The sequence below is a fragment of the Arvicola amphibius genome, chromosome 13, assembly GCF_903992535.2.
Source record: "Arvicola amphibius chromosome 13, mArvAmp1.2, whole genome shotgun sequence".
NCBI lineage: Eukaryota > Metazoa > Chordata > Mammalia > Rodentia > Cricetidae > Arvicola > Arvicola amphibius.
This window is the reverse complement of record NC_052059.1, coordinates 50,647,419-50,719,225: the sequence shown is the minus strand read 5'-3', so window position 1 is coordinate 50,719,225 and position 71,807 is coordinate 50,647,419. Positions and strand designations below refer to the sequence as shown.

Sequence of the window (71,807 nt, the reverse complement as noted above, 5' to 3'; positions counted from 1 at the left end):
AAAGTTTAGGAATCAGTGTGTTTGGGGATGGGAAGGATGCTCTTTTGCAGAAAACCCAAACCTCAAGCATAATTTCACTGGTGCCGCTTTTGACCATGTAGAGGTTCCATCACTCTGTTAACGTTTAGAACTCTTCTGAGACATGAAGGGAGGACTATAAGTGTGAGCCACAGTACAGCATCATTTTAGCAGAGGAGCAAAGCTCATGGCCACACATGACTCTGCATCGTACATCACCACCCAGTGCCTTCTAAAATAGCCGTACGGCCACAGGATTTGGTCCTTCTGTAGCATACAAGTCAGGTGCAAAATTATATTTAGAAACCAATACCATGTGTGTACGCATGCACACGTGCGTATGCGTGAGCACGCGCGCACACACACACACACACACACACACACACACACACACAATGTCAAGATGTCTTTATTTTTTTTCTTTTTTCTTTTTTTGGTTTTTCGAGACAGGGTTTCTCTGCAGCTTTTTTAGAGCCTGTCCTGGAACTAGCTCTTGTAGACCAGGCTGGCCTCGAACTCACAGAGATCCGCCTGCCTCTGCCTCCCGAGTGCTGGGATTAAAGGCGTGCGCCACCACCGCCTGGCTCAAGATGTCTTTATTAAGAAACCAAACTGGATTCTTGGAAAAGGGACCAATTTTGTCTCCATCGAACCAAATTCACCCACACTTCTAGGGAGGAGAGTTCTTTGTATTGCTCTCAGTTAACACAGAGCTGTGAAATGGTCTACAATTCTTTAAGATTTTAAGTGGGCAGTGCAGACAATCCAAATGAGTGTCTGGTAATCTTTGTTCCCATTTTAAATTCTTTCACATGCTTTCTGTTTCCAAGAGATCTGCATTAGACAAGTCAAGCTTGAGGTGCAGAAACAGTCTCTCAGGTAGAAGGGTTTCTTCCTTTTATTTAGAACTTTCCCTGGTGTATCTTAATTGTTTTCATTTTCTATTTCTCCCTGACAGAGTCTTAGACACTGAGAAGGAGAACTATTTATTTTGTAGTCAAAGTTCCCCAGTACCCAGAAGAGACACACGCAAGTTTCCTCTCACAAATTCTTGCTCATGTGGACTGTAGAGATAGATGATGATAAGCCATCGAGGCAGAGTCAGTGGTAACAAAGGTTTCTCTCCCATGTGCAGTGATGGAACAGGGTGAGGCTGTGCATATGTAACAGCAGAGATGCCTTGAACCAAAACTTGCTTTTAAAAAATAGTCTGCTTAGGGCTGGAGCACTAGCTCATCAATCAAGGGCACTGGCTGCTCCTCTAGAGGACCTGGGGTTCGATTCCCAACACCCATGCGGTGGCTCACAACCATCTGAGGACCAGATGACCTTTGCTAGCTTCTCTGGGAACTGTATGTACATGATGCATAGACATACATGCAGGTAAAACACCTCCGAACATAAAAACTAATTAATTAGCAGAGTGGTGGTGGCGCACGCCTTTAATCCCAGCACTCGGGAGGCAGAGGCTGGTGAATCTCTGTGAGTTCGAGGCCAGCCTGGTCTACAAGAGCTAGTTCCAGGACAGGTTCCAGAGCTACACAGAAAAAGAAAGAAAGAAAGAAAGAAAGAAAGAAAGAAAGAAAGAAAGAAAGAAAGAAAGAAAGGGAAATTTAAAAAAAATCAAAATTTAATTAATTAAATTAAAATAGTCCAATTAGGCTAAAGAGATGTAGCAGTAGGTAAAGGTGACTACTTCAAAGGCTAGCAGTCTGGGTCTGGTACCAGAACCTACAGTGAAAAGAGCCAGTTCTAGCCTCCATGTGCAAGCTGTTGTGCACTTACTTGCAGGCATACACACTCACATGCATGCACGCACATACACATGCATACACGCACATACACATGCATACATATATACACATGCATGTGTGCACACACATGCACATAATGAACAATGTCACTTAATGCAAACACTATCACACACATGCATGCATGGACACATTCATATATGCACACATGTATACATGCATGTACACGCATGCATACACACATGCATGCACACACACATAATGAACAATGTCACTTAATGCAAACACACTCTCACATGCACATCCATAAACACTTACACATACAAGTAGATAGTAAATGAATTTTAATATTTTAAGAAACTGCCTATTTAGGGGCTGGAGAGATGGCTCAGTAGGTTAAGAGCACTGACTGCCCCTCTGGAGGACCTGGATTCAATCCCCAGCACCGACATAACAGCTCACAACTTTCTGTAGCTCCAAAACCTGACATCCTCACACAGACATACATGCTGGCAAAACACTAATGCATATTTAAAAATAAACAATAAAATGGCCTATTTAGGTAATAAAAAATTATCAAGTGCTCCTCAAAATTTTTTAAAAGCCAGCTCTTAAAATTTGTACTTTTGTGCAGTGTACATAGAAATCAGGGGCTGAGTGTAGCTCAACATGTACAAAGCACTGATCTCAGTCTCCGGCACAAGAGGAACTCACACACACACACACACACACACACACACACACACACTCAAAGACACAGCACACTGAAATCTTATATAACCCACTCACCAGGAGGCTCAGACTAAAAACCCCAACAAAATCAAATGTTGGCAGGGACATGGAGCAGGTGAGCACAGCTTGTGAGGAACAGGCAACAGGTGTGGAGCTAAACCCAGTCTGCTACACAGTAGATCAACAGACCTAAGAGATGCCAAAGAGAAACCAAACTCACTCACCACAGACCCAAGAAAGAAGGCATGCAGCATTCCTATGCCTACCACTCCTAAGCAATCTAAATGGTCACCATACTGAAAAGGAGACTTTTAGGATGCTGCTTCATCACACATACACCGGGATGCACTACAGCATTGAAAATGGGCGGGCTGTGGCTCTGCAGTGGTGCGGCTGGATCTTGCAAACCTGACAGAGCGAAAGGAAGCCGGCTGCAGCAACACAAGTACAGTTAATCTGGTGTGGTCTTTATTCCAGAGCGATAAAGAAATCCTACCTCACGGTGACAGGCCTGGGGATAAGAGTGGCTTTGGCACGAGATGAATGGGGTCGTTCTAGATTCCTTCTTGCTTTTCTGGGGAAAAGTGACACCAAAACAGAAATAGTTTATTACTGGATGCATTAACATACAAACAAAAGCACAATGTTTCTGCTGTTGAGGATGCTCCCCAGGGAGGTGAGAATTGTCCTTACTGAACGGACACGTTTGAAACCTTTTCTCCACAACCATGGAGACTGTCATATGACCACAATTCAGCATTAAAGGGGCAGCTTCTGAGAGATTCAGCTTCTCGGAAAGGATTCGTTTCTTATTTATTTATTTATTTATTTATTTATTTATTTATTATGTATACAATATTCTGTCTTTGTGTATGCCTGAAGGCCAGAAGAGGACACCAGACCTCTTTACAGATGGTTGTGAGCCACCATGTGGTTGCTGGGAATTGAACTCAGGACCTTTGGAAGAGCAGGCAATGCTCTTAACCACTGAGCCATCTCTCCAGCCCCCAGGGATTCGTTTCTTCCTAGCAGCCGCTGCCCATCTGTTTCAAGACTGAATAAATACTCCAGCATGTGGTTCATTTCTGGAAGTTTGTAAACACGGAGAAGTCAGTTTCAAAGCATATGGCCAATATTTAGTAAATGTTTGAGCTTTTTTCCCTCCCCAAATAACTATACGACTTAACAGAAAGCTAGGTACCAGGTGTGATGGTTCACATCTTTTAATTTTAGCACATGGGAAGCTGATTCAGGAGGACAACTTTAACTAGTTCAAGGCCAGCTTGAGCTACAGAATAAGACACTGTTACACACGCGTGCGCGTGTGCGCACGCGCGCACACAAACACACACACACACACGCACACACACACACGTTCCTGGAATAAAGCCAGATGTTTTTAAATTGTTCCAATTCAACATTTTACCTAGTTAACAAAATGAACATCCATACAATAGATTCTATTTCTTAACAAGACTGAAAAGTTTCTGCACCTCGTTGAGCCTCTCCACTGACACAGCAATCCAAATCAGACCAAATTAAATCAAATCTGAAAAAGCCCAGGTTTAATGGATAAAATGCTCCAACACCCCAGAGATATGGAAAAGAGAAACCGAAAAAGCATGTGTCTGTTTTCTGGGGGACAGTTTATAAATACCTGTGGGAGTGGTCTTGAGCATGCCTGGGGAGGGGTCATCATTTGGCGGGCTTTCTGATGTGTCAGGGTTTGGAGAGGGATGGGGGCTTGGGATGGAGCTTCCACCAGAACATCTCAGACTCTTTGGGTATATGGATGCTGGTTCACATCTGGCTGCTTCCTGCAGGGATTGAATAATAGGGCGGGGGAAGGGATTCAGGAGTTGGTAGGCTCATACTTAGGAAGAGGTGTGGATGGAGAAACATCCAATTAACCGCCATCCTGGAGACTTCGGGCATATGTTTCTTGAGAAAGCAGAAAAGGCAACCAAGTAATTTTTGCTTAATGTGAATATATTGAATAATTCTAAAGAAATATTTTAAGGTAAGTTATTTTGACAATAGTTTAAAGGGCAAAAGAAAATGGAAGTGAGGATGGCAGCAAACCTCACCATACAAAATCCAAAACAAGAAAGTGGCCAAGGAGAAGGCCGTGGTATGCAAACAAGCAATTCCTAACTACAGGTGGAAATTTCGGGCCATTTCATTTGTTCTTATGTTTCATAATTTGCACATTTTACAGATATTTCTTAATGTATCCAGCTTTTTACTTTAGGACTGGGAAAATGAAGTGTGGGTATATTCTGAACTCCAGGATTAAATTGCAGCTTCAAGGGGCAGGGAGAAGGTTCACCCTGCAGAGTCAAACTCAAAGCATTGCCAGCAGCTGGGAATCAGGACAGGAAGGGACTTGGTTAAGATTGGACAATGGAGAGATGGCTACTCTAGCAGAGGACCTGGGCTCCATTCATAGCATGGAACAGGCATGCTGGCACACAACCATCTAACTAACTCCAGAGAATGCAACACTCAGAGGGCACTGCGTTCATGAACACATACACAGAGATGCACACAAAATAAAAAATAATTAAAAAGATATCTTTTCTTAAAAAAATTATGTCACTCGAGGCAACCTAGTAAGTAGAATTGTTTTCTTCTCATATGCACAAATCCAACCTCTAAAACCAGACTTCCACAGTTTGGAGACAATGTGAGTTTCTAGTGAGCCCAGTAAGCATGTTCAAAGATGTGAGTGGGAAGCAAAGAACAGGGTGGTTGGTCACTCAGCACTTACAAAGCCACCAGCCTACCGTGGGCTCCTTACACTGTGATGTCAAAGACGCGGCACGGACCCCAACCCCCAGCTTCTTACCCTGTGGGTCAAAACCTGAATGGGGAAGTCTCGAAAATTTTGTTCCGGCAAAAGGTTTCCGTACAGGATGAAAATCAAAAATTAATTCAAAATCAGACCCAGAGTGAACCCGTGGTGTTTCTGGCAGAGCTCACCACATTGTGTCACAGATCCTCACCACAGCTGTGGCTCTGATGGGCACGTGCACCTTGCATTCTGTGACCTTCGCTCCACGCAGGGTCTTGCAAGAAACATGGCTCGGCCTGAGGCCGCCCAACCTCAGGAGCTGCGGTACGTTTCAGCCCACGCAACGGTTTTCTGCTGTTGCAGAAACAAAATGGCTTAATTACAGGAAACAGAATCTCATAGCATCCTCCGATTATCAGGCCTTGGCACATTTAGTATCAGATTAGAGTATCTTTGAATTGGATTGCGTTAGGGCGTTTTCTTTTTAAAATTGCTGTTTGGATTTCATTTTTTTAAAAAAAATATGGTTTGCTGAATTGTGGCTTGGGATTAAGACAGATTTTCCAGCAACTTCTGAAATGGCCCTGTATTCGTTGGTTTTCTATTGCTATGATAAACGACCATGACCAAAGCAACTTAGAAGAGAGGTTTGTTTAGGGCTTACAGTTTCAGGGGCACCATGGTGGAGAGGTGTGGCAGCAAGCAGCAAACAGGTTGGCTGGAGCAGGGCTTAAGAGTTAGCTGGATGTTAAAGCTGTGTACTTCAAAGTGCCAGAAAGAGATTTTGGCCCCTTTAAGACAATGAAAGTGGGATGTATTTGCAACAATCTTTCTTACAGCACCATTTATGACGGTTAAGGTCTGTAAATCCACATGTTCTTAATAATGCAACCTGTTCAAGTCTGTTCAAGCAGCCAATGAAGATCTATAGAGCCGCTAAACAAGCAGATGGGGCTGGAGATATGGCTTAGCGGGAGAACAGTTACCTGGTGTGCATGAGCACTGGGTTCCAGCATCACACACACACACACACACACACACACACACACACACAACCATGTTATGGTTTCCTGTGCAGAGTGAGGGGCATCCTTTTCATTGTATTTATCCACTCATGTTACTTGAATTTCACCATGCACATAGATTTCTAAGATTACTCATGAACTTCAGACTTATACTTTCCTACACAACCAAAATCATATGCTGTTAAGCAACTGAAAATACACTTTAATGTCAGGAGTGAACTTGAAATTTGTGTAACAGTCTGACAGATGTCTAACAGGTTAACAAATCTGAGGGTCTTCGCTAATGACTACACCCCAGTTGCATGAGATATTCAGAATTCCCCATCCGGACACAGAAAGATAGTCGCTGTTTCACATAAAGGGGAATTATACATAGTTTATCTTTTATTACCAAATCTGTAACTATAATATGCTGACAAACAATATAAATTTTAAGTTTTATTTATTTTGCATGTATGAGTATTTTGCCTACATGTAAGACGTGCGTACTATTTGCATACAAACGTGCACTGGTGCTTACAGGTCAGAAAAGGGTGTCACATCCCCAAGGACTGAAGTTACAGAAAGTTGTGAGTGACCATGTGGATGCTGGGAACTGAACTCAGGTCCTCTACAAGAGCAGCCAGTGCTCTAAACTGCTGAGACTTTTCTCCAGATCCCAAATTATAAATTTTATGGCATTTGAACTCAATAAATCTGTAAAGAAGATTTTCAGAAACAAAAATTCCCAAATGTGAACCTTAAGTATGCTAAGCGTGTGAGAGATAACCTATGCTATTGTAGCTATTGAAACTCAATTATCTAAAAGTTCTCTAGTTAAAGATTCAAATCCAGTTAAGACTAAAAAAAAAAAAAAAAAATCAGGCCACAACCTAGGACTTTAAAATCTAAAAGCATAACAATTTACCATCATCAACCTATGGCAGAAGCGCAGCTATTATTGACTACAGTTGTGGGACTGGAAGTTCCTCTTGCTGGCGATTTCTGCAGGTAGCCAGGTGTGCCAGCAGGAACTGAACAGCCTCCCTGTTGGTGGGATTCACTACTATCACAGGATGGCAGTCTTTAGAAGCTGTGTTTGGAGCCTGTCTTAGAGGGTTGGGTCACAGCCAGCTTACTCCACGTTGCTGGGTCAGTCTGAGGGGGTGAAACCCAAAACATGCATTTCAACAGTCTCTTTGGAGTTGCTGATGTCACCAGGTCAGGAAATTAAAAGTCCCAAAGACATCACCGAACTTTCTTGCAGCCCCTAAATGGAACCAAATCCCATACAACTCATGCCTTTTATGAACTGCTACATCTTTCATACTCTTAATCTCAAGTAAAAACATAAATCTTAAGTAAAAGTTAGCTCTGAGCGATCATTTCGGATGAAGTCTGAAAGTTCTGAACATGAAAAGCATCTTTGAAAATCCTTAAAATGTAATCTTTGGTTTCCGGTCAAGAAAGGGTCTCAGGAGTGATCCTTAAACTGAATTTAATTAAACACAAACGTTGTAAATTCCAAGATGCAGCCACTACCACTTAGGTCTTCATTTCTGTGGTATGTGTTTTAGACCAATTTAGGCACACAACAAAGGCCACGTGTGAAGGAACGCCAACCCCCACCCAGCAGTTCTGAGTGAGCGGCCCGAATTCTGTCCAATTAGTTCTCTGACTAAGAGAATGCCATGCCTCTTGCACTGTGTGGGGGCGCGGGAGTTGCTCCTTCTCCTTCAGTTCGCTTGGGCACATCTGGTACTGGCTCCGTAGAAGGTGAGCATTGTAGCCACCAGCTGTGGAAGATCAAAGTCGTGCTTCCAGCCCCAATCCATTCGGGCATTGCTGTCATCTAGTTTCATGGGCCAGCTCTCAGCTATGGCAAGACACAGGAAAGAACACTGGGTTATCCAGGCTCTGTATTTGGGTTTTATATGAAGTCACAGAAAAGAAAATCTCATCTCTGAGAGAACTGGGGTGGGGGAGGGGGAGGCAGACCAGACTTTTCTAAAGATTGACAGCAATCTAAGCCTTAGTTCTGGGTCACTAAAATGGGACAGAGCTAAACAGACAGTCCTCAGAAAAACCACAGACTTCTGCTAGTTCAGCAGGCTCCCCAAGGCCCCGTCTGCTGGCTCAACAGGCTCCCCCCACCCAGTCCTGATAACTAAAGGTAGCTTTCCCTACCCTGCTGCAGGAAGATCCCTAACCACTAGGACCTCCCACCAAATAGTCCCCAGACTGATCTTTCCTCCACCAATCAGCCCCAGATTAATCCCTCCTCACTGGAATTCCCCTAACTCTGCTTAAAAGGAGCCTGTGACCGTCTTTGGGGGTCGCCAAGTGTCACCCCAATGTTGGAATTAATAAGGCACTCTTGTTATTGCATACATGGGCTGTTGGTCTTCTTTGGGGGCTTCGCTCCGACCCTAAGAGTCCCTGACTGGAAAAGACCTAGTACATGCAGGGCTACCTCTTCAGAAGACATTGGGTACCTGCACTGGGGTTTTCATACTATTAAAACCTCACATGGCTTTGTAAGGGAACATTCTTATATCCAGAAGGGTGTTCCAGGCCATGGATAACAATAACACCATACGAAGGCCCAAGCCTGTTTGTACACTGCCTTGATTTCATCTGTTCCTCCCGGCTTCATTAAATTGTGCAAAGGTGATGTGGTGCCGGACTATTTCCTGAGCTGGAACCTTTCTCCCGAAGACCCGTTTCCCACACGGAAGCATCTGTGAACGGACTACCGCGATCCTCAGTCTTAAAGCCTCCTCACTTGAGAGGCGTGGGAATTTTCAAATCCATTTGCAAACTAGAGCGGGCTGGCGTGGGGGCCTACCTATGGCCTGCCGGAGGGGATCCACACAGTAGGTGATCTGGAAGTCGGGTACGTGCTTAAGGATGGCCTGTGCCAGCTCCTCGGGGGTGAAGCTCATGGCGCTGATGTTGTAGGTCCTCATGGAGAGGCGCTCTGCAGGGGCCTCCATGACTTCCAGGGTGGCCCTGAGGCAGTCGCTGATGTACATCATGGGGAGCCTGGTGCTGGCCTTGAGGTTGCACTCAAATGTGCCTTTCTTTACTGCATCGTGGAAAATCTGGACTGCGTAGTCTGAAAGAGAACCCCATCCGTGGCAGCCGGAGGGAGGAGGCTCAGGTCTGAGTTGCCAGTGCTCTTAATTCAGAAACTCTTTAGACTATTAAAAATGGAAGACTCCCCCAAAAGATAGGAATAGTATGGGCTATATCAAGATTTACTGTTATACACAGGTAACAAAAGAATTTTTTTGTAACTATATTTTGGGAGCCAGTGAGATTAAAAAAACACCCTCTACTTTCCAATTTCTCTTTTTTTTTTTTTTTTAAATATTTATTTATTTATTATGTATACAATATTCTCTCTGCATGTATGCCTGCATGCCAGAAGAGGGCACCAGACCTCATTACAGATGGTTGTGAGCCACCATGTGGTTGCTGGGAATTGAACTCAGGACCTTTGGAGGAGCAGGCAATGCTCTTAACCGCTGAGCCATCTCTCCAGCCCCCTCCAATTTCTCTTAAATACAGGGAAACTAAGGCAGCCAGTTTACGGACTAAGCAGGGTCTCGCCAAAACAAGAGAATTTAAGGGTGAAGGAGGCTGGGGACTGCACTTACCAGTTGTTCCTCCTCCAGGCTGGGATTCTGCAGAAATGATTCCAGGATATCTCAGGCACCGGAAATCTAACCCATACCGGTAATAATAGTACTAAGAAAAAGAAAGAGCTCGCTAAAAAAACATAATAATAATCCTGTAGTTCAGATAAAACAAAGAAATTGTGTTTTCCCTAAAATACCCCATGCAGTTAAATTAAAATGTTCTTCAGAAGAATAAACATCTAGGACCTGCAGGATGGCTCAGTGGCGAAAGGCACTTGCCACACAGCCTGGTGACTTGAGCTGGCTCCTCAGACCCAACATAAAGGTGGAAAGAGAAAGTCCACAGTTGTCCTCCGACCCTGACACACGTGCTGTGTGGTACATTCATGTGTGCATATACACGCAACATGCACACAAACTGTTTACAAGAAAGGAAGTGGAATTTTCAGAATTTCCAAGTTTTTCACTTTAATAACACTCAATGATTTATCTTCTGAGAATCACCATCTTGATGCAATGATCAAGATGATATCAAATGATAGAGCAGTCTGCAGGAGGCACTCCTGCTCCCTGCGTGCCCTGAGTGCAGCAAGCTTGTTCCCCTGAAGAGAAATTTGACATCTAGTAGCTGAAGGGCCAGACACTGACCACAGTTTGCTACAAAACAGAGTAAAAGCATGGTTGAAATTTTCCACAGGAGGAAGTTTTGGGGCTAGGGAGATGACTCAGTGCTTCTGGCAAGGTTACGAGGAGCTGAGTTAGAGTCTGTAGAACCCGTATAAGAAAACAGGACACAGCATGTGCCTGTAATCTAGCACTGAGGAAACTGAGAAGACTCAATGTCCACAGGCCTGGCCTGCGCATTCCAGGTTCTAGTAAGAGACCTTGTCTCAAAATTTAAGATGGAGAGGAACTGAGGGAGACGCTTAACCTCTGTCCTCCACACATAGGAAGACACACACTTGATCCCCACATGTATTCTCTCCTTCCCCATGCCCTCCCCACCCCCATGTCTCCGTCGCTCTCTCTTGCAGAAAAGATTTTGACACTCCCACCAGTAATTACAGTTGAGAGCCTTGCAAACAAGTCGGGCAACACGCACAGGTGGGAGGGGTTTCAAGGCCAGGAGTGCCGTGGCTGTGCGCAAGCAGAAACCTATAGCTAAATTCTTAAGTGCCTACAAGGGAGAAAAGGCCTACCACTTGACCAATAATACACCAGCTAAATAATCGTCGCCAGGGTGTAATCGTTTCCCCCAAAATAAAACAGGAAGTGTCTGAGGCAAAAAAAAAAAAAAAAAAAAAAAAAAAAAATGGGGCCAGACACATAGACTCATCTAGCCCTGAGCACTTAGCAATCTTGCCAAGAAATGCTTACTTCTCCCATGAGCTCCGCGTGGACCTTGGATACCCCATAGATGGTCCTGGGCCTTTGAATGCAGAGATCGGGTGCAGGGTTCCGAGGAGAGGTAGCTCCAAAAGCTCCAATCGTGCTGGGCACAAACAATCTCATATTGAATTCGGCTGCAACGTCTAGAATGTTATGCAGTCCTGAAATGAAGGGATGCTTATGACAATCTGCAACGGAGACGCACTGCCAAGAGCAGGACAAAGTGGCCCCCTTCAGCTAGAGCCAGCTGCTCACCAGTTATATTCACATCTCTGGCCAAGGCCACGTTTGCTTCTCCGACAGCGCTGAGCAGCGCGCTGTAGTGAATGAGCCAATTAATCCGGTGGTTCACCATGATCTCACGGAGTTTCTTGTAATCCAGGATATCGGCATAAATGAACGGGCCTGTCAACGCAGAGCGAGAAGGGCTGCAGTGAAGCTAAGTGGATTCCCTGGCCCCTGCCACTGACTTGAAAAATCTCCTTCTCATCCTCTCTCGCCCTCCCTCCCCAACCTTCCTTACGGAAAGCACAACCTGGCTCTGTAGCCTAGGTTGGACTGGAACCATGTGATTCTTCTGCCCTAGCCTCCTGAGCACTGGCTTAACAGCCATGCTCCAGCTTCTGTGTCTGGTTATTTATGTATATCTCGTGTGTGTGTGTGTGTGTGTGTGTGTGTGTAAATCTAGGTACCCAGCATCCAGGCCAGAAGAGGGAGCTGAAATTTTGAGGGGTGGTGCTTGTGAGTGCAGGTCCCTGTGGAGCCCAGAAGATGGTCTTGGATCCCCTAGAGCTGGAGTTACAGGTGCTTGGGAGCCACCTGATGTGGGTGCTGGGAACCAAACTTGGATCCTCTGAAAGCGCTCTCAACACGAAGCCTTTTCCCTTCTCCATATTCGTCAAGCTCTTTTTCCTCATCAGACTTTTTGTTTGAGGGCTCTTTAAGTCAGTCAGATAACCAAAAACTCAAAAGACCGGAATCAAAGCTTTTAGTCCAAAGACATTATTGAAAGTAATATTCAAATACCTTATTCCAGAACTTCAAGCTCCACGGAGCACTTCTGTTCCTTGTCATTTGAGTGGAGCAGCATTGCAAGCACATTTTTAAGCCCAGGACTGTGCCCAAATCCCTCTTTGAGTCACACATGGACTCCATTGAGCTGCCTCTGTGGCTGCATTTTGAAAACGGAAACATCAAGGACTATCCATATCTTACCACTATGGAAGACATGAGCAGGGGGCTTCTTTATGTCTGATAAGATCACGTTGTCTTTCCCAAATCGTCTCCTGTAGGAAAAGAAAGCCCCCCCACATCCCCCACAATGAGTCGGCAACATCAGGAATACAAGTCTTAGGTAACTGGTTATTTCTAATAGGCCCTGCAGTTGCGGGGCCTTCTCCAGTCACCTTTCTCGTCGGCATTGTCACATACCCCTCAGCTTTGCCTCCCTAAGCTCAGCCCTCATTTTCTCTCCACAGCCTGGTTCTCTCCTTCTGCCCTTCCCCTACTGCACTGGTCACCAGTGCTATCTCCAGATCCTTGGCACTTCCTCTTCTCCCTCATTTTTTTACCCTACTAACTTCAGCCCCAGACAATACCCTTCCAGCTCCTATCAGCACGGGCCCCTGCCCTCTGTTCCCAAATAGAAAGGTAAGTGATTCATTTGGGGTGATGAGTCTCACTGCATCCAAGTTAGGACTGAGAGCCAAGAGCTGGTGTCATGACCAAATTTGTATTTTAACTAGATATTTAGATGTGACATCTTAGAAGCAGAAAGAGGCCAGAGGCAAGAGAACAAATGGCTAATGCTGACAGAGACCACTGTGCACCCTTAAGAACTTGATTTTTAAAGCTCTTACCTCAAAAGGCCAGCAAGTCCTACTCCCAGCTGGCCAAGACCCCCTAGGTGAAGAAGAAAACAAGATGAGACCTGAGTGCAAATCTATTCTCCGAGTTTAACAGTGGGCTAAAAGTCCTCCAGTCGTGGTGGGCTAAAGCCCGGGACCGAGCTGATGCGATCACTGAAGGCTACTCTCAGCAGCACAGCGGTGCTCTCAGAACATAGGATAGTCACTGCCCAGCACGGACAGGCACCAATGCATGTGAGGGTTTGAGGTAGCCCTTTGTGGCAAGGGGTGCCCAAGAGGAGAAAAGCAAGGACACAAGCAGAAAAATAACACTTATGCTGAGCCCAAAGAGAGGAGAGCAAGGAGCCATTTGACAAAGCGATGGGACAAGCTGGTATGGTAATACACACCTTTAATCCCAGCACTTGGGAGGCAGAGGTAGGTGGATCTTTTGAGTTCGAGGCCAGCCTGGGACACAGCCAGAGCTACGTAGTAGAGAGACCCTACCTTAAAACAGAGCAGACAAACAATAGAACAGAACCAAAGAGGAGCCACTAAGAAAGAAATGATACTACCTTCCTAACCAGCTTAGGCTGGGGAACCTGGTCAAGGAAAGATGTGCCGAGGAGAAAGATGGGTTCTAGAACTCCCACCCTTCCTATCCACTCAGTTTCGTTGCCATGACCTAATACCCATAATGTGGAAGGAACTCAAGTTCCAGGATAGCTATTTGGCCCCGTGTTGGGGAATGTTATGTTAAAGTGTGCTGCTTTTGTTTATGCTTCATTTGTTTAACTCTGTGAAGCTGTGATTCTTTGCCTGTCTAAACCACCTGACACCCATCACACACTGTTACTGAGCTCGGTATACTGGAAATAAGATGGGATGTGAGCACTGCCCGAGCTTCTTGTCGCTGTTGAGCTTATCACCAGCAGCTCCACTCACTGATCCACCTTCTCCAGAATGTGCAGTGCCTGGCCCCACCCACTTCACTGTGCATTCCACGTTCCTAATAAAGAGCTGAACGGCCAATAGTGAGGTAGAGAGGATAAATAGAAGGAGAAACAAGGAAAAGAAAGAACTTGAGAACAAGGAGAGGAGGACATCAGGGACAGCCACCCAGTTACACATCAAGCCACAGAGAAAGCAGTGAAGAAAGATGTACAGAAATAGAGAAAGATAAAAGCCCAGAGGCAAAAGGGAGTCAAGATAATTTAAGTTAAGAGAAGCTGGCAAGAAACAAGTCAAGCTAAGGCCAGGCATTCATAACTAAGAATAAGCGTCTGTGTGCAATTTATTTGGGAGCTTTGTGGTGGGCCCCTCAAAAGACCAAAAGAGTAAACCGTCATACAACAGCCCTGCATCCCTAGGTCCCTTCAGAAAACAAGGTTTTGTTAGAGAAAGGAAACATAGGTAATGGTTATGAATAAGACGGAAGATGTCAGCCAGAACCACGCCATCTTGTAATGGTCCTCCATTTTACTTGGACTGCTAATTTCTGAAACTAGGAGACTAGGCATTCGATAGACTCCTGGGTCAGCAGGCAAACAGGGAGAGAGGCCATTGCTAGGTAACAAAGATGGGGAAGTTCCAAGAAGGCTGGCTTCTTCCTTGCCCTCATAACCTCAGACAAAAGCCTGACAGCTTAAAATAAAAGCCCTGTGGGTTTCTTCCACCAGCAGGGCCCCTGAAGATGGACGGGCTCAACAAATTCAAGGCTGGATCAGAATACATCACACAGCAGTTGTGGACCAATCAGCCTGCCTATCTTCAAACTGATCAATCCTAAATTAGAGAAGGAAAACTTCTCACAGCCTTTAAAATCCCCAGCCCTCCAGAAGAGATCAGATGTTCAACTTCCTCAGTTCCTCTTCTGCCCACATCTCCCTCACCCTGACTTTGCAAAGAGTTTTATCCTCTGTGTGCCCTCTGTGTGTTTCCTCGCCCAAGAAAAAGCCTTTCTGCAACTGCCGGTTCTGTCTGCTAACTTCAGTCTGCTGTTTGCGATGTCTCCGCTGCTACCTGGCAAGCTCGAGCATCTCCCTGCCTTTTAATTCTTTAATGGCAGAGAAAACGAACCCCATCCAGACCCTTACACGGTAACAAGACTACAATAATTTGGTTTCCAGAATTAAAGTCACTTGTTTTTCTGGATTTCTGCTCCCCTCACCCTCATGCTAATTAAAAGACCTGGATGGCAGGTGTGTACTTCAGGCCGCTTAACCACATGACATAGACCCATTCCACCCTCTGAAACCACTCTGCCACTTGTGCCAGAACTTTCCTCAGAGCCCCTGCTATTCCTTCTCTCTTTGCCAACAGCATGAATAATCTTCTAATAAATACTTTACCTCCAAAGAACAATTTCTTTGAACCCAAACCCAAAACTTCTCAAAAAAGGCTGTGTCTAATCAGAAAAAGGTTGCCACCCCAATAAAAAGCTATTTGTGATGGCATGCCTCACCCAGAGACCCCTTTCTACAGGGCAACGACTAGACCCAGTTCTGATGGTCCCCTAGAAGCCTGTTCTGATGGTACAGCACATTGCAAGAAGCAGCTCAGAGACAACGAGGCTCATGCCACTAATGAGGAGGGGACAGACCAACCTGTGATGAAGACCCGAGGAGGCTCTGCTTCAGAGAACGAGGTGGAGTGGAAGCTGTCATCTGCTGGGATTCGACAAGGGGAGCTGCCTAGAAACCGCAAGGGCAAGACAAGCTTCCAGTGGCTGGAGGCCTTGCTCTGTGCTGTCCCACTGACCACGCGTTTCAGCATCCCGAGGACCAGCATCTGCCCTGCTGATAGCCTTGGGGAAAGGAAGGACAAGAGTCCATTACCAACCATCCATCAGCCCCCCGGAAAAAGCTGCTCTCCTGAAATCACATCCCAGCTGCCAGTTCGCGAGCAATTCAGGAATGCGCAAGACTGAACCTCTGACTTGTCCATAGGAAGCCAGGAAAGTGCCTACTTGGAGTCAGGCCCAGGGACAGAGGGATAAATGTTCACACAAAGCCTAACCTGGGATAATGCTGAAGCTAAACTAGATGCCAAGCTACACTGGGGGTTAATGCACAACCAACAAGCACCAAACAACAACAACAACAACAAAAAACCCAAACCAAAAACTGGCCACCAGATGGTGGGAGCTTACTACATGCTACCAACCTGTGCACAAACCATCTGAGGGGAGAAGCAGGTCCTAGACTAAATAGCCAAGCACTGGCCACCTGTGCTAACACTTCAGGTGTTATCTCTGGAATGACCCCAGGCTGGGAAAGCAGATGGTGGGGGGGGGTGGGGGGGCTGGCAATATTTAGTAAGCTGTGAGCAGCCTCTGTTTGACTCCCACATCCTTTGAGTGGCTCATTTAGAGAAAACTCTGTTCTCAGTGCTTCCACGACCCCAAATGTGCATTAACCTCCCTCCTCCTTGTCCTCGCCTCCACTACCAGCTGACAGTGGATGCTTGCCTTGTCTAGGAAGTTAAGAGATTGGGACACACACCTGTGTCTGCACTGTGCCCTGAAAATCACCCTCCCCCCCAGAAAAAAATGAGTCACACCCATACAGACAACTGAATTTGGAATCGTGGAGAGTTGGGGTGTTACAGAACCAAAGACCAATTTAAATCTATCTTAAATCATAAGTGTAACACAATTAATAAAAACCCGGAGATGGATATTGGGCTTCAACTTGAAGGTCAGAAAAGCAAAGCAGCCAGCCACTGACTCTTACCTCTGCCTCAGTATGAAATGGTGATCCTGTCTCCAGGAATCTCAGAATGAGACTGAGAGCTGTCTCCTCCCGTTTTATATTCCTCTCTAGGGCTGGGATTAAAGGCATGCACCACTACCTCCTGGTTTCTTTAGCAAACTAGTGTGGCTACTGGGATTGTAGGGATGTGTCACAATTGCCTGGTCTATAAGGCTGACCAGGGAGGGGCTGTTTTACTCTCTGATCTTGAGGCAAGCTTTATTTATTAAAATACAAATGAAATATCACTACACATAAATCTCTGTAATAGTCACCTTTTATCCTCCACTGTGTCTAACCTAACATGATTTATCAGGTAAATCCTTTTAGAATATACTAGTTTAGCAGACTCTCACCAATCCTAAAGCTAAGGCTGTCATCAGTATCCAAAACAGCAAATATGTCTCTGCTTTGTGGTAAACCACCTACCCGATGTTGCCACCAGTGGGTTTAAAAAGTGCCTGGAGCCAGGTGATGGTGGCGCACACCTTTAATCCCAGCACTCGGGAAGCAGAGGCAGGCGGATCTCAGTGAGTTCGAGGTCAGTCTAGCCTGGTCTAAAAGAGCTAGTTCCAGGACAGGCTTCAAAGCTGCAGAGAAACCCTGCCTTGGAAAACAAAACAAAACAAAACAAAAAAAGTGCCTTAATTTAGGACATTTTGTTCTGTAATGAGTGAAATTGTTTTTCTCCAAATGTGAGTGCCTTTGACCCAAGAACACAGGTTGAGATACATCAAATTACGTTTCATGAGTGTGTGCAGTAAAAGGATACTAGCTTGAGAAAGCATTTCACATAAGTCATGGGGGGCGGGATAGTATGAAAAGTTAAGGCGATTAGAATTCTGGTGGCTGCTGGTGGGGCAGAGGGGATCCTTCATTCCAGGCCACTCATAAATGAGCCTGGAAGACAGCCTTCCTGTCATGGGCACGCTGCTCCAGGTTATCAAGAGGTAACCAGTGTTGGCCATGTTACAGGGAATGTCTGAGACTTCCTCAACCACCTCCAGAGGAATGTTGAAAACAAAATCCTCACCTGCAGCCAAGACCAGGTAAGAACTCACTTCTTTTGAGTCACTTTATCAAAAGGAGATGGAAGAAGCCCTGAGACCACTGGATTCCCCAGGATGCTGAAACTCAAGGACAAATTGCAATTCTCAGAAGCAAAAGAATGAATTGCCACAGTTAGAAGGGTCAAGAAAGAGCAAACTCCGGGACACAGAAGGTCCCATCATTCCCCACCAGGAAGATATCAGAAGGCACCCTGTGGGTTCTTAGCTAAAAGGCCAAGTATTTTACCCTAGCACTGTGGGCAGCATGGACCTGTGCTGGCTCTTCCTAATCCACTAAAAGCCCACATTGGTCATCCCTTCATGCCACAGGCTGGCAGGACTATCCTGCTCTGGGATGTTTGTGCCTGCTGCCCTGCCCTCCACCTGGAGGATCTATTAGGGGACAGCTTTAACACACCAGTCAGAGACATCAGTCAGAGTAACAGAAACTTCTACCCACACAACCACTTTTCCAAGTAAAGACTACTGTCTTATTCTACTGTCTTATTACTGCCTGGTCCATCTTGACAGAGCCACATGCTGCATAAAGCCATTTGGCTCCACAGTAGGCCACACAGACAATGGCAACTCCGTAAGAGAATACAGCGAAGGGATGTTGTAACCAGTTGGTGAATGATAAAATTACCTGCTGATGCATGCCTCACATGTCTCTGCTGTTATGTAAGCATGACTAGACTCAAGGCAGCAGCCCTTGAAATGCCCAGTTTCAAGATTCCTTTATTTTATGTTATTTTATTTTGAGACAGTGTCTCACTGTGCAGCCCTGTTGGGCCTGAAAGTCATAGAAATCTGTCAGCCTCCCAAGTGTTGGGATTAAAGGTGTGTGCAACCACACCCGACCTCCTTTACATTCTTAAAAACCATGGACTGAAAGCTGGGTGTGGTGGCCTACGCCATTAATCCCAGCACTCTTAGAGGCAGAGGCAAGCGGACCTATTTGTTCAAGGCCAGCCTGGTCTACAAAGCAAGTTTCATGAGAAGTTTCTGAATGGCCAGAAAAGATCCCATTTCTGTGCTGGGCCCTTTTGGGACTTTGAACTACACCCCCAGCCACCAAGATAAGCTGAAGGCTGCAGGACCCCTCTCTAGGGGAAGTATTAGCTAATAGAGAAACCTAAATTACACAAAGTTACTGACTGCAACCCATTCCCCCACCCGTAGTCATACAGAGAATGTTGACCACCCAGCTTCCCCTATCAGCTGAGTAATATTTCAGGCAGCCCCTGCAGTTAGCAAAGGGTCAGCAGATGTCTGGAGGAAGTAACCAGAGGGGCTGTTGCTATCCCCCTTAGATAATAATAGCCTATCAGGAACTAACAGCTGAGCTTTACCTAACCTTTAGCCAATTGTGATATAGGACAAGTAATTCTGTATTTTGAGACGGTAATCTTGTGACTGTCTTGTAATTTTTGTCTTTATAAACCCCTTAAATAGACAGGGTCCTTCTCCCGCCATCTGCTGTGTCAGACTGTGAGGCAGAGGGCCCGTGCTAGCCCGTACTTAATAAACGAAACCTTGCTTTTGCATTCGGAAGTGTGGCTCCGCAGTGGTCTTCTTTGGTGCCCTAGGACTCAGGCGCAACATTTCTATCTTGAAAAACACACACCAAAAAACTGTGGACTGAAACGTTTATGTGAATAGTATCATCTTTCAATATCTACACTATTAAATATTGCTAAAATTATTAAATGAGATGTTTATTCTTACTAATTCATTTAATGATATTAGCATACACACATTTATGAAAGAAACTGTTTTCCAAAGCAAAAACAGAAATCATGCAGTGAGAGGAGTCCATTGTCGGACATCAGCTGATTCTCATACTTGCTTCCATGCTCAGTCTGTCTTGAGATTTCACTGAAGTAGCTGCAGAAAAGGCAAACTCCCGCAGCAGAGCGGTGGGACGTGTGGATGTTTCCAGACATGCATCTTTGATAGTTCTCTAAAGTTCAAAGTTTAACTGACCTTTAACGTGTGTGCGTGTGTGTGCACGTGCGCACACAATGTCTGGACTTGTTAGTACCAGGATGCCCACAAGCGTGAATGTACATGTGTGTGGAGGCCAGATGTTGAGGTTGGGTATCTTTTCTCCAGCCCTCTCTCCACTTTTCATTTTTGAGAAAGAATCTCTCATGTAGCCTGAAGCTCATCAATCCTGCTAGGCTGGCTGGCCAGTGAATTTCAGAGATCTCCTTGTGTCCTTCCAGCCCCACCCCCTGAAACATACACACCCAGCCTCCTCTCTAGCATAGAACTTTGCACACAGACAATCAGCATCATGCTTGGTGGTTTCTGGAGATCTGAACTCGACTGGTCCTTCATGCACGCATGCCAAGTACTTTGTAGTAAAACTGAGCCATCTCCCAGCCCCTTTAATCCTTGTCAAAGGTCAGCTCCATGGAGGATCTAAGATGTCATCACTGCACACCTTGCCACACTCCTGCCTGCTGGCCTACCTAACACATGGGAGGGTGTTTTCGAGACAGGGTCTCACTATGTAGCTCAGGCTATCCTGGAACTCACGATGTAGACCAGAATAGCCTTGAACACAAAATGATCCGCCTCCCAAGCACTGGAATCTAAAGGCATGAGCCAATACACCCAGCTCTCTTAGCCTGCTTCTAGCTCCATGCACTGGACTTTGGAGAAATGTTGGTTTTTCTGGTGAGTCAGGAACTTCTTCCAAGTCAATAATAGCACACTTCACTCTGCGGTGTCAAAGCCACATGGACAAACGCCATGAAGCTCCTCGGTGTTGGGGATGAGCCCCTTTCCTTGTTCCTTTGTAGGAACAGACAACTTTGCTCATTTTTAGAATCCATCTGCTGAATTCCCAAGCATGCATAACCATGTTCAGTCCCTCCATGCAGCAGTAATGTTCTATCGACAAGAACTATTGGTCTAGCTCGCGCTTCAGTCCCACAAATACTTTACCACAAGACACCACCACATTTGATAGTACGAGGGGAGCTCCATAGGTCACCATCCAGCACCCTGCATTCAGAAGCCAAGGCTTCAGAAAATCAAAGGTTCCTAAGGAGGCCGTGAAAGTGATTAGAGCCAGCAATTACTTTACTTCTGTTTGAAAGCGAGGCAGGTGCAGTCCTTCAATTCTTTCTTTTAAAGACTTACTAATTTTTACTTTATATGTACGTATATGTGTGTGTGTATGCCTACACATATGTATGTGCACCATGTGTGTGCCAGCACCTGCAGGACCCAAAGAGGACATCAGATCCCCCTGGAACTGGAGTTAGTAGAGACAGTTGTGAGCTGCCAGGTGGGTGCTGGAAGCAAAACCCTGGAAGCAAAAACCTCTGCATGAGCAGCAAGTGCTCTTAACTGCTGAGCCATCTCTCCAACTCCCCAGTGCTGACTTTTCATTGGCAGCATCTAGCCACCAGGAATACAATGACCCCCGGCAGTGTGCTGCATAGCCTTGACTGACACAGAAGCACCAATAGCCCCCCCCCCCCCCGCCCCGATTCCTCGGAACCATCAACACAGGTTCGGTTCACCCCAGCTTCACCGAACAAGAAAAGGCAATTCAACACTTGGACTGTTTTGTTTCCGACCCTCCACCAATAGTCTCTCCTGTGGCTGGTCTGGCATGGACTCATAAGCACACAAGCAACACAGCGAACCCAGACACCACTGCAAATTAGTGGCTCAGTCTTTTCGAATGCAACTAAGCCTCCTCCAGTCAACACGCCACTGGAGAGCAGAGGTGCTGTGATTCCCTTCGGAGTCCTTTCCCCTAAACAAGACGTTACTCTGTCTCTCAATGGTGCAATGTGATTGTCTATGTTGTTTGATGTTCTGTCTGGTGACCTGTCCAGCTTGATGCTTCAATGGCTTGTTCTACTCTGAAGATCTAAAATAATTTGGTTTTTTTAAAATGAGTTTGAACTACCTACTAAAGACATTCAAGTTCACACTTCTCAGAGGGCTCTTGTCTTGAAATTGTGGTCCTGGCATCACTGTATTATTTAGAATGATGGTCGGTGTTATTCTTTTGGTCCCCGCCCCTTTCCACGCCCACTCCCAGCGACCTCTGGTCTCTTGGAGTCATCCTGAATCTCTTCTCTCTCTCTCTTCTCACTGCCCCCTTTTTGCGTGTGCACACGCGCCCTCCCCCCCTCTCTCTCCCTCCCTCCCTCTCTCTCTCTTGCTCTCTCTCTCTTTTTCTCTCTATCCCCTCTCTCTTTTTCCTCCCTCCCTTGACCCGCACTGTCGAGCACCCCCTTCCTTAATAAATAATCCTCCCACGCACGTGGTCGCGTCCTGGGTCTCCCTTTCTCCGGCTCCGCGATACACCCCATGCCAGAAAAGAAGAACAACATTGGTGCCGAACCCGACGGCTGTGTCCCCCGGATTTCGGGACTGGGGCTCCCGGCTTGGCGCCAGCCTGGTTCTCCCGGACCGTGCCGGACCAGCTGAAGAACTGGAGACCTGAGACTTGAGGACCGGAGGCCCTATGGACTAAACCACCTGCTTCACATCTCAACACCTGCCTGTGCGCGGCTCTTCATCCAACACCGGCTTCAACCGTGAGTTAGTTCCCTTCCAGCTGGTCAAACGATCCTGGTCTACCCACTGGTCGCCACTGAGCGCTCGGCGGCCTGTTGGCTGTTTCTAGGGTCGAGGGGGACTTCTCTGATCCCCTTCTCCAGCCTTCAATCCGGCTTGCGTTTCCAGCTCTGACCGTGATTGAGACGGCAAGAAAGCCTCTCACTCCGCTCGCACCCGGGGCCCGGAGCTCTGGCTCTCTTTTCTTTTCTTTTCTTCCTTCCCTGCTTCTGACTCTCCACGTGCTCACTACGGTGTGATCTCCCGTCCAGGACGGAGGCTTGGCCTTGCTGCACCCCTCGTACACTTGTGGGTTCAGCCAGCCAAGCATAACATTCCGCGCGTGGCACCGGGAAGCTGGGTCACGCGCCTGAATGTTCATTCCATCTGCATGCATTTCACCTGCCAGGAACGGTCCTTCAGGTTTGAAGTGCTACGGTTTGTTTTTTTTTTTGCGGGCGTGTTCACGGTCTAGCTATGGGAGCCAAGCAGTCCAAGCCGTTCGGTTTCAGCCTTTTGTCCCTCCCCTCTGTGGCTTCTGTTATGTCATGGCAGCTCAGCAACAGAGCAGATCATGCCTTTAGGTCCCTCTCATTAAACTTAAAGTCCTTACAGCTCAAAAATTGTAACTTTTTCCCTCAACACGTGGCTGCCGCCATCTTGGCTGAGGGCCAGGTGGATCAGGTGACTCGTCGCCATCTTGGCTGAGAGCCAGGTCAGGTGACCAAGCTCTCCCAATTTCACCCTGCCTCTTCACCAGGTCTTCACTAAAATTCTCCTGTTAACTCTGCTACATGTGTTTTGTGCAAATGGTATGTCTCTGATAGGGCCCATCAGAGTCATCCACGTTGCTCAATTCCTGTTCACTCTATGTATAATAATTGTTCATTACATCTCATTTCAGATTACAAAATCCTAAATCTCATATTTTAAACTGGTATGTACTTTTAAGTCTCTTACAAAAATGCCTTAAGCTGTTCTCTACCATTGTCAATTCTGACATTAACCTTCCATTGCCAGCAGTTTCTTTCTGCCTTTTTACAAGTCTGGATCTTACCTGTTAAGAGCCAGTATACTGCAGCTATATTTAATCCAGCCCTCAACTGTTCAGAGATCTGGGGAATGTGATACTTAAATATTTAATTATTAAAAACTTTTCATAGCAAAAAGAGACAGGTTGGCTCCTAGCAGCAGCTCTCTGCTCCCTCCAAAGAAGACAGATGCACACAAAACAACGTCCTGCAGTTTGCTTCAACTGCCGAGCGCTGACCATTAGGCAAAACTGCCTTTCATCCAAAGACCTCCAGACATGGACAGAATCACTGGAATTGACAGCCTAGCTGCTCAGGTCAAGGTAGGCCTGTCTTCCTACAGATTTCTTAGCGCACAGAGTCTTCTGGAGCCTGGCAGGACTGCGCTAAATAACAAAGGTCAAACACAACCTTCAGCGACCATGGAGGACCCAAAAAGAGTAGCTCTGGGTGCCAACCAAGTAAGTTCTCTGTCATTTTTTAATCGGTAACTCAAGTAAAATTTTATCCTTCTCAAAGATCTCTGACAGTTTGACAGCTGAGAGGTTTTACCAGGTTGAGGTTTTACCAGGTCACCTCACCAAACAAATTTCAAAACAAATTTATCTCTTAAAACTTCTGTTTTCACAATCCCAAGGAGTTCTTGTGAGTTCCAGGGAGTCGAATTAAGAAATCCATCGTAAACAGGTCAGATACTCGCTCAATTCCCTGGTCCAAAAAAAAAATTTTTTTCCTTCATTTAACTTTGTTCTTTGTTCTGCCAATACCTTAGAGACACCAGACATTTCCATGCCACAGACACCAGTCAGAAGCAAAGAGACCAGCTATGCCAGGATGTGACCGGCACCCAGCCTTCTCTCGGGTTCCCCCCCCCCAAAGACGACGCCCACAATCAGCCAGAAGCAGTCTTGAGAATTCGCCACCCCAATTCCTTCAAACTGTGATGTCTAATTTTTTGCTTTTTATTGTAAGAAATACCCGGGAATGTTATTCTTTTGGTCCCCGCCCCTTTCCACGCCCACTCCCAGCGACCTCTGGTCTCTTGGAGTCATCCTGAATCTCTTCCCTCTCTCTCTTCTCACTGCCCCCTTTTTGCGTGTGCACACGCGCCCTCCCCCCCCTCTCTCTCTCTCCCTCCCTCTCTCTCTCTTGCTCTCTCTCTCTTTTTCTCTCTATCCCCTCTCTCTTTTTCCTCCCTCCCTTGACCCGCACTGTCGAGCACCCCCTTCCTTAATAAATAATCCTCCCACGCACGTGGTCGCGTCCTGGGTCTCCCTTTCTCCGGCTCCGCGATACACCCCATGCCAGAAAAGAAGAACAACAGTCGGACTGAAGATCCACAGGGATGCAGGAAGCCGAGGGACACTTTCAGCCCCTCTTACTCAGCTTTGCCCATTTCTTTGGATAAATTCCCCTTCACAAGTCAGAGAACTGGCTCAGCGGGGATGCTCACATCACCCTTTCCTACACTCAAGGGCACAGATGGCACTGCCAGCTGTGGGCTAGCAGGTCAAGTTTTCTGTTATCCGCTGGCAAGCCAATAATTCATTCTTTAGCATTAAAATACATAAAATGGTATCCTTATACTGCAGTGTTATTAAATTTAAAAACAATTTGACATTTAAACATGTAACACAGTTTTCCAATCACGATGAAGTACATGCTTGCCTTTTGATGCCATGCCCTGTAGATGGTGGGAAACTTGAACCCAAAGCCACAGAGAGAAGAACGGGCTTGGGAACATACAGTAGAGCAAATCACTTTCATTCCTGAAAACACATAGTTATCCCCCGAGCCTAGAACCCAGAAACAGAAAACTACTCACGCACACCCCTCATTAGCTACCAGAGGCCAAACTCAGCCATAGACCCTCTGAGTGCACTGGGGAGAAAATGCAAATACCCACATCCCCCCCCCCAACTCCCCCCCACAGTGGTGTGACCTTGTGGACTCCATGGGGTCTCCAAGGTTCCCCAGATTATACTCTGAGAACAGCTTGCTGGGCCGGAAAGTAAATTTGCAAAGAGCAAACAAAGATCCTTAGTCCCTCTCTGTTAAAATCAAACAGGCTGTGGACTCTCCCAAGCGCCTAACAGACTTAACTAACTGCTAAGGATGAATAAGAAAGGACAACGCCCTCTCCCCCTCAAGCCACAGGATGACTTCTTCCAGCCAGCCCTTGGAGGGACCCTCGGGGACACTGCTGAGAGGGGACTGGCGCCAGGGACCCAGGTGATGGAGATGGGCTCAGCACTCAGGTGGTTTTGTTTGTATCTGCGTAGGTGCAAAGGTCTCACAGGCTCTGCCTTAAGCAAAGACAGCCTTGAGAAAAGGCTCAGGTGAAGCGAGTGTAGTTGCATTGGCTTCGGGAGACAGCGTTTGCATCCCTAGAGGGCACTCCCAGCAGCCCCGCACAGGGAGCAGAGGCCCCCGGGACTTTCCCTGTGCTCTCTTCTCAGACAAAAGTGACTCAGCTTTACCTCTGGGAAGCGGGATCCCGTCACAACTGTCCTGAGGAGAAACAGTTCTGTCTTTAGAAATAGCCATTTCCACAAGGTCGAGACATCGGTTTTCCGCAGTGCTCCAGCCAGCCCAAGGCCACCTTGCATTTCTAACTGCAATCATTCTTGGCCACAGAAACTAAAGGGAGGCCTGGAAAAATCTTAAGCCCAGCACATGAAGCATAAAATAAAAAGTACCCACCTCGAATGACTGACTAGGTAAAGGCGTGGTCTCCATACACAGCAGAATTTACTTAGCCTCAAAAAAAAAAAAAACAAAAAACAAACCCAAAACAACAAAACTAGGAAATCTGACACCTGACACATGCTATACTATGTATGGGTGGCCCTTGAAGATGTACTGTGAGTGAAATAAGGACATGCACACCTGGTCCCACCCGTATCCGTTATTATCAGAATTCACAGGAACAAAGTAGGACCTTGGCTTGGGGAGAGAAGGGCATTCCTGAGACCACTACACATAGGGCACACTTGACTTTTTTTTAAATGATTTATTTAACTTTATTGTATGTGCATTGGTGTGAAGGTAATTGGATCCCCTGGAACTGAAGTCACAGACAGTTGGGAGTTGTCATGTGGATGCTGGGAACTGATCTCGGGTCCTCTAGGAAGAGGAGCCAGTGCTCTTAAGCACTGAGCCATCTCTCCAGCCCCATACTTCTGACTTTTAAAGGTTTACTTATTTGTGTATATCATGAATAGGGTGCTTTGTCTGCATATACGTCTGCACACCAGAAGAGGGAATCAGATATCATTAGAGAAAGTTGTGAGCTGCCATGTGGGGGCTGGTAATTGAACTCAGGACCTCTGGAAGAGCAGCCAGTGCTCTAAACCTCTGAGCCATCTCTTCAGCTCCCCACATTACTGACTTCAAAGGTGCTTAATGTGATAAGTCTATTGCTAGCTGCCTGTAGCCATGGTTAAACAGAAAAGAGTTTGAGGAGCTCTCAAACTGAGGAGCCAGAACACCATAGCCCCCAACCCCTATTGTATCCCTTCTCCAAGGGCACAGACTCCTGTTTCTCAAATCTGTTCAAGCCCTTTCTTTTTTTGTTGTCTCTCCAGGAAAGTTGCTTCTCTGTGTTCTCATGGCTAATCCTACAAAGCAGAGGATTAGTCCTGTGCCCAGAAACCTGTCTAGAAAAGGCCAGCATTGCCTGGGTTGCAGCACCCTGACTCCAGCATCCTCTCCCCGTCCTAGTGGGGGTACTGTCAGCCACACCCACCTTCATTCACCAGCCATAACCAGCAAGCAACAGCCAAGGCAGTCTGGGCTTTAAGATGGAAGGGTACCATTTTAACAGTAAGGGCCCATGGACAAGCCAAGCAGAGCCTAACTACCGGGCCTAATGAACCACCTGCTTTCCTGAAGTCATAGTTAGCCCCACAGTTTTCTTTGAAGCTGGAGTCCTTTCCCATTTTGCAGGATTAAGTGTCCAGGATAAGGTGAACATTAATGACCAAAGGAGGTGAAAGGTCTTCTGAGTCCCAAATCTTCTTGCTACCACTGACTACAGCCCAGCTTCAACTTCCAGAACCCACATGGTGGAAGGAGAGAAACAACTCCCACAAATTGTCCTCTGAGCTACACATTCACCATGGCAGGCGACCCACACATATGAAGAAGAGAGAGGGCTACACATGCACCATGGCAGGTGACCCACACACATGAAGAAGAGAGAGGGATACAGATTTAAAAAAAAAAAAAAAAAGAAAGAAAGATAAGGTCTCAGATTCAAAAGCACCTTCCGGCCCGCCCAGAACTCTGAGCAGCATTTCAGAGACTCCTGGGGATCAGGACTGGGTCTTGCCCCTCTGGCTGTCGCAGAGCCTGAGTGATCTCCTGCATCCTTATTCTCCGAAATAGAACGAAGTCACCATATTGAGAGACTTTATTATAAGCAGACAACCTAGCAAAGCACATTGCAAAAGGCTCTGTCCATGTTAACCCCATCCGCGTCATAAAAAAATATGGAATTTATGTGAGCTACAAAGGGTCTTAGAGGAAGGTCCGACTCACCTCTGTCCGACCCTCACCTGCTGGGATTGGGAAACCACCTCAGGAACCTGGGACAGTCAGCCTCAGTCTGCTTCCCGGCGAAAAGGGTGTGGGGGCCCTCCCAACCCATCCTTCTCTGAGATCGCATCCCAGTTTACTAGACAAACCAGTTTTCTGGGAACCGCGTGCCCATTCCTATTGCTGGGAGGTTGAACAGGAGGGAGCGGGGCCCCACCTTGTCACCCCGGGCTGCATGGACGCCCACCTCTAGCCTCCAGGACCAGCGTAGCAGTGGCCCGGGCCCCCACCCAGCCAGTGGACTTCAGTGGTCGTCCGGAGCCCCGAAGGAGGAGTCAATCCCCGAGGACAGGCGCGGAGGGGACACGTCGAACCATCTCCCGCACTGACCTGCAGACGCAAAAGACTGGATGCTATGAACACCACAAGGGAGCTGTAGCAGCACGTGTGGAGTCAGGAGGTTGGTTGGGCCCTTTATCCTCTCTTCGTCCTGAACCCGCCTAGCCCCGTAGGATTTCCCCCCTCCCACCCACGGCTCCGCCCAGGCCGCCAGGAGCTTAGCCCCAGCCACCTCACCTCCGCCCGGGCCGCCTGTGGCGAGCCCACACCTGTACCTGGAACAGCTACCCTGCGGCTGCACCAGGGCGATACCACTCCCCCCCATAATTGACAGGGGTTAGAATTCGGGACCTGCAAGCTGCAGCTGAAAAGATCTGCTCTGGACCTGTGTCTGGAAATGTGGTACAGACGCCAAGAGCCAGGCACTTAGTCATTGTAGTTCCCTGCTGGGAACACTGAAGTCAAATACGTGGCTTTCAAGGCAAGCACCAAGCAAGTATCATCTGGTAAGGAAGGGGCTTAGAGTGGCAGCCTCCATCAGACCCCAGCACGCACGCACAAACAAGGGGCTTCCATCTGGAATTGAAGGAGCCTTGGGTGTATCTCCTTTGGCGATCCAATATTGTAGCCGTCCAGCCTGAGCAAAAATATTTTACATTTGACTACAGGAGGTGGGGTAGGCATGAGCCCCTGCGTGCATGTGGAGGTCGGTGGACAACTTGCAGGAGGGTTCAGGTGATTGAACTCAGGTTGTCTTGTCAAGCGATCTCTCGTGCTAATACCTGGAAGTTGGACTTGGGGGATGTGAAGAAAGGGGCAGAAGGACAGTGGGAGCGGGGTGGGGGGTGGGGTTGACTGTCATATTAACATATTAACATATTGACATATTAACATATTAACATATTGACATATTAACATATTGACATGTTAACATATTAACATATTAACATATTGACATATTAACATATTAACTGTTTGTGGGAAGCCAGGCTGTTACAGGGAAACCAAGATCATCTCAGGCTATCTTAGTCCCTGGATATCCATTTACTGCCCACCCCGTGTGTGGCCAGCATCCTTGTGACCATTAGGTAAATCCTTTTGGAATGTACAAACAAGACCCCCGCCAACCCTGTGTCCCTTAGGTTTTTGTCAACTCGACATAAGCTCAACGGATCTGGGAAGAGGGAACCTCGTTTGAGAAATCGCCTCATTAGACTGGTCTGTAGTTACATCTGTGGGGCATTTTCTTGATTAATGACAGACGGTGCAAGGCCCAGCCCATGGTGTACGTGGTACCCCTGGGCAGGTAGGCCTGGGTTGTGTAAGAAAACAGGCTAAGCGAGCCAGGAAACTGTGTTCTATTAGATCTCTGCTTAAATTACTGCCCAGGCTTCCCTACAGGACAGACTATAACAGTCTGTGAGATTATTCTCAACCTGTGGGTCGTGACCCCTCTGGGAGGTGGCATGTCAGATATCCCGCATATCAGATATTTACATTATGATTCCTAACAGTAGCAAAATGACAGCTGTGAAGTAGAACAAAATAATTTTGTGGTTGGGGGTCACCACAACATGAGGAACTGTGTTAAAGGGGCACAGGCGTTAGGAAGGCTGAGAACCACTGGGCTATAAGCTACAAAATGTATCTACTCCCTTTGGCCCCGAGTTGTTTTTGCTCACGGTGTTGATCGCAGCAATAGAGAGCAACTAGGACACATCCACATAAGACGGTCTTCTGATAACGTCTGAGAGCTACAGCAGCTACTTCGGGTCTCCGCTGCTTTAAAATGTTTTCATTCAAGCCAGAGAAACAGCTCAGTGATGAAGAGCACCAGGAACTGTCCCAGAAGACCTGGTTTTGATTCCCAGCACGCGTAAGGTGACTAACAACCACCTGTAATTCCAGTTCCAGGGCCACCTGGTGCACCCTAGTGCACAGACATTCGTGCTGCCAAAGCATCCATATGCATGAGATGAAATAAAATATTTTTTAAAAGTCTAAAAATTTATGATCTTGTTGTTAGAAGAATTAGTCGAAGGTGTAGCCTTATTGGAGGAAGTGTGTCACTGTGGGGGGTGGGCTTTGGGGTCTCACAAGCTCAAGCCTGGCCATTTTGTCACACTTTGTTCCTGCTGCCCTGTGGATCAAGATGTAGAACCCTCAGCTTCTTCTCCAGCACCATGTTTGCCTGCATGCTACCATGCTTCCTATCATGACGAGAATGGACTAAACCTCTAAAACCGTAAGCCAGCCCCAATTAAATGTTTCTCCTTATAAGAGTTGCTGTGGTCATGACATCTCTTCACAGCAATAGAACCCTTAAGACACGGCCCAAACACGTAATTGAGGAATCTGCCTTGTAACATGACCTCTACGTGATCTACGGGCCCCACGGTGTGGGTGACACAGCTGTAAGGTCCCTTCCAACATCCCTGAAGTGCTAAGGGTTGGTCTCCCCTATACAGGAAGGCCTACTAGATTTGAATTTTGATTGGGTGACTAAAAGGCTCCAAGAAAGCCAGTCCCACGTTGAGAGCACCTGGCAGCTGGCGGCTTCCTGGCTCTTGTGCCAGCCTGGCTCTCCAAGCCTGTGCATGCCTTGTATCCAGTGACTTTTGTCAGCAAAGCAAGCTTCTGTGAGGCCAGCTTAGACACTGAGGGTAGAGTTTTCCTCACATCCCTCGTTGAGGCTTTCGTTCTCAGCACAAACCCAAACAATTAAAAAGTGGATAAGCATCCACTAGTCCCTACCTAAGGGGCCAAAGGGACTGGAGCACTGCAGAGTACTCCCCTCTGGACCCTGGAGTAGGTACAGACCACACCCAAACAGCAATTCCCAACACAAAGAGAGCCTTTATTAAGCAAAGCAAAGAGACAATATCACTAAATCTGAGTCTAGCAGAAACAGCAGGAAATAGCTTTGCAAGGGGGGGGGGGAAGGGGAAGTCTGTGTTAGACTGAGCTAGGATAGGTTGTTATATTCTGATTGGGTATGTTAAGTGGGTAGCTAAAAGGGGATTTTTTTTTTCTTTTGGGCTGGAACCTGGTGATCATCCTCAGGAATGAATAAGGCATAGGAAAGTGGCCAAACAAGGGAGTAGATCGTGGTCACCAGCTTTAGAAATGTAATCTAACAGTTTAGCAAGGGGAAGGGCAAGACCTCTCAGTGCCATGTTTGCCATGCTCAGGCCTGCTAGAGATCTTCACTGCACTGATTCAAGGATGTGAGTGTGGACTGGGGGTGTGCCTCAGCTGGCCCAGAACTCTGAGTGGTAGCACACGCCTGTAAAGAGGAGCAGAAGTTTAAGGTTATTTCAAGTTAGGTAGCAAGTTCAAGACCAGCCTGAGCCGAGACCCTGTGTCTCTTAGAAAATGAGACATTTAACTGGGGGCTTACTTACAGTTTCTGAGGGTAGTCCATTCTCATCATAGTGGGGAGCATGGTGGCGTGCAGATAGATTTGGTGCAAAGAAGTAGCTGAGAATTCTACATCCTGATGGGGGAAATGGGAGAAAGAGGGAGGGAGGGAGGGGGGAGGGAGGGACGGGGAGAGAGAGAGAGAGAGAGAGAGAGAGAGAGAGAGAGAGAGAGAGAGAGAGAGAGAGAGAGAGGGAGGAGGAGGACGAGGAGGACGAGGAGGAGGAGACTGGGCCTGGCATGGGCTTCTGGCATGGGCTTCTAAAACCTCAAAGCCCGCCCACAGTGACACACTTCCTGCAACAGGACACCCCTCCTAATCCTTCTGATCCTTTCCAATAGTGCCACTCCCGGGTGACTAAGCATTTAAATATGTGAGCTTGGATGCTAAAATCCTTGGCTGCTCAATTCTTTATATGAAATGGCATGTTTGCAGACAACTAACTTACATCCTCCTGTATTGTATACGTTAGATTTTTCTCTAGATTTGTAATGCCCAATACAATATAAATGGTGGCTACACTATTTAGAGATTGTCGCCTTCAGTACAGACACAATGCATTGTTAAATATTTTCAATTCATGGTTAGCTTGGTCTCCCTATGTGAAACCCTCAAACACGAGGATGTGCAGGGATCTGGTCTCTGCCAGGAGTAGTCGCCCTAGGATACAGAGGGATGGGTGTGGTTAAGTAAGTTGGCTTGGCATGGGACTTAACATAGTAAGAATGAGAAGGGGCAGATATATGGACATAGAAACACACAGGGGTTTCTCCCACATCGCTGGTTAAAGCCACGATCAGGAAATGTGTCTATAAGCCAGTGAAGGTCAATGATTGGCTGCCAGAAAGCTATATTTAAATTGCTAATAAGGAAAGAATTCTACCCAAAATTTGTTTCTTGAGTATTTTTTGACTTTTTTCCCCCACCATTTTCTCTCTTACTGCTGTCTTCCATGTTGAGAAGTTGGGTGTTTTGTTTTTCATAGTGATAAATTTTTATTCCCATCTCATTTCCTATTTTTTTGCATTTTCTGATTATAATGAGAATTAATATTGTGATGATCAAAGTGTCAACAGAATCTGAAGTCAGCTAAGAGGCAAGCCTCTAGACATCCTGTGAGCGTCACCTAGGTGAGACCAGCCTCTGAGCCTGTCTGTGGAGGCTATTTGGTTATGTTAATTAACGTCAGGAGACCCATCTTAATTATGGACAGGGCTGTTCCCAGAGCGTGCGCACGCGCGTGCACCTGTGTGTGTGTGTGTGTGTGTGTGTGTGTGTGTGTCCTGGCCTATACAGCGGGAGAAGACAGCCAATCAGCAGTTGGCATTTCCTCCATGTTTCCTGGATGTGGATGCAATGTGACCAGCTGCTCTGGCCTCTGAGGCCCTGACCTCCTGCCATGATCGACTGTGGACTGTTCCCTTGAACTGTGAGACAAACTTTCTCCCCAGGTTTGCTTTTGTCGGGGCACTTTATCACAGCAACAGGAAACCAAGAAACACAGGATCCTGGTGTAGTGCTATATTACTTGTGTTTTGATAAATAAATCTTGCCTGAAAACCAGAGGCAAAGCTAAAGCCACTAGAGGTCAGGCAATGGTGACACACACCTTTAATCCCAGGTTTGGGAGACAGAGGTAGATGGATGTCTGTGAGTTCAAGGCTACCCTGGGCTACACAAGATCAATGCAGAAACAAATTCAGGTGGTGGTGGTTCACAGTCCTAGAGAGTCACACACCTTTAATCCCAGCACTACAGGGAATATAAAATGGGAAGAGAGAGGGGCATATCTATTTAGTTTGCGGTCACCCAGCCTTGGTAGAGGTAAGACTTCTCTAGTGGCTTGGCTGCTTTGCTTTTCTGGTTTTCAGACTGAACCCCATATCTGTCTCTGGGTTTTTATTACTCATGCTACATCCTGGAACCATAAAAAAAATAAGTAACTTCAATGAATGTTCCAACAGTTTAGAAAAAACTAACCTCAATAACATAGACGCTCCTATGTTCCTAGGTTGCTCTGTGCTTCACCCTTCCTTCATCGATGCCCCAAATCTTTATACATCATGCAAATTAAATGTTACACATTTCCTTTTTCTTGTAAACATGTGAAGTTACAATCCAAACTGCAATCATTCTGATTTCTCTATTTACCTTCTCATTTACTCTTATCAAAGATAAACATTTGCTCACCCACATTCAAGCTATTTTCTAGCACACTTTTATTTCACTCTAAAGGTCTCCTGTGAGCATTCTTCAAAGCTCACATCTAGTGGTAATCAGCTCCTTAATGTAGGTTAATAATCTTGGCTTCTCATTCACATATCTCAAAAACTAATTTACAATTGAAAATCACAGTGGCAATGAATTTTATATTTGCCTTTGAAATAGCATATAAAGGATACATGTTCCTTTTCTCTGTATGGGTTCAAATCATTATTCCCTGGCAGGCCTTGACACCTGCTGGATGACTCCTTTTGGTGTTTTTGTAGGGCATGTCCACTGGTAACACGTTTCCTCAGTCTTCCTTTATCTAGGAATATCTGGATTTCTCCCTCATTTTCATCAGATTCTTAATATCATGTCATTGATCTGTGGGCTCTGGCTTTTGGTGAGAAGCTAGTGATAATTTCTCACTGAATACCAGTAGTAAGTTTTTTTGTTTACTGCTTTCTGCATGTGTGTGTGCGTGTGTGTGTGTGTGTGTGTGTGTGTGTGTATGTGGGGACTTCACAGTTTTAGTATAAAGGTCTTAGCACAGGTTTGGAGGTCATCCTATTGGAGGCTGCTCGGTTTTTTGAATCTGCATTATTTATGTCTTTCATCAAATATGTGGAGTGCTCAGCCCTTCCTTCCAATTCTGTTGCTCCTTGCTGGGACTCCTATTATCCATATTCTGTATTCTGGATGGATCCCCATAGGTTCATTCACTTTCTCTTTCTTTCTGTTCCACACACTGGATCATTTGTTCTTCAGGTCTGCTGATCCTTTTTTCTGTTAGGTCAAACATTGTTCAACATTTCTATTAAGTCTTTCATTTCAGGTTCATTTCTCAGCTCTGAGATTTCCATTTTCTATAATTTCCATATTTTAATTTTCATTTTGTTGAAACATTATTTTATTTAGTACCTTGTCAATGTTTTCCTTTAACCCTCGGAACACATTTAAGAACGCTGTTTGTTTTATAAGTCTAATGTCTGTACTTCCTGCTGTATAGTATAGTTATTTTTAATATATTTTGCTCTTTTGAATAAACTCTAATTTATTTCTTCGTATGTATTTTTTGCTGAACATGGGATATTTGGTTATAATGGAAACCAGATTCTCAGTCTTCTTGGTGTTTATTGTTACTGAAGGCTGTGAAAGGTTTATTTACTTTAAAATAATAACCATTCTTACTGCCAGTGGCTATGGTAGTCCATGTTACTTCTTCCAAACTACCTTTTCAATAACTATATTTATTTTTTTAATATTTATTTAGTTTTATTTTATATGCACTGGTGTTTTGCCTGTATGTATGTCTGTGTGAGGGTGTCAGGCCCCATGGAACTGGAGTTATAGACAGCAGCAAGCTGCCATGTGAGTGCTGGGAATTGAACCCGGGTCCTCTGGAAGCAGTCAGTGCTCTTAAACTGCTGAGCCATCCCTCCAGCTCAAAGACTGTGTGTTTTATCTTTTCTGTAAATAATATTTTGAAAAGGATTTCCTTGAATACCAGGAGCCTTAAACATAACCTTAAACAATATACAAAGACACTTCTTCCCCTGTACGTCAATTTTATACTGGCATTCTGCAACACTTAGTCAGGTGCACACCAAGCTTAGAGAGACTGCCCCTGTGTGAAAGCTTCAGAAGTCTTGGGACTTTTTTAAGCACACGTTTTCCCATTTGGCATGCACATGACCCTCTGGACAACCCCAGACACACAGATTGCTCTGAATATCTTACTTTGTCAAAGATTTGCCCCAGCTTTCACTTGACTACGTCTCTACAGTCTACAGGGGAATTGTTCTTTCTTATGGCAGTTCTGTTTCAGCCTGTGCTGGTCAGTAGAGTCAGAGACGAGAACCTGGGATCATTTTTTCAGATAGTTCTTTGATTAAAGTGAGACACCAGCAAAAAGTTGTGGATGGAAAAGTCTGTTACAGTCTGGTGGGATGGATCAGTTGGCTAACTGGGCACTGTGCAATCCCGAGGACCAGAGTTCAGATCTCCAGCCCCCGCATGATGAGCCAAGCATAGCGACACACGCCCATATTCACACACACAGTGTGGATGTGGCAGAGATGGGAGGACCCCTGGGGCTCGCTGGTCAGAAGATGTTGTCAAATGGGTTAGTCAGGTTCTATGAGAGGCTGTCCCAAAAACAGGGAGGGTGGAGAGTGATGAAGAAGGCACCAGGTGGAACTCGGCGTCCTCCCTATGTGCCCCCCAACACCACATCCAAATGCAGACATACACACAATACCCTGTGTTCACAAACTTAGTTTTATCATGATGCCACCTAAAGCAATTATGGTTATGATTTTCTCATCTCATCATGTCTTCTACATTGAATAGCTGGCATTTTACTTCCCTCTCTTGACTTTAATTACGTATTAATATACATACTCAGTAATTAGCATTTACAGCATACAATCTAAATGGGAAATGCCTGCTAATAGGGAAACCATATCTGAGACTTACTTGTATATTAGCAAAATAACAGTAGTAACAGTGCATGTGTGTGCGCGCGCGCGCACACACATTGATAGATACTGCAGGCATGTTCTCAGTTCACTCCTGAAGGACAGCATGGAAGAGATCGTTGTACTGTTTTGCAGATCTTAATTTTTAAACAATGTATGGAGAAATGGCTCTACATGGTACCCAGCTCCATTACCAGCACCTACTTGGCAGCTCACAACTGTTGGCACCTCAAGCCTCAGGGGCTCTCATGCTCTCTTCCGGCTTCCTTGGGGACTGCATGTATGTAGTGCACAGACACAGATGAAGGCAAAATACCCATACCACCACTACTACTGCTAACAACAATAATAACAGAAATATAGCAATTTCAACTGAAACACAAACAAAAGCCCTCACAAATATTTCAGACATTGTAAAATCAGACTCCATATAGCAGCATTTGAATATACTCAAATTTTATTACTATTGTCTAGAAATTTACACCAGCATCTATGTAACAGTCCTCTGAGGCAGAGGAGAACCTGACACAAAAATATCATATACCGACCAGGACCACACTCAACAGACTGCTTCTCGATGTGCTATACCAGTGACAAGCCAACTCGGGGACTGGCTCCAGCTACATGACATAAATCAACTCACTGCTAGGTGAACACTACAGGCAGTAGTAAAGTGTTGTGCAGACTAACAAACACTCTGAGTTTCCCCTAAGAGTCTATGTGCGTTGCACACTCACGTGCGCAGACAAACTTACAATAAGAAACTGTTCCACACAGCAGCCTCAAGTTTCAGGAAAGCGTACATTGTAAACATGATTGCCATACAGTGCAAGTTTATTGTGTAAGACATGAATGACAGTGCACCTCAGTACAGAGTCACATTCAGTACACAGAGTACAGTCCTAACACTAAGCTACGGAAGAAATACACAGTCTTTTTCTAAATTAAGCTAAGTGTGCAAGTACAATTATTTCTAGTGTAAACCTAGCAAACCTCTAAGGACTAAGCAACAGGGTTCTAGATACATGTGTGGGAATACCCCACCTTTCCCAAGATGTGCAATTTGAAAGTGGAGCCAATATCTCTGCCCAACCAATGCAGGCAGTGCTGCACGATGCCATCTTATTACAGTCAATCCAGGGACTTGCAGGAGGCTAGAGAAAGGCTCTGAACATTGGCTCCATGAGGACAGTGAGGTGCCTACTGGGAGCTTCCTGACTACTCGCCACAAGCACAATTTGTGCCTCTGCAGGACTGTTCAGACAAGTTCAGAAGTCTACAGCTGAGTTCTACAATCTCAAGTTTCCTCTGGGATGTTGGGTCAAAGGAAGAAACTCTTGTGGGCAGTAGGTTATGAGATAGAGTGAAAGCAGAACCAAATTTATTAGAAGAAATAAAAGTTTGGAAACTTACAGTAGAAAGGCAATTTTGCTCATCGTACCATCTGCCAATAAGTACAAAAGGAGAAATCAGTCTCTTCGTGTTCCCTGTTAAAATGGTGAAGAACACAGAAACACTCTCTGGTAGTGGCTTCCAAATCCCAGCTCTGAAGGAGCGCTTTCTTCGTGTTGACATTGCAAGGAAGCCATCTTGAGACACAATGAGGACCTATGCTATCATCTGTACCAGATGTGTCCAATGACATCATCTGTCCATAAAGGCCAAGGCTTCCAGGAACAGGTGGGGTGGGGATTAGTTCCTGCCATTTCCTGCTCAGGAGGAGCTTTTCTAAGGCTAAATGTCCACACCCTCATGCTGCTGTCACTAGCAGGAGTGGACAGGCCCTAAAGCCTCAGCTTCAGATGGACGTCTGATAAGCAAGCCTATCAGTGACAAGAGCTCCACCCCCAAACCAGACACCTCCCAGGGCCAGGGTCTCTAGAGCTGAGACAGGGACAAAGGTTCTACTCCAGTTTTCACATTGGGAGATTAGATTCTGGTCAAATCTTTCCTGTGATAGACTTAACACAAACCCAAATCCTGACCAAACCAAAGGTTAAAATCTCACTAAACCTCATTTTTCAAAATGAAATGCAGCAGCGAGACCCAACTCTATGTCAGGCCTCAACATCAAAGTTTCCAGACCCTGGCTATGGAGTTTTCAATAACGCTCTGCTACCATCTTCTCAGACTTGGTGAAAAGATTACTCTAAATTTTTGCCTTTTGACAGTCTAATTTTTCCTTAAATTATGTAATCTAAGTCTATTAGATTTCATTATTTTTGCTTTTCTCTTCACAATATATAATAAAAATTACTGACATCACTGTAAAGTCTTGCCGACAATGTTGTTTCAGATTTCTTAGATGATCAAGTAACTCTGGTTTTTTGATTTTCAAAAAATTAACTGATTTAAACCAAAGCATCCTTGCATTGCTGACAAAGGAGGGTAATGACCTCTGACCCTTTCAGTCTGTGGCCTACACTGTGAAATCCCCGCACAGATGTAAGCCGAGACCATGGGTACACGGGAGCCTTAGGTATCACTTGATTATTACTGGACCCTACGCAGCCGCACTTGCTTGTGAGTTGTGCCTCCGTCCTCTTCACTGGAGGTTTTAGGGCCATGATCATTCAAGCAACTCAGCAAAACACAGAACCAGTTTCCCGAGTATAGCTGCTGTATTTATTCATTGCACACAAGGGAAGGGTGTGGACGGTGTGACTCCTCAAAATCCTCAACTCACGGTGATAACACATCTGTGTTTGAGCGAGTTCTCGAGTTTAGGGAAACTGTAGCATTTGCATTATTAAATAATTCTTGGAAAGTGGACTGATACCAAGATTTGCTTTCAAGGTTGGTATTTGGATAATCTCTATTTATAAATCCATACTAAAATGCAAGCTTGTCAAAAACAGTGATGAGTGCTATTTCATGGGAAAGGGAAACAGGCAAAGGTACTGAATACCATTGTTATGACTCTGGTTGCACATCAAGTGTTCATCAGGGAGACAGGCACGCGGGGGTGAGTGGGGGGCAGCAGATCTCTCCTTAGCTAAGCATAATATCCCCAAGTTTCTGTGCACAGACGCCTGGTCCACAGCAGTGGGAATCACTTAAAGAAATCACAGAGGAAAAACCCTCCAGATGCTTTCCTTCATGGGTCCATCAGCTGAGAAGTAGAGGACTCCTTCACAGGTAGCTGAGCCAAAAATAGGAGAAAACATGTAGGGTGGTAGCAGAGTGACAGACGGGGCTGGTGACTGAACAGCCCCAAGAAATCAGGCAATTTCTTCAAAACTAAGGACAGTTGGCATAAAACAGGCCTAGAGCAAGGAGCCTTGCTTGTGCTCTGTGCATCAGTGAGACAAAGAGCAGGTAAAGAACAGAGCTGAACTCAGAGGTGGCAGTGGACAAAGCCACCAGCAGATCCGGGACTGCTGATTGGTTCCTGACCTGCCACAGGTGGAAGGAAGGAGAAAGGGAGAGGAGGCAGGACAACTGGAGACGGAAAGCAGGGGCCACACATGCTGCTAGAGTCTCTTAGACAGTCTCACCCAATAGGGCAGGCTAACCAGGAACCCACAATACAGCTCAGCTGGCTTCAAACTTAAAAAGTCCTCCTGCCTCAGCCTTCCAAGTGCTGGGATTAGAGAGGTGCTGCCTCCAGTCACACCCTGAGCTGAAGGCAGCTGTATCGCGGCGCCGCTGCTTCTGATACAGCATGGCTTCAGACAGCTGTGCCACTTTCCCAGCTTCCCAGCCCAGTGCAATCCTATTTGCCTAACAGAAAGAACAAGTCAGCAGACAGATTTACAAGTGGCTCAGGCTGACTTGAAAGTCTAGCTGTGCCACAGGTCCAACTCAGAATACTTAAAAGTAAATAAGTCACACAGATACCGACCAGCGCAGTAAGAACTCAGACCTCTGACTTACAGATTCTGTACCTGTTGTATAGTTCTAAAAAGTGAGTTCTAGTCAAGCTACAGTCTCATTCACACCCATCACTCAAAGCACATTTTGTATGTTTGGTCAGAAACCTGAAAAGCCAATGCAACAGTAGGAGATGGCTACCAGTGAGGGATTCCTACTTCAATTCTCTATGGCAAGACTTTTGGTGTCTACTTGTAAATTTACCCTTTCTTAATGAAATTATCAGAGGACCACACCTGTTGCCCTTATAGAAAGATTTATCGCAAATAACTATTCTGAATTTTTCCTTCTTGACAAAATAGGCTTCGTTAGTCCAAAACTGTTTTTAAAGGAGAGTGGTCATTTTATACCTGGGGGGTGGGGGGGAGTAGGGGCAGGATGACACGTTAAACACAAAATTCTGGCTTCTCAACCATTTCTGTTTTAAGAAACACTTCTATATTTGAATGCATATAAGCCTGGCCCACATTTTAGATGGACTCTAGACTGAACCACTGTTTAGAACGTGGTGATAGAGGACAGCATAGGGCATAGGTATCATACAGTTAGTGATGTGACAGCATCTCCTGCTCCCATGGCAAAGGGCCTACCAGGCCATATTGGTGTGTGTTAGAAGACCTCCATCTTGCAGTGTTGAGAAAGCCGTAACATTACAGGATCCCACATCTACAGCCAAGTTCAAGGCTACTGTGTACGGTGAACTGAAGAGCAAACGGAGGGAGAGACGGACTCAGGCCTAGATAGGTCCTCAGGACAGATGGGGAGTTCCTTCAAGGACTTTCTCGTAGACCATCATCTGTTTCCAATTCAGCCAACTGCCTCCTCAGGATGTTGACCTTGGCTTGTAACTCCTTGTTATATTCAATGATGTTAACCATTTCTTCATATGCTTCATCCAGATACTTGGAGGATCTGCTCCAACGTAGGAAAATTCCTGTGGAATCCGGGAATGAAAACAGATGGAGTAGGATGTTCAGAGGAGCAATAGTTATCACTGGTAACTCTATGCACTACTGTTCATTTTTTACAACACATGTATTGTGTAGATTTTGGTTTTGCAGCACTAGAGACTGAACCCAGGACCTTGCACGTGCCAGGCAAATATGCTACTATGGAGCTATAGCCCTTCCTGATTTTGAGAAAAAGTTCTTGCTAAATGGCCCAAGCTAGCCTGAAGCTCATGGTCCTCCACAATCCTGTCTCAGCCTCCAAGCAGATAGGATTCCTGGCATGCACCACCACACCTGGCTCACTCTGTGCTTCATGATGCTCTAACGTACAAAGATTCTTCAGTTACTGAAAGAATCCACACAGAGCTAAGGACTGCTGTTGCCATGGCCATGCTCACTGCTTATCAAAAACACTGTTGTCACACGCTCATGAAAATAAGCTGGTAAGTTACAGCGCCATGATCTCCTGTTTCCCAATCCCAGGTTCCTGTTTGGCCTGCAGGAGTGGAGCCGTCCTCACTGGGAGAGTGGTAACATAACGTGGGGCGCAGGCTGCAAGGGAGGCCTCAGCTTCAACTAGCCACGACTCACCACTCCGCCACTGTTACTCAATCTTTCAACGCCACAGGCAATTGCTCCTCTCCTCAGACAACAGTCCCTGGCTTGTTATGGACTGAAAGGGCCGACATCATCTCAGGTGATTGGTTCCAGAATCACCCCTTGGTATCATACTTAGATTCTGAATCCTTTACATCAAATGATAGTATTTGCTTCTAACCTCTGCATACAAGCATGTCTGTTCCTAATTCAGTGTGAACACTGTAAATACTCATGACACTGTGCTGTTTAGGGAATAAGAACAAGAAACCAACCTGCCACAAGGCAAACTTTTTGAAATTTCCAGAGAGAACAGCTGGTTCTGTCTGCACATATGGAATCCACAGACATGGAGCCAGCTTAGGAGAAAGCTGACTCATGTGTCAATTCACAACTACTCGGTCTACTATTCTTCAATTAAAAGCCACTATTAATGTCTCCTATGATATAAACAAACAGCAATTGAGTTTGCTCCACCACTTCATCTCTAAACTCCCACTGCGTGTTGGTAAAATCATATTTCAGGCCACCCAACTCCAGACTGGGCATTTGGCCTCATATTTCAGTGATTAAGTATGGCAGTGTCTTTTAAGTAAGTTGCCTCAGAGACAGCAAAAATTTGTATTACATTTTATTTAGATGATATGTGCATGTGTATGTTCATATGTGTATTGTGTATGCATGGGTGCATGTGCGTGTGTGTGTGTAAATCAGAGGACAAGCTGTCAGAGCCGGTAGAGTCTCTGTTTCCACCACAGGATTCCTGGGAACAGAACTCAGGTTGTCACTGAGCTACTTCACCATCCCCAGAATTTTAAAAAGGAAGCAGAGTGGCAATCCCTCACTAAGAAATTACTGATTCTGGGACCTGTGGTTGTCTACAACAATCCAGAGAGTAAGCAGAGAGGTTCTTCTCAGGGTAGTCAAACTCCATCACAGATTCAAATCACAGGACCCCTGCTCAGGGAACCTAGACATTGCTGGAAGCATTTAGTTTCCTGAATTCTACAAAGGGAGGCACCTAGCCCGAGGAGGAGGATGCACTCAGGCAGACATGCCAAGAGGAACAAGATGCAAACCAGACAGAGAAAGCATCATACAATGGGCAAATCATTTTCCATACATGAACTACCGAGGGCACAACACATTAGAAGGAGTTAACAATGGGCATTCACAGTAACCTAGCTGAATGTACCAACCAATGGCCTTTCTCTATCTATGCTGCTTAGTGCAAACATACATGAAGATGCACTTACTGTTTACAAAATGCTTACAAATTTGAATGGTACTTCTACTGTCTCAGTGGAATGAACACCTAATATACTTTACATGAGTTCTGATCATTATTTTTTTTAAACAAGCTTTGGTATTTAAGGAGATTAGCTTCAGTGGTCTGAGAAATTGCACACATAAGAACCTGTTTTAGAAAACACTCAGAAATGCATTAGGAATTGCTATTCCACAGGAACAGCAGGACCTGCAGTTCTCACTGGTGGCATTTTGTGTCTACTTACAGAGCCTACTGGAATGACTGTGTGTCATCATTTAACACTCGTTTAACTGTGTTAACAGCTTAAAAAAAAAACAGACAGAAACCTTCCCTGAGGAACTTACAATTCATTCATGCCCCAGCTACCTACTAACTCCTAGGAAAGCATCCCTGCTAATCTCCCTGTTACTCAGCTGCCATGGAAGAGAGGCCACACTCACACTGAGGAAACAGTAACTCCCCCCCCCCCCCACACACACACAAGCTGGTGGGTCACCAGCTAGCCATCTTCAAATACCAACTACTGGGGTATGTGACATTAGACAAGCTTGGGGCACAGCCTGGAGTGGATGAATCTCTGCACAGGGTGGGGGAGTTACCTTCCCACAGATGGAGACTCTGTGGAGCTACAGAAGGCCAGATGACTAGGTTGTTGGCTTCAAAGAGTGGATTGGTGAATTTACTAAGCTCGCTGGGCCGATTGACCCATGACCACAAAGACATTGTTTTCTGCTGTAGCTTCAACTTACATCTGTTCAAGAAAGAAAATCACCATTAAAGTCATTAATGGCTAACAACCACCCTGCAGTGCTCCTCTTAGGAGGACTATTCCCTGTGTGACAGAAACAAGACTCTTGGTAAAGAAACAACATGCTTTAGAATGAAAGTATTTGTCAGGGGCGTCTGCTGTAAAACTCCCACACCCTTCTGTAACCCGGCAGTAGCTGGGCTGTGAACAGCACCATCACTCAGGACCTGGGGACAGTGTCCAGGTAAAATACGAACCAGAAGAACTGCATTGGTTAGATGATAACATGTCCTCCAAATATATGCAACTGTGATGTTAACATGAAAATGGCTGGCTAATCTGCTCAACGCTTTTAAGCACTGCATCAGCTACTTTTAATCGAGCAGCAGAAAGCTGCGGGGACCCTCTCGCCTCGTACACACTTGGCTCATAGGACATCTGTACTTCATGTAATTGAATTTGTACTTAACTGCAGATTCACCTTCTATACACAGACATTCACATCCACCCAAATCCCAGGCTCTGTGAGGAAGAGACGTGGTGTGAGCTCACCCACCTTTCACTTTCATTATTGCCCAGGAATGTTCCGAACTGTGAGGCATAAGCATGCTCAAAGAGCATGATGAGAAAATGCTCGTTAAACTCAAAGGAGCAAGGGAACTGCCGGAGGATCTGCCACACGCAGTCCAAGAAGAGAAGAAACACAGGCGCCTCCCACTTCTGCTTGCTGTTGCAATAAGCTGACTGTGCACAGCGCTGCTGGAACGGGTGACCGGCCTAGTGGAGAAGATGGAAATGTGAGGGCCTGGCCCTGATCACACCTAGGAAAACGAGCTCATTTCTATGTGCTGGAGTACCACAAAACCAAGGTATCTCCTGTCTAGATGAGATTTTGGTTTCAAATGACTAGCTTCTGCAACTAAGGAAAAAAATTACAATTTCCAAACCCTTAGTGAAGCTGTGTAGTGAATTTATGAACATGGGCACTGCAAATGCCCTTCAGACATTAAATGCAAGGTAGAGCTTAATGACAAACTGATAAAATCCATGGACTGGACTCCAAACCACAACCCAAGCCTGTTTGTTTACACTCATTATGTAGCGTTATGCTGAAATTATATGGAGAAATACATGAACAGGGTAAGAGTCTCTAACCACAAAGACAGGACATGAAGGGAATGGATCAACTATGTGTGAAAGGAAATTTAGGTCTCAAACACCTCATGAAAGTATGATTATTTCTCTGGATCTTAGAGGAAGTGTGTAGGCTAGAGCAGGACGGACAAAAGGCAGAATATGCTCAAGTCTTGTCCTGTGGTCACAGCCTCCTCCCCCTGCTCTCCCACCCCCGAGTTTATCTGTATCCAGACCCAGCTTCTGGGAGACGGTCTATGCTTTATATTCTTTCTATTTCCCTTGTTGGTAACAAAGCACATGCTGAGGATCCCTTGTCTAAAACACTAGGGGCAGAGGTGCACTGGGCTCCAGGAGTTTTCATGAATGTGCACATGAGCTATTTTGGGGTTGGAACCTAAGTCTCACAGCACACGCTCATCCACACAGCCCAAGGGTGATTTGTGCAGTCTCATTCTGCACCTGCATTTGGGGCAGTTGCGATTTTTACACTAGGGATGCTCAACCTGCACAGCTATGGCAGTGAAGGAAGTGTTAAGTGAGCCATATAAGCAAAGAGAGGTGCTGGGGTGGGGCTGCAGCTCAGGGGTGGATCACCTGCTTATACGCACACAGGCCAAGTCCAACCAACAACATGGAGGACTGAGAAACTCAAAGATAATAATGATTCTAAACCCTTATTTGTTGGAAGGTGGATTAACTGACCCACAGAAAATTAAACATACAATTTAAAATTTTTAAATACTCAAAATTTCATTCATAATGTTAGCACCACAAACTGAGACCTTTATCTCAATGACTGCATTCCTCTTATCCAGCAGCTTTCTCACCTGCAGCCACTCTCTCTCTATCAGGGCCTCAAAGCCACGGATGGTCCTGCTTCTCGGTTCCAGGATGATCTGGGCCAGGGAAGTCACCTGCAGCGTGGAATCAGTCCCTTCTGTCCCATGAATCAATACCGACGCTCCCTCCCTGAGAGGAAAACCCAGAGCACAAAGGGGAAACTCCTTAACAACGAACATTCCATGAATAAAGTGATTCAGTCTCATGCCCTGCATGGTCAGTAGGATGTGGAGTCTAAATGAGACACTGGACAGATGGAGTCTCTAAACAGGAGACCACAGTGACTCCCAAACTTCACTTCTCAGTCAACACACCCCAGCCCTCCAGCTAGCGTTCCAACCCTGGACAAACACAAAAGTCCTGTCACAGCCGGCACTTGCCTTTCCTGCTTTAGTGGCTGAGAAAAACCTTTCCCATCAAACCTATAAACACATTAAAATGACCTTTCCAACCCTGAACTCAGCTTTCTCCTGTCAGCCTTTGCCAACTGCGATGGATCCAAGAAACAAGTCCTAAACCATACTCTGAGATACAAAGACATGGGAAAAAAAGCAAAAACATACAACTGTCAGCCCATAAGCTTGGCAATGACACCGCTAGGCAGCTGTTACTGGGTGCTTGGGACCCCTTTATCCTAAAGAAATACCCAAATGAGCCACAGACTCTGCCTTCTTCCACCTTTGTTTTGGTTTGATTTTTCGAGGCAGGGTTTCTCTGTAGCTGTGGAGCCTGTCCTGAAACTTGCTCTGTAGATCAGGCTGGCCTTGAACTCACAGAAACCCACCTTGTCTCTGCCTCAGGAGAGTGTAACAGGAAGGCTACTTGTTTGTTCCCAGCCGCTTAGCCCCAAAATAACAACACAGAAACTATATTAATTAAAACACTGCTTGACCCATTAGCTCCAACTTCTTATCGGCTAACTCTTACATATTAATTTAACCCATTCCTATTAATTTGTATATTGCCACATGGTAGTGGCTTACCAGCAAAGATTCAGCATTTCTGACTGGGGCGGCTCCATGGCTGCTCTCTGTCTCCGCCTTTCTTTCTCCCAGCATTCAGTTCCATCTCCCCGACTACCTAAGTTCTGCCCCATCAATAGGCCAAGGCAGTTTCTTCATTCATTAACCAAGAAAAGCAACACACAGACAGATGGACATCCTACACCACCTGAGTGCTGAGATTAAAGGTGCCCCTCCCCCCAGTTCTTCCATCCTTTTTATTGAGACCACAGTAAAGAAAATTTGGGAAGGACATTTCATGTTTCTGTCTAATGCCAATTATTTTCCTATGTACATACATATTATACAGCAATAATGAAAGACAATGTCCCACTATTTTTACTTTCATTGTAATCATTAACTGTATCTTATGCCATGTTTATAACTACTTAGTAATGCCTATATAATATTCCATTAAGTGATTAAATTATAATCTATTTAGTTCTATACATTTTATGATACCATGTCTGCAGGATTATGTTGAGCTCTTACTGTGCAAACAACAGCCTCTACCAATGGTTGGTTATATAACCCAATTCCTAGAATAATATCTAATAATTATGCTAAAGAGTATGAGCAGATAGATACTTTGTGCCTTTCATACATATTGAATGTATCTCTGAATTATGAGTGCTATTTATTCTAAACTTAATGTTTATTTCTGCATTTTGAGCAATTAATTATAAAGCCAATTTTTAAATCCCAACATATCAGAAAAAGGAATCCAAACATAGTAAAAACCCAGCCCCTTGGAGAAATAAAGATGGCTGCTCCTGGAGTCCCCTCCACTCACTGTTCTGTTACTATTGCTGGAAAGATAGACGTGGAGGTGAAGCCAGGCAGGGGTGTGGCTCAGCTTGCCTAGCACATCAAAGGCCCTGGTTCTATACTCAGTGCCACATAAACTGGCTGTGGTGGTGTACTCCTGTAGTCCAGGACTTGATAGGTGGGAGCAAAGAGGATCAGAAATGTAAGGTCATCTTCAGCTCTAAAAGAAGTTCTAGGCTAGCCTGGGATACATGACACTGTACTCATGATATAAGGAGTAACTCGGTGGACTTGAGCTAAAAGAAACAGAAATGTCCATGTCAGCCTCTCAGCCTTCTGAGTTGTTGTCTTCTTGTCACAAAACCTTGGTCTTTAATTTCCTATTTAACTGGCTAAGTCATAACCTAAGCCCAAACAAGGTCTCTGTCTATTTACTAATAGAGCACAGGATCTTAGGCAACTCACTACAGCTTCTCTCTAGCCTTGAAAAAATGAAAGAGGTACTCCAATTTGGAAGCAAGAAACAAGTTAGCATTTCCAAGTGCCACCCAGGGAGGTGACAATGCTGACACCTACCTATGGTTTCAGTGGGAATCCCCTTCTTAAAATAAAAGGCTCTATGCTTCTGCAACAGTTTCTACAATCCTCCTGCCTCTGCTCATTTTTCTGCCTCTGGTCTCAAGAGTTAGGAGCCTTTAATAGAGTGAATACTGAAATCATTTGGCAAACTGCATAAGCACCAGCAGGATTCCTAGCTGAGACTGGCGTAACTCTCCAGACCAAGCAGTTTAGAATAAGAAATACAGCACAGAAGAAAGGACAATGACACTATGCGACAGGATTATTCCACTGAGTCTGCCAAGAAAACTTCCTTTCCTTCTTTTTCACAGCAAATTTATAATTGAAGGATTTCACAAAAAAAAAGTAGACCTGTGATATGTCTGTGTCATCACAGGCAGGCACATGGGCACTAACCACATTCACTCAACAGATATGGTCATTCCAAATCAGACCCACACACCTTCACCAGTAACTGTAAGCACACACAGTATTGATAGAGCCACCAGAAGGCTATGGAGTGGGAATGGACTTTAGTGCACTCTATGCACAGTCTGGATAAGAACGATGTCATCAGTGTGAGTCCCACCCAGGTAGGCAGAACACATGCTACCTGTCAATGCACTGGGCCGCCAGGCAGGCAGTGGTCAGAATCTCCTTGATGTGTGTCAGCCAGTTGGAGGCTTCCAGCTTGCCGAGCCATCGATCCATGTTGTGGGTTTGTTCATTGCATGCTTCCACGAGCTTGATTAAGCTCTCCTGAAGAACATGGTATCTTTTCAAAACAAGAAAGAGAAAGTTACAGAAAGAAAATTGGACAGATAAGACAGAATGACAAAGAAAACAAACCCAAATCTGTCCCCAGTGCGTTCAATGGCAAGACAGTTCAGAAACTTGCACGGCTGTGCAGCAACCAAAGAATTAAGAACTGAAAAAGACTTTTAGCTCTACTGCAAAGATGCTTCAGTGTCTTGTGAAAAACCATTCCTGCTCAAGAGAGGAGACCCAGTTACACACGCTGGGTTACCTGGAGGGCAGAGGCCAGGACACTGCACTCTGGGACTGCCTGATCCGAAGATGTAGGGCAACTTACACCTTGACACTATAGCTGCTGAATGATCTAGATCACACATGTAGGTCTCAGCAATGACACCCAAGACCAGACCCAAATCCTAGTGCCACGCCCTGAAGAACCTGTAAAGCCCTTCTTTGAGGAGAAGCAAGCAGGTGGAGGGAAAACAAGGAGGGAACAGGTGGCTACGGGAGAGACTAAACCTCTAAACCTTCTAATGTAGGAAGATGTAATCATATGTAGCAAATCTGCTCTGCCAGTCTGGCAGCAATTGATGCTGTAAAAGCTCAGGGATGAATGAAAAAAGATTGCTGTCTAGTGAGGCTCATCTGTGCTTACCCAGCATGATTTTTTTTTTTTTATCTTACAAAATTCAATGAAAGCTGGGGTGGAGCTCATTGCTTAATATACCTAAATCTTGTATTCAATTGCTCTATACACACACACACACACACACACACACACACGTTGGATGAAACTGAAAACTCTTTAGCTAAACTAAATAAAAAAGAGAGAACTCAAGCAAATCTAACGAGAAATGCAAGAAGGGACACTGCAACTGATACCACAGGAGTAGGACGCATCATAGGGGTGTGCGTGGTGGCATGGCCTTTAATCCAGGCACCCCAGGCAGAGGCAGATAGAGTTCTGTGAGTTTGAGGCTAGTCTGGTCTACATAATGAGTTCCAAGTCATTCAGGGCTACATAATGAGATTCTATCTCAAGAGGAAAAAGTAAAAAGAAGGGTTGTGAACTTTTATGAGCAATTATACACCAACAAACTGGATACTCTAAAAATGAGTGCAGTCCTAGGAAAAGAGCACCTGTCAAGACTGAGTCATGAAGAAACGGAAAATGTAAACAGAACAATGAGTAAACAAACAACCCCCCCCCAAAATCCCCAAAAAACAAACAAACAAAAAAATGAACCAGTAGCAAAAAGCAAAAATTTACCATCAAAGAAAAGCTCAGGTCCTGAAGGCCTCCCAAGCTACAAACACTTAAAAGAACTAAATACTAGTCCTGTCCATCCTTCCAAAAGCCTGAAGAGAGCACTGTGTTACCTACTAGCCCAACTCTAGTATCAAAGCTATTTAGTGATGGTGGTGCATGCCTTTAATCCCAGTACTTGGGAGGCAGAGGCAAGTGGATCTCTGTGAGGCCAGCCTGGTCTACAGAGAGTTCCAGGACATCCAGGGCTACACAGAGAAATTCTGTCAGACAGACAGACAGAAAGAAAAATCTCATTCATGGAAACAACAAAAGGAATAAAATACTTTAGCGAATTTACTCAAGACTGTAAAAGATTTGTACACTAAAAGCTATAAAATGCTCAAGAAATTAATGTGGACACAAATCAGTGGAAAGAGATCTCTTGCTCATGGCTGGGAAAAAGGTTAGAGTATCCTCCTACCCAAATCAATCTGCAGACTCTATATCTCCCTTACAAAATCTACTGGCACACTGCTGCCAGCAATAGAAGACAAGACAGTGCTAAAACTCATGTGCCAAGAACGGAGGCAGCCCAGCCACCCTCCACGCAGGAAAGCACGTAACAAAGAGAGAACTAAATCCATGGATCTCTGGCTTTTGTCTCGTGACTTCCTGAAAGTCCCAATACTGCCGCAGCTGTGCTACAATAAATTAGGAACCTTCCTTTGTTTCTCTCCTGGTTTAAAAAAACATTTTTCTTCAGCATATTTGGCCTCTGGCTTATTCTTTCAGGACTCCAAGTCATGAAATCAGGAGACTAGTTCTACAGACCCCAGGTGCAACAGCTACAGGACCACTGAAAACTGCTGACAAGAGGAGACACGAATATTTCTGCCACAGACAAGAAGGCGAGATGGCGGATATGTTGCCTCATCATTTCTTAATCTGCAGCTGAATCAAAATCACACATCATACAAAACAGTGTGAACTAGTTTGCAGAAAGTAGCCACACCTATGTCGAAGAGCACAAGACTGACTGATAAGAACTTCGAGATTGTGGAGTTGGAATGTTACAGATTCAGTCTGCACGTTCAACTATCTCTGTTCCTTTAGTAGCTGTCCAGCTGTCTGACCTACCCTTTCAACCACTGGTAAAACTTTGGAGCGCAGTACCGTCCACTAGCAGCAAGCTAAGAATGGTATGTTGTCAGACAGCACCTAAGACCTGCTAGTAGAGAGCCCCAGCTTGCTGTACCACATCTATCTGATGTTCCTACCACTGTACCTGGAAAATGCCTTACTTTATGTCTTTTATCCTGTGACTATGAAAACTTCCTGAAGCCGCTTCCACACCAGAACAAGTTGTTTGGGGCAACCCGAATCTGTGTTTCTGGGTCAGGGTCATTATTACATTTGGCTCAAGAATAAACCCACTCTCTGCTCTCTCTTCCTGCCCTCCATCATGTCGCAAGACCAAGGTGAAAAGGAGAACCCCATGCGGGAACTTCGCATCCGCAAGCTCTGCCTCAATATCTGTGTTGGGGAGAGCGGGAACAGACTTGACCCCTGCAGCCAAGGTGCTGGAGCAGCTCACAGGCCAGACACCTGTATTTTCCAAAGCTAGGTACACCATCAGGTCCTTTGGCATCAGGAGAAATGAAAAGATTGCTGTTCACTGTACTGTCCGCGGAGCCAAGGCAGAAGAAATTCTGGAGAAAGGCCTGAAGGTGCGGGAATATGAGTTGCGGAAAAATAACTTCTCGGATACTGGGAACTTCGGCTTTGGGATTCAAGAACACATTGATCTGGGCATCAAATATGACCCAAGCATTGGGATCTACGGCCTGGACTTCTATGTGGTGCTGGGCAGGCCAGGTTTCAGCATCGCAGACAAGAAGCGCAGGACAGGCTGCATTGGGGCCAAACACAGAATCAGCAAAGAGGAAGCTATGCGCTGGTTCCAGCAGAAGTATGATGGAATCATCCTGGCAAATAAATTTTATCCAAAAGGCCAATAAAATTTTTCTCAGAAATGCAAAAAAAAAAAAGAATAAACTCACTCTTCTTCCCTTTGAGATGAGAGCTGTTCTGCATTGACAAACACATACGTTTTCATTCACTAAACTTTGGTAAAGCAGATGGGGTAGGGAAGTCCAGAGCAGGTTGTCCAGCCTATTCCAGACCCTCGATTATGTGGAGCAGCCCTGATCTCTGTTTTGAACAAGTACAGGATCCCCCTCTGCAATCAGCACAGAGAGTCCCCACCACGCTGGCCTCTTTACCTCTCAATGGACTTGTGAATCCGCCTCCACTGGGGATAGTGGGCTTCCTGTTCAAAGCCCCCTCCTTTGGCTCTAGCTTGCTGGGCCACATTTAGTGATCTTGTGTCAATGATGTAACCACGCTTTCCTGCCCTGAGGGTGGCATTTATCAGCTTCTCATCTTCCTTGCACCTTCGCCCATTTGTGCCAGTCAGAGGCTGACCACTTCGCATAATCACCTGGAAGCACACATGGAACAACTCAATAGCAGTTACTGAAGTTTCTGAGAAGGAGTTGGATCAGGGTCTCTGGCAAACAATCTGTGGTACCCTGCCAAGGACGCTGATGAGCAAGACATACTCAAATGCACTGCATGCCTTAACAGCTGTAAAACACAGACAAGCCTTGCATTTTAATACAATTATTTTCCTGCTATCGCAAACATAATGAACTCATCACCTCTTAATGATCACGCGCTGTACTTCATTTAGTCCATGAACTGACTTGCAGTAGATCTGGCCCCATAACAAAGATAACAGCCTAAGCTAGTAAACTGAGCCTTTGTGGGAGAATAAAATATCCCATACCTTAAATAAACTGCAGACCTCTGCAGACCCAGGAATGTCTCTGAAAAGCCTCCCCTTTACAAAAAGAAGCATCCATATGTCATTAGCAACAGAGGAAGCAGGCAGAGATTTTCTGTCTGATATTCCCTCTGCCCGATCAGCCTGGAGGAAAACACTGGGGTCTGACACATGCAGAGGACCACACAGGCTGTCAGCAGGGAGACTTCGTCTGTGTGACAACCAGCCTGGCTGATTGCATGCATGTTCTTCTTTACCCAACCAACTGCCCACTTCCTTCTCTACACACAACCCAAAAGCCCACACCTCTCTTTCTGATTTTCTGATTCTGCCTTTCAGTTCTTCGTCTCATGTCTTCACACAGGATAAAATCCACGTGCTCCTCGCCCTTTGTATCTCTATCAGCTTATCTGATAGACTACCACTCCTGAGTCTTAGAGGAAAGAGTAGCCGTCAACTCCATATACACGGGGCTGGCTCTGGCAAGAATTACAGAGAAACACAAAATAGAAAGTTTATATATACCCTTGTTGGGGGAATCATTTCCAATGTTCTGAAAGCTGCTTAATTATTTATCCTCTATTGCCCCTCTGCCATCCTTTTCAGTATTCTGAGACTGCCTGTCTCCAAAGACTACCATCCATCTACACATTTAGAAAGGTTTGCTTTCTAAGTTTTTCTCAAGAAACCAGTACCTATTAAACCAATCTCTTCCTGGGCAATAGTTTGGTGCTGTTCAGGAAACCATCATTACATGCTCTTATTACTCTGAAATAGCTCAACATGACCTGTGGCCAGTCTGTGGTTAAGTTTTGGAAAGTGAAGGAAATTCTCAGATGTGAGACCTGTCTGGAGTGCACAGGTCACTGGGGATGTGTTTAGGGGACATTCCTTGCTCCTGGCCCCTCCTTCCTGTCTCTCTCTGCTGAGGTCAATAGCCCCTTTTCCCCATGTTCCCACCACCACAGGTTCTACCTCATCTCAAGCCCAAAGAAGTGGAGCCAGCAGAATGAGGACTGAAACACAGAACTCTGCGAGCCAGAACACATTCTTCCTTCTTTCTAAGTTGTTTCTCATAACTGTCCATTTCTCTATCTGAGCCAAATTCCTGGTGACTTCTAAAAAAACCTTGCAGAATGCTCCATTAGGCTTGGCCAGTCTCTGATTTATACGCCCTAAAGCTGAAGCTGTAACATCTGGAACCTGCTTTGTTGCATCTATGTACCTGAGACTCCCACAGATGCATTACATCCATGAGCCTTTTCTTTTGTTTAGAACTGTAGGAGTTCGTGAATCCTGTCACCCTGGGCAGACACTACTGTTTGGCTGAGAATAAACAGTAATTATTTTATAGTGATGCCACCAGGGGACTCAACACTACATTTAGTACCAGTTGTTAAAACACTGTACTACAAAAACTGAACGAGCAATGCCACTGCTGGCAGGACAGGTGGCCTGCTGACAACATTGCAAAATTTTAAAACTCTTTCACACTGATGTCCTCTTTATTCCTGTGGAAAAGGACAATGGAAAATAGCTCTAATTGTCTAGTTTAATATGGGCTGCATATGAGAAGCAAAGTTTACTGAAAAGCAAGAGGAGAGAAAGTGCCAGACATGGTGGCACATGCCTTTAATCCAGCATTTGGGAGGCAGATGCAGGTGGATCTCTGTGAGTTTGAGGTCAGCCTGGCCTACAGAGAGTTCCAGGACAGCCAGAACTACATGAGAGACTAGTGAGACCCTGTCTCAAAAAACTAAAAGGGTAGAGGAGAGCAGAAAGTAAAGCTCACGCCCAGCAAGCTCTAGACTGTTACATCCCCTGTGAGGAAGCCCTGACAGAAGAAGTGTCTTGTTAATGTGAGCAGGCCACGTGTCAAAGACCAACGCCACAGACCCATGGGGAAGTGACAAAGCCGTGCCTCCAGGTCAGGTCAGAGAGATGCACAACCGTCCTCTAGTCCAAGTGTAAATGTTGCCAGTGTATACAAAACTACAAATGCAGCTTCCTTCTCCTGGATGCGTACAGCTGGCTGACGGAGACCTCTCACCCAAACTAGCTACCCCACATGCTGTACACAATACACAAGCTGAGGCTCCAGCTGTACACAGGTGGTAGCACTCCATCAGACTACACACAGCCTACCCAATCCAGATTTCTACATGTGCATCTATTCTTTCTGGACACCTTGGCTGTCCCAGTCAGAGCACAGGGACCCAAGATCTCACTGGTCTCTGCAATCCCTAAATTCCCAGTTCCTAGGGCCTGAGTAAATGGCAGGCATCATTCTTCTTTCTCTTGTGAGTCGGTGTCTGCTCAACTCACCTTTCACATGGGAATTTGGTAGGAATAATTGTAATAAGCACCAAAACGAAACAGGATTCTAGGAAATGTCACTCTTGTGTCTTACGAACATTGCAGAAACATTAAATAAACATAGTTTCCTTCACACTGTGCTCTGAAGATAAAGCCAGCCTTCCTGGAGCTGAGTAGTACTGAAAGAATTCAGTCTCCTCAGGAAAGCATCCCACTCCTGGAGGCCTGCAGTTCACATGAGGGATGCACTAGTGGGAATGATCTGGCCAATGATTTTAGCTAAAAGGCGCACAGAAAAGGGAATACTCCCAATTCAAGAACCTACCCACCCAGGCCACGCCTGTCAGCGGAGCAGTGCTCCCTGTACTCACCATGCCGTTCTTTTTATGGTAATAGCTCAGTACTGGGAAGCGCCCCCCATGTCGAAAGGCTGCCACCTTCCGAAGAGCTTCATCATCGACGGACTTGGGCACAATGACAATTGGCGGGTAGGAAGGACAGACAGCAAATTCCTTATTGACATAACTCAGTCTCCATTCACTGGTCTGGAAAACACACAGCACTTCAAACCTAAGCAAGCAGCTCAGTGTCATAAAGCACCTAAGTTTTAAAGGCTTTGGAGATGATTTCCAGGGAAGCCATTCAGCAGGAAATTTGGACATCTAACTCACACTCAAGTACTATGAAGGAGAAAAAATAATTCAGTCTTTAGGTGGGCTCCATTAGCTTCTGGCAGGGCTAGTGATCAGCATTCCGAGAAATGGCGTCCCTGTGGCAGGCTAACACCTATTGTACCTGAAGTTCCTCTGTCAGTTTAACTGTGATTCAGAGAGCACAGTTTACACTCTCAATTCACAAGACAGTTACATACGCCAAGTATGTCTGTGGTTACGGTGGCCAACATCAGCCCATTCAATTCTTTCTGGATATTGCTCAAGTAACAGTCATCTTAATACAGTAAAAACAGACTCTGACATTCTAGAACATTCTACTGGAGTAGAGCTGTTAGCCATAGCAAATCCTTTGTTCCTTCTGCTATTTAGAAAAGGAAGAATGTAGTGAGATAGGCCTATCTTTCTTAAGACAACAAGGACACACTGCTGGAGAGCTCTTACATGTCCTGAATCATTTCTAAACCCTGGAAGCACATGACAGAAAACCATCAAACAGCAGAACCAAAAACTCACGGAAAATATAAAACTACATTTTACAGCTAAAAAAAATGACGTGTGCAAATTTTAATATGTGCCTATAAATTCAAGTTGTGCCTATAAATATCAACCATGGCTTAAAATTAACAGAAAATTAAGTTAAAATATGAAACTTAACAGAAACTTTTTATTTAAAGATCAAATGCACACAAATTTTAGTTACTTTCTTCAATTTTCAAACTTTCTGTTAGAATTTTTATTTTATTTGGTGTTCGTGTGTGTGTGCACCTGTGTGCATATGCCTGTGGAGGCTGGAAGAGGCCATGGATTTCCTAGTGTTTGAGTTACTGGTGGTTGAGAGCTTCTCCATGTGGATGCTAGGCCGGCACTCAGGTCCTCTGGAAGAGCAGCAAGCACTCTAAATCACTGAGCCATCTCTCAGCTCCCACTGGGTCACCGTATTGCTGTTTCCACTTTGTGGTCACTTTCTCTTATGTCCTTAAGCAGTTTTAACCACTGCTTTCAAACCCTTGCACAAGCATTCAAACATCTGGGTCATCTCACGGTGAGTGCCTGTTGACTCTTTCCTCTGGCCGAAGGGGTGACATTTCTGACTCAATTTTGGTTGTCCTGTGAATACAGACATGCTTGGTGCAGGAGACAACTTTTGTTTCTAGCAGGCACTTAGACCCTGGCTAGCTTTGTGAACTCAAACACCTGTGTTGCATGCTGGCTCAGCTCCACGTTCACTTTGTTTCCAGCCTGCATGCAACTCAGCCAGAGATTTGGGTTACACACATGTCAAGGTTCCTCTTCTCAGGCCTGCTCCTACTTACTGCGCTCCTCTCTCTGGCCACCTAGGCTCCTTCCTCAGCTTTTCCCCCTACAGGAACATGGTCTCTGTCACGGTGTGAGCTGCGATCCAACGCCACACTCACGCTGACCTCTAGACAAAGCCATCAGGTGAGACTAATGGGGTCTGCTCTGCTCATCTAAGAGAGGCTTCCTGACTCAGCTTTAGCTGTAAAACCCTGTAGCTGTTTTAAGAGGTCCTGCCAGGAAACACTTAAATGGTGTTGATGAAAAGCTGAATGTGTATTTTTCGGTTTTCAGCCGTTGCAGGAAAAAAACTACCATTTAAAAATGCCAGCTCTCTGGGCTGTCCTGCCAGGGCAAACTCTTTCAAGCAGGCGGTCCTGACTATGGAGCTTTTGATTGTTGTTTGATACTGTTGCAGCTTGTTTGTTGCCAGGGACCTTGAACCGCCACAGAGTTGTGGTGATAAACATGGCTACAGCTGGTACCTCTGCCATGAAGCTGGAAAGCTAAGGAATGGGCTGGATCTAGCTGCCAAAGTCACGGCTTTAGTCCTACCAAAATTGTTTGGTAAATTAAAGACTCATGTAGTCAGAAAAAGAGAGATATACAGTAAAAGAAAGATTCAAAGTCGAAGAAAACGTCTAAATGATTTACAGTGTTTTAAAAAATATATGCAGGCTAAAGGTTAAAGTTCTTAAAAGTAAAAAAGAAAAAAGATAGAAAGAGTAGTTGGGTGTGGTAATAATACACACCTTTAATCCCAACACTTGTGAGGTAGAGGTAGATTGACCTCTGTGACTTCAAGGTGTGGCAGGACACACCTTTAATCCCAATGCCTGGGAGGCAGAGACAGATCTCTGTGAGTTCAAGGTGTGGTAGCATACACCTTTAATCCCAGCATTTGGGAAGTAGAGGCAAGTGGATCTCTGTAAATTCAAGGACAGCCTGGTCTACAGAGTTATTCCAGGACAAAGATGTACAGAGAACCTGTTTCAAAAAGTAAAAGTAAAAATAGAAGAAATAGAGGTTAAAATAAAGTCGTATAAGATGGAAAATACACAGAGAATCTTGATACTGTATGCTGTTATGCTCTCTCTGAATTGTTTGAATGCTGAGGAAGAAGCAACAGCTGCTAAAAGATATTTGTTTATAAATGCTGCTGAACTAATCCAACATAGATATTTTGAAAATACCTTGACTTCAGAATTTGGATCTAAGGATATGATACTTTGGAAAAGAGATTCTTCTTTTGTTTTTACAGAAAATGAAACCCTGTGGATTGCTTCTATGCCAATATGGTATGATAGACCACGCCCTCCTGAAAGGTTGCTGTGAACAACTTCAGAAAACTACTTCACTCAACTGATGACTGAGATGAACCTGGCACACAGGTGACACCATGAAAGATCTGATTAACAGTGCCCCCATTCAGCAGGAAGCAGTTTGGAGAGAAATAACTGTGCCCATGTTCCCAAATATTGTTTATAAATGTTCTTTTACATTTAAAGGGGGATATGATGTAGATATGAATAATTTGCATTGATATGGATTTTGCTTTAGTGATTTAAATTTAAGGTCAATTTTCTTATATGTATATGTATTTCTGATACTGATTAAGGTATTATGATTGTGTAGTTCATTTTAAAAATGTAATGTATATAGGTTTTTTTTTTTTTTTTTTTTTTTTTTTTTTTTGGTTTTTCGAGACAGGGTTTCCTTGTAGTTTCTAGAGCCTGTCCTGGAACTAGCTCTTGTAGACCAGACTGGCCTCGAACTCAGAGATCCGCCTGTCTCTGCCTCCCGAGTGCTGGGATTAAAGGCGTGTGCCACCACCGCCTGGCTCTGTATATAGGTTTGTAATGGAGAGTCATCAATAACAGTAAAGTTTGTAGTCATGTTAGTTAGATTTTCTAGATATATAGAGATATATTTCAGTTAGATAGGAATTCCTAATATCTTTCAAAGACTACAGAATATTGCATTTAATGTTTTAATGACTTAGATTTTTCATGACAATGAGACATGTCTGCTCCTGGCAGCACCAATCTACTTCAAGAGGAAGATGGGCATCGAAGAGGTTGCCTGGACTGTTGAAGAAACTGGACACAAAGAATCCACAGAGAAAGGACTAAATGTGAGATGATCTTTTGGGGTTCCTGATTCAAGAAAGAGTCTGTGAGACATTTTGAAGGACACAGCAGATAGTGACTGAATTGCCTTCGAAATTTCCTGCTGCATAGAAATGTCTGCTGGATACTTATGGGCCTATAGGCCGAAGATGGATGCCCCAATGGTACAAAAGAACTTTGGGTGACTGTCCAGGTAGCAAGATGTCTCTGTGATTTCTAGAGTTTGGAAGTTGATTATTTCTTGTTTACTTAGGTAGTATTATATCTTTCTAGATCTTTGATGGAGCTGAAGAATGGATAGATAGTTATAGTTTTCCATTGTTATGATAAAAGATAAAATAGGTATAAATATTGTAACTGTAATTCTTGCTTTATAACTGTTTTGTTATAAGTAGTTTTACTGTTAAAGTGAAAGCCTTTCTTTTTTGTTTAAACAGAAAAAGGGGAAATGATGGAGGCGGGTCTTCTATCAATCTGTTGATTTCATTGGTTAATTAATAAAGAAAACTGCTTGGCCTAATAGGTTAGAAAATAGGTGGGCGGAGTAGACAGAACAGAAGAAGGAAGTGAGGTAGATGGCTCAGACAATTGCCCTGCCTCTACAACGAGATGCGATGAAGCCAGCCGCCAGGTCAGACATGCTGAATCTTTCCTGGTAAGACAACACTCGTGGTGTTACACAGATTATTAGATATGGGTTAGTCAAGATATGAGTAAGAGGCTGGAAATAATGGGCCAGGCAGTGTTTAAAAGAATACAATTTGTATGTTGTTATTTCGGGGCATAAGCTAACCATGTGGGATCCTGGCAGGACGAAAAGCAGGCCCGCAGCACATTACTAAAGTTTTTTTTGTTTGTTTTTTCGTTTTTGTTTTTTTTTTTTTTCTTTTCTTTTTTTTTTTTTTTTTTTACAGGGTTTCTCTGTGTAACAGTCCTGGTTGTTCTGGAACTTGCTTTGTAGACCAGGCTGGCCTCCACTCACTAAAATTCACCCACCTCTGCCTCCCAAATGCTGGAATCCTTATCATTGGCTGGTCATGTGCCAGGAATACTGATGGTAATAAACAGCCATGGCTCCTGACCTTGCAAAGCATCTACTGAGCTGCTTTCTTCCTGTTCCAGGAGGAGCAGTAAGCTAGGAGCACAGACCCAGACTGCTGCTCCTCACACTGGAAGGATGATTCCTATAGACCTCTCTTCCCCCTCCTCAGCAGACTCAAATTCTGGCTCCCTTCTCTTTTAGACACTCCACCCAGGAGCCTTTGGCTTCCCCTCACCCCATGCTTTTCATAACATGCAGTATGACCCCTGCCAACTTTTCATCTGTCACACAGATCTCTCAGACAAGCTCTAGGCCAAACTCTATTTTCACCATATTCAATGGTACTTATATACAAGACATAAAACTCCTTTTCTACTTCCCTCTGCCACCATGGACACATTCACTCTTCAAATTCCATGACACCCTAATCTATTTCTTGATTCCAAGTGACCATTTATAGAAGCATAACAGAAGAATTCAAATGGACAGAAGAGAAAACCCGTTTCTAGCAAGCTGGACTTGGAGACTAGGCCAGGCGTTAACCCAGCAGCACACAAGCGTGGTGCTTCTCCAGCGCCATCTCAGGCATCCGTAGGCTCAATACACTTTTGAGGAGTAGCTCGAAACCTAGTTTGTTACGCAGGGGACATCTACCAATTAACTCAAATTAACTCATAGTATTCCAGAACTGGCTTTAAGCAAAACGTTGTTTTACTTTTACTTTTTTTTAAAAATATTTATTTATTTATTTATTTGTTTATTTATTTATTTATTTATTTATTTATTTATTATGTATACAATATTCTGTCTGTGTGTATGCCTGCACGCCAGAAGAGGGCACCAGACCCCATTAGAGATGGTTGTGAGCCACCATGTGGTTGCTGGGAATCGAACTCAGGACCTTTGGAAGAGCAGGCAATGCTCTTAACCTCTGAGCCATCTCTCCAGCCCCTTACTTTTACTTTTAAGCAATATTTATACAGGTAATTTTAAAAATACCTGGACTATGTTAATCAATCAGAAGGAAAAGTATTGCAGCTATAGCAATTATGCCAACACATGGGCAAAATGCCCAGCTCAGAATGAAAAAGGCTAAACCAACAGCTAGTGCATGCTCTAAAGTTAGGCATGAATAACCCAACCCCACCTCACTAGCCTTCAAAGGGAAAGAGTCACTTTCTCAAGTAAAATAAGGTGTTGGGTTAACTCTTAGCACCCACAATGTCCAAATGTTAACTTACAGCAGAGGAATAGAGCTCAAACTCTTGTTCAGGAAGGAAGGAATGCCAGCCATCTTCAATCACCTCAAACATAGGTCGGTAGAAGAAGGGGTACATCAGGGTCACCGAGTCCAGAGTGGACAATGCCTAGAGGACAGAAAGATAAAGATTCTACAACTGAAATCATTCTAATGAAGCAGCAGTCAGTACATAGGACCTGGTAATGATGGAACCCAATACAGGTCTTCAATGCCATATCTTTATGTGGAGCTACAGTCTGATTATAGCTAACATCCACACTGCAGCATCTAAGACACCTGACACATAACCACACTCAACAAGTGTTGCCTGAATGAAACAAGCAACAGAACAGTCTGTGTCTAATGAAATCATGCCTGTTGACACAATTTAAGAATGTCCAAAGCTCAATAAAAACGTCCAAGAATTTCTGGACATCGGAGAACAAAAAGCCTTGGGTTAGTTACTAGAGTCTGAGCTAAATATCCAGTAGCTAACTAGACACTGTAAGTCATTTGAAATCTATGCTTGCAAAAAAAAAAAAGAAAGAAATCTATGCTTGCTTGTCACTATAAAAAAGGAATACTCAACTCTGGCCAGCTGCCAAGTATCAGAAAAGCCTCAAGCTTCTCTCCCAGCTATACAGTGGTTAAGTCACATAGCCTCCCTATGCCTTATGCAATGGAGGAAATTTCACAGGCTAATTAGGAATCTTCATGGAGATAAGGCATTTAGTAGGCCAAGAACAGTGTGACACATTAAAAAAACAAAACAAAAACACCTGAGTTCTTACAAGGCATACATATGCAGAAGCCACATCCACACTCACTTCCTCCTTCCTGAAAGGATCTGCCAGTTGGCTAGGCTTTGTCCTTTCCTTATGCTACACAGGGCACACCCAACCCACGGCGAGCCTAAGACATTCCTTTGTCTAAATGGTAAAACATTATTTCAGTTTGTTTTCTTATTCACGGTGGGGAGTACAGCCAAGTACAAGACCATATTTCCAAGTGACAACTATACATGGCAGACTCTTCAATCCACTCTCTCATTTCCTCAAGTAGAATTTCCAAAAGCAAAAAGGTTTGTGTGCCATTCCCTGAGCAACACATCACCCGATCCTCTACTTCTTGTTGAAAACCAAACAAAATTGTGATCATAGACTTAAGACTTTTCCTCTCCTTTTTAATAGCCAAACCCGCTTTTTTTTAAAAAGACATAAAGCCAAATAACTCAGTTACACAGAGGAACTGAGGAAGGAAAAAAAGTCAACTAGACTCTGTAATTACCTAGAAATTAAACACAGAGTCAGTTGGTATAATTTAGTGGTGGTGATTTAAAATTGGGGTGTATACCAAAACAGTGAGAAGGTGAAAAAGGAGTGTGAAATCTTCAACTGAGAGCTTAAACTATCCAAGCAAATTTTCTCAAGTGTGGCCAGAACCAATGTTCAAAACTTTCTTATAAGCAAAACCAAACACATCTTAAGTGAACTGACGAAAGCAAATACATACCTTCATATATAAGTCACAGGTGACAACTGCTGGTGAGGGGCACTTGCTTTACTCTGTTACACAACACTGTGAATATACTCCTGACACACAGCTGAATGGTAAGCTGAGAAATGGTGAAGACAGTCAACTTTATGTGATGTGGCTATTTCTACCACAAAGTCTCAGCATCAAACTGTTCTCACAGAAGGTCCCTCTAATGACAGCTACTATTTATCAAGCACTAAGAATTTACATATACCCACGAATGTAATCATATAACGTCCCTGAAAGACAAGTAATGATAAACTCATTGTATAATAGGAGACTAACTGCGAGCGATAAGCACTTCACCCACGGCCGCACCGCATGCTAACAGAGGAACGACGCTATTACAACAACGCAGTATTAAGAGCGCTGCTCAGAGTTCAAGGCTTTTCTCTGTTTCAAAGACACACTACACTCAGGAAGATCACACCCGCTCACTGTACCGTGTCCACAATCCAACTAACTGTACTTGTTTCCTTGGCTTAAAACTCCATCTAGGTTGTTCCTTCAAGAAATCCACTGAAACAGAACAATAGTTCACAAACTGTCTTCATCACAGAAAGCATCAAGATTTGTATAGTAAACACGATTCCTGGGTTGTTGTTGTTGTTCTTTTAAAGAATTCATACATACTCAGATGAAACAGCTTCTATTTATTATTTGATCAATATGAACTCATGGAAATTCCATCATGAAATTCCACAAACTTCTAAGCAATTGATAGGATTAGGAATTCTGTAGAAAGTAACATTAAAAGTGCAAGAAACACAAGAGGTCCCATTGTTCTTGTGGGACACCAATCAGGTAGGGCTTTTCCTACAGCAGCAGACATGGGGTGATGATCAAACACCTGACTGAAGAAACACAGGCTGCATGAAATCAAAATACAGCCTTTTTTTTCCATCAGATCTTTGCCTGCAAAATACTTACCTCAATGGAACTGGATATATTTAAACATTCCTCCATCCCAGGAATATCCAACTGAATAATTCGGAAATCTTTACATTTTATGATGATGGTACCCAGAGAGCCCACGAACCTGCAAGAATGGTAAGAAAACCAGAAAGGATAACAGGTTAGAACCAGATCAGAGTGTCAGGAATTTAGCCTTTATCATGCAGGACGAGAGAGCACTGAGTAAGTACATGTACTAAAGATGAACTGAGGAGTCTAGTAGCCTGCTGCGGTATGGATGGATAACCCAAATTGCTGGTATCGCTACCACCAGACTGCATTAAGGCACAATGTCTGTAGAAATCTTAACATCCAAAATATGCAGTGGAGCAATACAAAGTATGTTGTCACTCATACATACTTCATAGTGAGCTGGTCAACCAATTTGCCTTCTCCCACCTGAAGTACACAGAACTCACAGGGAAACTGAGAAAGCAGAGTTTTGTTTTGTTTTTAGTTTTTTTGAGGCAAGGTTTCTCTGTAGTTTTGGAGTCTTCCTGGAACTCGCTCTGTAGGCCAGGCTGGCTTTGAACTCACAGAGATCTTTCTGTCTCTGCCTCCACAGTGCTGGGATTAAAGGCGTGCACCACCACTAAGAAAGAATTTAAGTGCAGGTGAAAGTACGTAGATGTTTGACTCTGAGACACTCTGCTGTACAGATGAGAGGTATAGAGTGGGAGACTGGAGACAGCTCAGCAGTGAAGAGCGCTTTGTGTTCTTCCAGGTCCACGCTATGTCACCAGAACTCACACAGGGTGGCTCACAACTGCCTGTAACTCCAGTTCCATGAGATTCAACACCTTCTTGCCTCCTGGGGCACCTGCGCTCATGTGTACATACCCAAACACGGATACAACATATACACATAAGTAAAAAAGTATGAAGTGGGAAAATACACATGAATTACATACTTTCCTTAAGGGACAGCCCTTCTCAGAAATAAAACTGAATAATATTGAGGGCTGATGATTACCCTCGGTAGCAGATAAGCATCAATCCAGAAATTAAATAAGAAATATGACCAACTGAACTTTTGTTGTTATTGAGAGGCTCTTCCATACATGCATGAGGTGCTGTCAAGTTTGTCATCCACCTGCCTCGGCCTTCCCAGTGCTATTACTGGTGTGTGCCACCTTACTGAACTTTAATTTTTTTTTTTTTGAGGTAACAAAATAGAAAATAAAAGACAATGTACTCAACCACGGCAAGGCATGGTGGCACACACACACAACTGTAATTCCAGCACTTACTTGGGAGACTAAGGTTGGAGAGTCGGGAGCTCAAGACAGGCCTAGACTGCAAAGGGCGAGCCTGTCTACTTTTTTTTGGGGGGGGGGGGCTTTAAATTGTATTCATGCACAACTTTGTGAAGTGAGATTGACAACCAATGTTTCGAGAAATGGCAAGGAAAATTCAAGGTATATGATGGGGGGAAACTAAAGAGAACACTGAAAAATAGGCCCAAGTAGTGTTCAAAATGCCCACAGAGATGATACCCCTGAGACCTCAGCCCGGGTATAGCAAAAGCCAGGTAGCCAGTGCAGATGGCTTTCAGATGTAGGCCTCAGAAAGTTCATTTAGCTGGCTGGGCGAGGATGCCAGAAAAACAACTGGTAGCATCTGTCCCAGTTCCTCATGGAACTGGGTGTGGTGGGCGCTCACCGTTTGTCAATGGCGTCGATATTTGAATGGAGGAGCCAGAGCTCCTCCGTGTTGTCCTGCCGGGAGGACAGGATCAGGTGGTGGCCCGTCAGACACAGGGTCCCTTCCACGGCGGGGTAGAAAGGCCGGTGCAACACCACATTGTCCACCCGTGGGGTCTTAATCAGCTCCGCGAACTCCATGGTCCCCGGGTGGCCGCAGCCTGGGGGATGACGACTCCCGCAGGTGAGAGGTGGCTAACCCGCCCCGGATTAGGCGACCCTAATGGGCGGGTCCGGGAGGTCGACCCGCCCCGGTTGGGCGGGTGCCGCAAGGCCTGCGGGGTACGCACCGCCCTGGCCCCGCTCCCCGGCGTCTCTTCCGCACCACTGGCCGGGGCTCGGCCGCAGGGGAGGCCTCGCGGCAGGCCCTGTAAGACCCGCTGCGACCGGCCTCGGACGGGCGGGCTGCGGAGGAGGACCCGGAGTCAGGCAGCATCCGAACCCGAGCCGCTAGGGACTTCTGGCGGAAGTAGCTACTGCCTGCCGCACCGGGCAGTAACTCCGGGCAGAAGTAGAGGAAGACTCAAGACTCGGAAGACATAGGGAACGGACCGGAAGTTAGTCTTTTGTTAAATCCGGTGGAACACAGCCAGAAACAATGACTTTATGTTCCTACAAGGGAAAAACTTCCACCTTCTGCCCACACAGTCTTTGCTCTCAAAAATATTTCTTATCGGAGGAAGCGGGAATAGAAGACGTAGCTGACCTGCCTCCCTCCTGACGGCTCTTCTGGCCGTTTGCTATAACTGGTGGCTATTCTCATGGAGTGATCCACGAAGAGATGTCAAGTTAGGGATTGAAGCAGTGATTGTGATTTAGAAGAAGGCTCGGGGTGTCTGGAAGGGACACAGCCTAAATCTCAGACTCTGAGAATGCTATGACGTTAAACAAGAAAAGTGTATAAATACCTAAAAGGAGACTGCAGAGAGGAACTGATTAACCGTCATTTTGTGATAAAACTCTAGTGAACTCAGCTAATCTATAGCAAAACCTAGACCTCTCTGTGATTTCCAAGACATTGATGTATTGATCACCACCTCACAGCGTCCCAGCTAAGTACAGTCTAGCTGAACTGCTCACAAACGCTGCAATGACAGTTTTACTCGTAATTTCCTCCTTCTTGCTTCCTGTCTCTCTTCTTTAAACTGACATTTTATTTCAGAATAAGAATTACGTTTTAGTTATTAGCTTTGGGAGTTCTCACCAGGCAGTATCTAAGAACTGCGAGTTAGCCAACTTCAGAGTATGCAAAATGAGCCTGACCAGGTCGCACAGTGCTTGTTTCTGCTTTTGTTCTTGTCTTCCTTAAAACCTTTGTAAATCACCCCCTGAGATTCCAGCTTATCTGCAAAAGAAAAACAGCCTGAGGGAAGGATGAGGGAAGGATGGAGACTAAGGGAAGATGAGGGAAAGTATCATAAAGCCATTTTTCAAACTGAATTTTTATTTTCCTTCCTTATGTGGCTCATCATAATGACTACCAATTGTGGGATGGAGAATTTACTTCCAATCTAGAAAGCAGTGGAAGGTTTTACAAGAGAAAATATGAAAGTAGAACCTTGAAGGGTAAGGGTCTCCGAATGGAAGATGTCCAAGGAAGAACGTAGTGTCCAATTTAGTGTACATTAAAAGATAGTAATTCCCCAGAGAGTCTATGATCCTTCTGGTTCTCTTGAAAATGAATTATGCAAGTGTTGTATCTAGTTCAAAAAATGTTTCGTGTTCTATAAAGTTATAAACTGCCCCCCAAGGGGAAAAATCAGTATCTTCCGGGATGTTATAACGAAATACCAGAAACTATTAGAAAATTACATTGACTGTGATTTGAAGCTCAAAGAATAAAAAGTTTATCAGCGCTGAGACAACCAAAATTCAGTAGTTAGGAATAAAGCTTGAGCAAACAGAGAAGAGCACTTCGCTACATGAGCAGTAGGTGGCAGTAGAATGCAAAGACAATGGGATCTGCTTCTAGTAAAGTCGTCCAATGATGTAGTCAATTATTACCACAGTCCAAACAGCCAAGAAATAACGGTCTTGGAGGATTCTGATAAGCCAAGAAGCTGATGGAATTTATAATGTATACAAAGAATTTACCGAAGGACTATTAAGATAGTTCAACGGGTGTCTTTGTCGGTATTTTATTGCTGTGAAGAGACACCATTATCACAGGAACACTTATAAATAAGAAAGCATTTAATTGGTACTTGCTTGCAGTTTCATTGCTTTAGTCCATTATCAACATGGCGGGAAGCATAATGGCACTCAGCCAGACATGATGTTGGAGAAAGAATTGAGAATTCTACATCTGGATCTGCAGGCAACAGAAGAGTCACTAGTCTGGCTTGAGCATTTGAAACCCCAAAACCCATACCCAGTGACACACTTCCACCAACAAGACCATACCTTCTAATCCTTTCAAATAGTGTTACTTCCTAAGCATTCAAATAGATGAACCTATGGGGCCATTCTTATTCAAATCATCACAATGCGCAAAGAGCGAGTGTGAAGACCTCAGTTCAGATAGCCAGAACACACACAAAAGCAAAGACCTGAGTCTAAAATCTCAGTGCTGGGGTAAGGAGGGCAGAGACAAGAGGTTCCTGAAGTCTCACAGGATGACCAGTGTAGCAAAAGCAGCAAATTCTGGACCAACCAATGAGAGACACTGTCTCAAAAATAAAGTGGAGGAAATCAAGAAATGCACAGGCCCACACAGTCAAACACACCTGCACACACACACACACACACACACACACACACACACACACCATAAAAATAGAATGTTAAGGGGCCCCAGAGATTAAGTGTACTCACTGCTCTTCCAGGGGACCCAGGTTCAGTTCCAAGCACCCACATGGTAGCTCACAATCATTCTTAACTCCAGTTCCAGGGAATCCGGTGCCCTCTTCCAACCTCTGAAGGCAACAGACAAGTACAAAGTGCACTACATACATTCAGGTAAAACACTCATCCACATAAAGTAGATTTTTTTTTCAAAATAAAATTAGAAATTTCAAAGGATTTTTTTTCATTGTAGTACAGGTGCTACTACTATTACCATCTCTATTCTTAAGATTAAAATGGTATGGGTGTATAATCAGCAAAATGTTATCCTAGGAACCACAAAAATGAAAACATGATATTTATGTTTCTGAGTCTGATTTATTTCTAACATAATCAAAAGTCCATCCACGCTCTTGAAAAACATGAGTATCTTCCGTACATCTGAATAAAACTGCATTATGCGTGTCATGTTTTGCTTTATCCATACAGATATGGCTGATCCCTATTTCAGCTATTGTAAACAGTGTTACAATAAACATTGATGTGCAAGGACCTCTTATAACATGTCTGTGTTATGTTGATTGAACGCTCTTTGGATAATAGCCAGGATTGGTATAGCTGCGTCAAGTGGTAATTCTATGGTTGGGTTCTTTGATGGAGGATTCTCATTGGCTAATAAACAAACTGCCTTGGCTTTTTGATAGGGCAGAATTTAGATAGGTGGAGTAGACAGAACAGGAAGAAGGAAGTGAGGTAGATGGTTCAGACAATTGCCCCGCCTCTCCTCTCTGGGGCAGATGCCATTCCTCTCTGTTCTCTGAGCCAGTCGCCATGAAGCTAGCCACCAGGTCAGACATGCAGAATCTTTCCCGGTAAGACACCACTCGTGGTGTTACATAGATTATTAGATATGGGTTAGTCAAGATGTGAGTAAGAGGCTGAAACTAATGGGCCAGGCAGTGTTTAAAAGAATACAGTTTGTGTGTTGTTATTTCGTGTGTAAAGCTAGCCAGGCGGGAGCCGGGTGGCAGGATGCAGCCCGCTGCTCCACACTACAGTTCTTTTTCAGTTAATTTTACTTTAGATGTCTTGTGGGCCATGACACATGCATGGAGGTTAGAAGACAAACCATACAAATTACAGGAAACAGTTTCCTCCTCTCACATTGAGAGCTCTGGGGATTGAACTCAAGTCTTCAGGCTTTGTTAACAAGCATCCTTAGCTATTGAGCCTATTGGTTATCTTATTGTTCACATTTTGAGGAGCTCCCCCATACTGTTTTTCATTGTGCTTGGACTAATTTACATCTCCACTAGAAATATGAGAGCTCTTCTCCATCCTCAAAAGCATTTGGTGAGAGAGCATGTGTGTGCGTGTGTGTGTGCGTGCGTGTGTGCGTGTATGTGTTAATGAAGGTGCATGTTTGTGCACATGCATGTGGAGGCCAGAGGTCAACACTTGGTGGATTCCTCAATAAATCTACACCTTTTTTTGAGACAGGGTGTCTGGCTCACCTTGGAGATCATTGATTCAGCTAGATTGGCTGATCAATCCTGTCTCCACCTCCCCAACACTGGCATTACATGTACCCAGGGTGCTGTACCCAGGGTAGTTTTAGTGTGTGTGTGTGTGTGTGTGTGTGTGTGTGTGTGTGTGTGTGTGTGTGCTCGTGGACCATGCATGTAGAGATCGGGCCAGCTTGTAGGAGTTTGTACTCTTATTTGGATGGGTTCTGGGATCCTAACTCAGATGGTCAAGCTTGGTGGCAAGCACCTTTACTGGCTAAGCTTTCTCACCTCCTCCACACCTAGCTTTCTTATATGTGTTCTAGGGGATCAAACCCAAGTCCTCATACTTTCATGGTGAGTACTTTATTGACTGAGCTGTTGCCCAAGCCTGCATTTGTTGTTTTCTTAATGATAGCCATTCTGACTGCAATGAGTTGGAATCTCGATGTTTATTTAATTTGCATTTCCCTGATGGCTGAGGATGTTGAACACATCTGCATATGTTTATTGACCATTTGTTCTTCGTCATTTTATTAGCCCATTTATTAGCTGGATTGCTTGGGCTCTTGGTAGTTTGTCTCTTCAGTTCTGTATTCTAGATATTAGTCCTCTACCAGATATATACTGGCAAAGATTTCTCTGCCTTCAGCAAGCTGTCCCTTCACTGTGCTGCTGATGCTCCTCTGCCACAAAGAAGCTTTTCAGATCCACACAATACCATTCATCAGTTCTTTAGATTACGTCCTTGTTATTAAAGTCCTTTCCAGTAAGACCTGCGATACTTATCATCTTCAAACTTCCCCCCACCTTTTCCTGATTTCATTTTTCTCCATGAAGACATCCATGAGTGTAGGAGATCTTTCCCTCTTTGAGGCTCTTCTTCGGATTCTTCCATATTTCCAATTTTTAACAGAGACGTTTATTTCTTTGGCTACATGTATTTTTATGAAGCTGTTGTGTATGAGACTGTTTTCCTGGTTCCTTTCTTGGCATGTTCACCATAGGTATGTAGGAGGGAAACTGGGATTTATATTTTGACCTCTCTTGCTGCTATTTAGCTGAAAGCATATATCAGTTCTACAGGTTTTCTGGTGGATCACTATAGGATGTCTTACACATGTGATCATATCATCTGTAAGTAGGGTTCATCTTACTGGCTATATCCTATTTATATCCCATTGGTTTCTTTCTCTTGTGGATCTTGCTAAGACTTCAAGCACTGTGTTGAGTGAGTGTGGAGAAATTAATCATCATTGCTTATTTATTTTAGGGGAAATGCTTGATTTTTATTATAATGTTAGCTATGTAGCCTTTATTTTTTTTAAGTAACTTTCTTCTAGTCCTAGTTTCCTCAGAGTTTTTATCTCGAAGGAATGGCGGACTTTGTCAGAGACCTTTTCTGCATCTGTTGATATTGCCATTTCTCTTTGTCCCTGAATCTGTTTATG

The 71,807-nt window shown here is 44.8% G+C and overlaps 2 protein-coding genes and 1 pseudogene across 2 annotated transcripts; 1 reads left to right on the top strand and 2 right to left on the bottom strand.

The window, feature by feature from the left end:
• Positions 1-8,035: 8,035 nt before the first annotated feature.
• Positions 8,036-15,969, bottom strand: LOC119800518 (L-threonine 3-dehydrogenase, mitochondrial). Its single transcript, XM_038310714.1, has 8 exons — positions 15,786-15,969; positions 13,192-13,234; positions 12,548-12,618; positions 11,588-11,737; positions 11,321-11,493; positions 9,962-10,052; positions 9,148-9,417; positions 8,036-8,175 (listed from the first exon to the last, which is right to left on the bottom strand). The coding sequence occupies exons 1-8, from the start codon at positions 15,967-15,969 to the stop codon at positions 8,036-8,038; spliced, it is 1,122 nt and encodes a 373-aa protein (XP_038166642.1).
• A 21,047-nt stretch (positions 15,970-37,016) lies between these two features.
• Mtmr9 (myotubularin related protein 9) lies at positions 37,017-66,553 on the bottom strand. The gene is made up of 10 exons (XM_038310334.1): positions 66,027-66,553; positions 64,341-64,449; positions 61,876-62,001; positions 55,865-56,038; positions 52,615-52,832; positions 48,941-49,102; positions 45,988-46,129; positions 44,580-44,800; positions 43,875-44,026; positions 37,017-41,392 (listed from the first exon to the last, which is right to left on the bottom strand). Exons 1-10 carry the CDS (start codon positions 66,206-66,208, stop codon positions 41,229-41,231), a joined length of 1,650 nt encoding a protein of 549 aa, XP_038166262.1. The 5' UTR covers positions 66,209-66,553; the 3' UTR covers positions 37,017-41,228.
• On the top strand, positions 51,795-52,350 carry LOC119800286 (annotated as a pseudogene).
• Positions 66,554-71,807: the final 5,254 nt, after the last annotated feature.

What these genes read in the sequence shown, in the direction of transcription:
- LOC119800518 (XM_038310714.1), bottom strand. Translation starts at nt 15,969, where the DNA reads ATGCTGGTCCTCGGGATGCTGAAACGCGTGGTCAGTGGGACAGCACAG. An exon ending in GGACTTGCTGGCCTTTTGAG is followed by an intron (nt 12,619 to 13,191) that starts GTAAGAGCTTTA and finishes CTTTTCCTACAG; the next exon opens with GAGACGATTTGGGAAAGACA. An exon ending in ACGCGGAGCTCATGGGAGAA is followed by an intron (nt 10,053 to 11,320) that starts GTAAGCATTTCT and finishes TCTTTTTCTTAG; the next exon opens with TACTATTATTACCGGTATGG.
- Mtmr9 (XM_038310334.1), bottom strand. Translation starts at nt 66,208, where the DNA reads ATGGAGTTCGCGGAGCTGATTAAGACCCCACGGGTGGACAATGTGGTG. An exon ending in ATATATCCAGTTCCATTGAG is followed by an intron (nt 62,002 to 64,340) that starts GTAAGTATTTTG and finishes TCTGTCCTCTAG; the next exon opens with GCATTGTCCACTCTGGACTC. An exon ending in TAGAGAGAGAGTGGCTGCAG is followed by an intron (nt 44,801 to 45,987) that starts GTGAGAAAGCTG and finishes CTTCTCCACTAG; the next exon opens with GCCGGTCACCCGTTCCAGCA.